At 41.6% G+C, this 72,089-nt stretch overlaps 1 protein-coding gene, 5 long non-coding RNA genes and 1 pseudogene across 6 annotated transcripts in view; 2 read left to right on the top strand and 5 right to left on the bottom strand.

Moving 5' to 3' along the window:
- LOC144371686 (uncharacterized) overlaps positions 1-3,514 on the bottom strand; it is a 15,539-nt gene extending 12,025 nt beyond the window's left edge. Inside the window, exons 1-2 of the long non-coding RNA XR_013431664.1 lie at positions 3,328-3,514; positions 2,897-3,014 (exon numbers count right to left, since the gene is read on the bottom strand). This is a non-coding gene — a long non-coding RNA (uncharacterized LOC144371686). The remainder of the gene's footprint in view (positions 1-2,896; positions 3,015-3,327) is intronic.
- Positions 3,515-9,585: 6,071 nt separating this feature from the next.
- Positions 9,586-21,712, bottom strand: LOC144371608 (uncharacterized). The gene is made up of 3 exons (XR_013431575.1): positions 21,105-21,712; positions 14,825-15,038; positions 9,586-9,924 (listed from the first exon to the last, which is right to left on the bottom strand). It is a non-coding gene; the product is annotated as an uncharacterized LOC144371608 (long non-coding RNA).
- LOC144371607 (uncharacterized) lies at positions 10,233-14,134 on the top strand. The gene is made up of 2 exons (XR_013431574.1): positions 10,233-12,236; positions 13,755-14,134. It is a non-coding gene; the product is annotated as an uncharacterized LOC144371607 (long non-coding RNA).
- Positions 21,713-29,851: 8,139 nt separating the features above from the next.
- On the bottom strand, positions 29,852-32,967 carry LOC144371606 (uncharacterized). Its single transcript, XR_013431573.1, has 2 exons — positions 31,048-32,967; positions 29,852-30,792 (listed from the first exon to the last, which is right to left on the bottom strand). It is a non-coding gene; the product is annotated as an uncharacterized LOC144371606 (long non-coding RNA).
- Positions 32,968-39,559: 6,592 nt separating this feature from the next.
- On the bottom strand, positions 39,560-48,563 carry LOC101976861 (adenylate kinase isoenzyme 6-like; annotated as a pseudogene).
- Positions 48,564-48,665: 102 nt separating this feature from the next.
- LOC101976584 (retrotransposon Gag-like protein 8C) lies at positions 48,666-53,351 on the bottom strand. The gene is made up of 3 exons (XM_005337668.5): positions 52,469-53,351; positions 51,548-51,617; positions 48,666-49,872 (listed from the first exon to the last, which is right to left on the bottom strand). Exon 1 carries the CDS (start codon positions 53,272-53,274, stop codon positions 52,933-52,935), a length of 342 nt encoding a protein of 113 aa, XP_005337725.1. The 5' UTR covers positions 53,275-53,351; the 3' UTR covers positions 48,666-49,872; positions 51,548-51,617; positions 52,469-52,932.
- Positions 53,352-53,441: 90 nt separating this feature from the next.
- Positions 53,442-55,671, top strand: LOC144371685 (uncharacterized). Its single transcript, XR_013431663.1, has 2 exons — positions 53,442-53,573; positions 53,955-55,671. It is a non-coding gene; the product is annotated as an uncharacterized LOC144371685 (long non-coding RNA).
- The last annotated feature ends 16,418 nt before the right edge of the window (positions 55,672-72,089 follow it).

Genomic DNA, 72,089 nt, shown 5'->3' with positions numbered 1-72,089 from the left:
GGAAGTTCTCTGCACACACCTGACTTTGGCCAGGACTCAGGAATACCCACAAGTGGGGAGTAGAGGGAGGGAACTAGTATCTCATGGTAGAATGTTGTATGGGCAAATCCACAGTAAAATACAAAATAAAAGTTTAATTCTCTTGGTAAAAGAGGGAAGAAAACTATCCCTTCTATTTTCTTAGAGTATTTCTTTTAGAAAACTTGCTTTCTTTTTTCTTCTCCACATTGCAAAGTATACAAATCTTTTTAAAAGCTAAATAAACTTCCTGCCAATATTACAATCAGGATTGGACAAAGATGGCCATACCATCCTGAGCACACTTCATATTCTCTGATCTTTTGGGCCCAGTTAGTACCTGTGTAACGGTGGTCTACTTTATGCTTTGAATATAGCCCTTGCTGCTCTGCCATTACAACTTTTTAAAAATACTTACTAATTTTTTAATTTGTTCTACTTAGTTGTACATGACAGCAGAATACATTTCAATTCATCATACACAAATGGAATACAACATCTCAAGTCTCTGGTTGTGCATGGTGTAGAGATATACAATTCATGCAATCATACATGTACCTTGGGTAATGGTGTCCATCTCATTCCACCATCTTTCCTGCCCTCATAACCCCTCTTCTTGTAACTAATTTTTAAAATGGACATTTTTTCTCTTCTTCTCTCCCTGCTCCTCCCTAATCTCTCCCCCTCCCTAATCTCAGGGAAAACAGGATTACCTTTCTTCCCCATCCTAGGCAGAGTTAGCTGTCCCTGAGCACACACCCTCCATAAGAATTAAGTAATCCAGACATTGGGGGTGGTACCAGAAAGTCTCAGAAATGACTATCTGCCAAATTAACAAGTGAATGTCAACTCCAAAAGAGAACATATGGAATTCAGCCTTTGGGTCACTTCTTTAAAAATTCCTGTTCCTGCTGATGGGCAGAATCACAGCTTCTGGGACAGGAGTTCTTTGTGTTTCTCCTTTGCTAGCAAAATAATAAAACTTTTTTTCCTTTTACTCAAAACTGTGTCCTTGTTATTGGATTGGTATCAGAGAAAGAGACCGAGGTTTTGGCAACACTTGGATGGAAGGAATGTACAAGGAGCTAGTAGCAAAAACATGTGGACTGTATGAGAACTAGAGAAAGGGGTAGAGGGGACAACAGTTGAAACCACAACCTGAGCCAGGCCCTCCTGTGACAGACACAGGGAAATGCATGTTACAAGCAGCGCCCAGGTGGCCCAGGAAGCCACAGGAGAAAGAATTGGAATATGAATCAGATGAGGGACACAGCACATCCAGGTTCCAACCACTCAGCAAAAGCAAGAGCAGCTCCTTCTCACAACTCCCTCACCTGACTCACCTGCCCAACATCAAGAGAGGGTGCAGAGCCACCTACCTCCATGGCCATCTTCACAGCCTAAGGCTGATCCAGCACAGCCTTCACCAACACACAAACCCAGCATCCTTGGGGTAAATGGGACATAAGAACCCCCCCCCACACACACACACACCATCCTAAATGTTTCAATTTGCCGAGGACCATGGCCTCTCATATTACTCACACTCAGCAATGTGCACTGAGCCAGGCTGCCCCACAGATGAGGGAACAGGAAGGGTGCATTTCCTTGAACCCCTAAGATCCATTGCACTTTCACACCAAAGTCCCTTAGGCTAGAACTGTCTGTATCTTCCTCATGCTATGGAGCAAACTCACTTTCTTACTTGAACCCTTAGGGGACTTGACACTGGGAGACCATTGTGTCCCCCACCACAAACTGCAGCTGCACCTTATCCTGTCACAGTCCCAGTGGCTGTAGCACTATTCGGGATGCCCACATCTCTCTCCCTGGTGTTGGCCACACCCTTTCCTTGAGAGTGCAGCAAGGTCTCCCAGGCAATGCAGTCAGCCCTTGGGAGGACCCCAGGACCCCTGGGTGGGACCACCAAGCCACCAAGGCTTCCAGGACACACAGAGGAAGTGACACCATCAGTCTGTGGTCTGTGGCCTGTAAAACTGGGAACAGGAGGGGGGTTAGGCCACCAGCCTGGAGACCTGACCCAGAGGTTTCTGCATAACCAGGCTCCAAACTTCACCCATCTTACATTATTGACAGAACCCATGGCTTTTATTTCCTCCCACTGATACACAGAGGGTGGTCAGAAGAAGCAAGCACAAAGCTGAGCACAGGAGCCTAATAGGCCTCAATTTCTGGAACACATAATGTCTGTCACAAGTTTCCCACCAGAATCCAGTGTCCTCAGCCTCCACGAGCAGCTCTGCACAGTGCTGCTGCTCCTAGCCCTCGTCCCATCTCCAGGCTGGGAGCCCCTGAGTGAGGGGCCAGGTTTATGTGCTATTCCATCTTTCCTGATCAGAACCGTCCTCCTTTGCTCTGAGCCTCTAACCTCTGTAGTTCTTCTCATTAAAAATCAGACAGCCAAGTGCACGCCTGTAATCCCAGCAATTTGGGAGGCTGAGGCAGGAGGATTAAAACTTTGAGGTCCACCTTAGCAATTTAGCAAGACTCTGTCCCAAAATAAAAACATTTAAAAAGGCCAAGGATGTATCTCAATGTTACAGCAGCCCTGAGATCAATCTCCAGTTTTGGGGGAAAAAAAGTACTCATTTCAGTGGGTCTTGAGAGGGTTAAGTGAGATAAAACATGAAAAGAACTGAGCACAGTTCTGGATCCCACTTGGTATTGCTACCTGTTACACTACCAGCTGCATAAAAGAGGGAACCAATATAGCAGGGTATTTTATTAACTGACCTGAATTTTGGTTAGTGGTTACCATCTGCCTCTTCTGACTGGTCTTTATGCTCCTGAATAACAACTTAGCCACCAGGAAGACTAGAGATGGCATTCAAGGTGGAAAACACAGGCCTTCACTTACCAAGCTGGCGGTGAATGGAGGGAATGTGCCTTTATGTTCAAAATAAATAAGGCTCTCCTTTTGTGACTCCCACATATCCTCATCTCCCCAAGCATCCTGAGAGGCAAGCATATTGCATCTATGGGGGAAACACAAAACACTTAGAGAAAAAAAGAAATTACCCTCTGAGCAGGAGGCTACACAGGTTTCTTTGTGCAATACTCTTGTCTAAGGCACTTGAGGCTGTCCAAAGCATAAAGTTATTTGCTTTATAAAACAGTACAATAAAAAAAGAAAAGCCTAACTGAGAAGAGACCAAAATGATAACTGTAAGTATAATTCTATGTAGATGGATTTTCCGGGATTCACATTTCACCATATCCTGAAATTTCTAGACCTTGCTCATGAGCACATATTATATCTATAATTCAAAAATGTTAAAAATTGAGTACCTTAACCCAATGTGCTGGTAGCAGGCCTTCCCTGGCCCCTGGGGCTCAGCCCCCAGTTCCTTGTTCTGCATGTCAAAGTGGCCAGCTCACAGGGTCGTGACAGGTTTGCGGTTTCCTGTTTATCTGCCTCAGACATATGTGCCTCTTTGGGAACATCTTGACCTCTTCGGAGCCTTCTGATAGGGGACGGTGGCGTATCCCAAGGACGCAGTTACTACTCTTCCCTCCTCGCTTTTGAGTAATTTCCTGCAGCTGTTAAAAAAGATATATAAGGGGAACAAATTTGGCAATAAACGCGCACACGCTTCCTCCTGGATGAAGAACCTTGGTGTCCTGTGTATTTCTTAACCCCGCCGTCTCTCGCCGGACTCGGCTCCCGTTAGCCGGACGCGGCACCAATGTACGCTATGTTTTGCACAAAATATTAGAAAATCAATTTTCTCTTTCTGCATATATGATCCCTAATAGAGTTTCAGTCAAAGGCTTTGCTATAAATGGTCTATTATTACACTACCAGTCGCATTCTGTTTCCATCACCCATATAAATAAGAAGGAAGAAAAAACACATGAGGCAACTATGAGTTGGCAGGAACTGTTTCACACTAAGAAATCACAGTGTTGCAGGAATCAGGCAAGAAGCAGCAAAAGGCACTCGAAGAGGAGAAACCAAACTTCATTTTATGACAGCAGGCCCAGAGGAGATCAGACTCCAAATTCTGAGTGCCCATCACCAGTTTTTCACATTTATAGGGTACCTAGTGTCACAAATTTTGTAGTCTAAACAATACATGGTTGTGCCCAGGGTTTCAACCAGGAAGCATGTTTACAGAAGCAGAGTGAGATAAGGGGAAGAGCTGGCTCTTCTCATATCCTAGAGAAGTCATTTACCATCCAAAAGGTAGGAGTGGATTGTGCCAATTAGGTTCCATGAAGATGAGCTGACTAGAAAGGGGAAGGGAACTGACCCTTTCCTGGGTACTAATTTGCACAACAGTGTTTAGTTTATTTTGTATCCAGGATTGGGCTAGTTACTCAGAACATCTTCCCCCTTCTCATGGCCCCATAAATCCCTTAAAGGGGTATCTCCTCTGACCATGTCCTCCAAGCTAAGCCACTGGTAACTCTGAAGGACCAGAACAACCCTCTACACCTGGTTCTGGTAGTTTGGGGCTATTATAGTCACACCTACAGCAAACAACAAGACAAGTAATGTCATTAGTCCCAGTGCAGAGGGAGATATCATGACCATTGCACTCCTTCATTCCCCATTGAATTCCTCAAGCTTCTGCTGTGTATTGACCAGTCAGCCCCCAAGTTTGCAACTAGAGCAGGGCTGTAGTTTGCTCAGGGCTTGTTAGTGGGCAGATTAACATTTGGGATGGCTGTGGCAGAGCTGTCACAGGGTGGTCTCTGGAGTGTCAATCTGATTGGGTTTCTGGGGTTGGCTTTAGATGTCCAGGTGGTGGATTTCTCAGTGGTAGGTACCTTTCTAACTCGAGAGTGATGTATCCATAGGCCTATTCCTGCAACTTTAATGGCAGTGGGAGAAGTTAATATGACAATGTGGCCCCCCAGGTGGGTTGAAGTGGGTCCTTCTTCCAGTTTTCAATCCCTACAGAATCTCTGGGCTGGTAGGGATGCACCTGGTTTCTAAGTGAGAGGGGGCCCTCTCCTGGACATTTCTAGATATCTGGTGAAAGGTCTTTCCTAGGGCCTGGACCTGCTGGGACAGGCTAAGCTCACTTGCCTGATGAGAATCCCCCATTAGTTTACTTATTACAAATGGGGGTCACCCAAATGGAACCTCAAATGGAGAATATTGTGTGCTTCCAGGTGTAGAGCAGACCTGGAGGAGAGCTATAGGGAGGAGATCTACCCAAGAAACTCCTGTTTCCTGACAGAGTTTAGCAAGGGTGTTAGTTAGGGTGCAGTTCATATGTTCAACTTTACCTGGACTCTGTGGTAGGTAGGCTGTGTGTAGCTAGCTTCTATTGATTCCCAATATTCTGTGAGACTCTGGATGACTTCCATGACGAAGGCAGGACCATTGTCTGAAGTGATGGAAAAGGGCAGGCCATATCTGGGAATGATTTCTCTTTACAGAGTTTAGTCACTTCTCAGGTCCATTCTGTCCAGGTGGGCAGGGCCTCCACCCATCCTGAGTAAGTGCACAGCAGTACCAACAGCTATTGATACCCCTTTCTTGGTTTAATTTCTGTAAAGTCCATCTCTAACTTCAAAAGGTGAAGTCCCAAAGGCCTGGACCCCTGGAGGCCAGACTGGCTTCAGGTTAGCATTATTTTGGGCACAAGTTACACAACTCTGGCTGACTTGGTTACACAGAGTACGGTTACAGTAGTAGTACCTGTTGCAAGCCAGCCATGGGCTGCAAGTGTGCCACAACACATGGTGGATAGGAACATCTGGTGTCTGGGAATGACCAGTGGATATTTCCTCTGGTTAACTGCCCTGACACATTATGAATTTCTATCCTGCTCTTCCATGTCCCACACAGCACTTGAGATGGGTATAACCTGCCAAGACGCCCATCAACCTGCTGACTGCAAGACATCAGGAAGCAAGACTCTGCCCTTGAAACCTTATCTGTGTCTTAGATATACCCCCTTAAATAAACCACAGGAGCCATCTTTCCTTTGTATAGTTCTAGCTCTTGTGTGTACTGGATCTATCAGGGACTCTGCTTTTGTGAATATACTTCTGACTCTCTGTCTTTTGTTCTTCACTAATTATTTTAGACTTTAAGTTCTCAGGTAGCTTATGCCCTGTTGGCAGGAAGAAGAACCTCCCAGTTAGACGCTGGCTATGGCTCCCTATAAGTACCCGGTATGAAAAGTGTCCAATTTAGTTTTTGCTGGGTGAATCCATTTCATAGTGCTGATATCCTAAACCTTGTGGGATGAAAATTGGGTAATCTGGCAGACTCACCATCTTCTGGTGTTTTTGTCCTCCCTGTATGGCAGCCCATTCGAGTTCTTCTCTGTATAATTAGGGCAATCTGGGAGACTTGGGGCCAGCAGTATTTGAGCTGTCTGCGCCGCTTAGGGACAATGTCCCGACACAGAGCCACTTCTTTGGCCACCTGATCAGCCATCTATTTCCTCTGCTCACAGGGTGCATTCCTTTCTGGTGCCCAAGGCAGCACATCATGCCTACCAGAGCCAGTTTCCAGACTGCTTCCAGGAGTCTGAGTATTTCTTCTGTGTTTTTTTTTTCTTTACTTCCTACTGACAGAAGTCCTTTTTCCTTACAGTTGGCCCCATGCACATGTAGAGTGGTAAAAGCATATTTCAGATCAATGAAATGTTGACTTGCTCATCAGTGGCATACTCTAAGGCCCTGATCAGTGCCCATAACTCTGCCTGTTGGGCTGACCACACCTGAGGCAGCACTCCTGCTTCCACCACATGTCTCTCTGAGGTTACTGGGTATCCGGCCATCCTTTGTCCTGTATGAAGCTATTCCTGCCTGTGAACAGGGTGAAGTCCAGATTTTGCAGGGGCTGGTCAGTCAGATTAGGGCAACTGGAGGAGATTTCATCTATCAGGCCCTCACGGATCCCAGATCAGCTGGCAAGAAGGATGTAGGGTTTAGGGTGTGCATAGTTTATAGCTTTATACACTGTTTTTCACATAATAGTCATTGGTGGTGGGCCATCCGGGAGCTGGTCAGCCATCAATATCCCTTGCAATCCATCAGAGCAGTGACGGCATTTGGGACTTTTACATTGATATTCTGTCCTAGGGACAGCTTGTTGGCTTCCTGAACTAAAATAACAGTGGCTGCCAGAGCTCTTAGGCATGGAGGCCATCTGGTTGCTACCAGGTCCAGTTGTTTCAATAAATAAGCCACTGGCTTCTGCAAGGGGCCAAACTCCTGGGTGAGGACGCCAAGGGCAGTTCCATATTTCTCTGCCACAAATAGGTTGAATGCCATTGTTATGTTGGGCCATCCAAGAGTGGGCACCGAGGTTAATTGCATTTTAATCTCCTGGAAAACATGTTCCTCATGGTTCCCCAACATAGGGGGTTGCTTTCCTGCTTGGAGGAGGATGGTTTGGTACTGCTCCCGGCGGTTGTGTCCCTCTTCAGAGTTGTGGTCCCAGGCCAGGTCCTCCTCTGGGGCTGCCCTTCGTGCCCAGGCCTCAGCATCTACCTCTTGTGCGGGGGCCTGTTCTTGGAGCCCCTTCTGGGCTTTGGTCAGAATGTGTCCTGTCTCCTCAGTATTGAAGAGGGTGAGGAGGAGGGGACAGCAGTCTCCACAGGTCCATCGATGGGTTTGGAAGGTTGACTCCAGGTGATCTCCGGGTGCTTGGGGCTTTTCTGAGTATGGAGGGGTTTGGTGCTTCCAATTCAGGAGGTCAGTGATGTTGAAGGGCTGATAGTAGAAAATGGAGCGCCCTTCTTGAATGGTGCCATCTGCATTGAACTGTGGGGGCCCAAGGGTCTCATGCAGGGACAGCTGCAGGGCTTGTGGCTATTAGGTGAGCACATGGGGACACATCAGAGCTGGGATGCTGGGGAAGATGTGGTCTCTGAGATGACTAATACCGCATGGTCTAGGATCACCTATTCTCCTTGTGCTTCACAGATCATTCTGGCCCATTCACACTTCATACTAGGTCAATGCCCTGGCCTTCAACCTGTGTGGGAAGCAGGAGCACCCTCTCATTAAATACTGTGGGCTCTAGCATGTGGTCATGCGCATGGGCGATAACAACACTCCTTGGCTTCACATCCCATCTCTTGTTCACGCGATGCCTGTGGTGAATCTGAGATGTATGAGTTCTACACAGTCCCCCACGATGTCCCCTTGCCAATAGTCTCCAACCAGCCACAGTGATATCAATGCCCTGAACAGAATGCCGTCCCCATATGTCTCATGCCCCGCCCCCCCCCAGACCCCTTACAGACGCAGACTGGGCTTCCTTCTCAAGTAAGCTACTTGTAGTCACAGTCACAGGTTCACCTCCAGGGCTGCTTCCTGTCAACTCACACTTGGCACCTGGCATGCTGATCCCCCACACTGAAGTAAAATTCCATGCTCTGTGGTACTGGGCACCAACCCTCGACAGAGAGGCTCCCCACCATTCTTTGTCTCCTGCACCTGATGCCTCATGACCCTCCTTTTTCTCTTCCTCCATTGATGAACTGTGTCAGGAATACAGAAATGAACAGGCAACAGCAAAAGGAATGCCTCTCTACCCAATTCCCAGCTGAGGATATGAAACTTCCAACAGAAGGACTCTACTGGTCCCTGAAATCAGTGCTACTCTGAGTCTGGACTTCTTTCTTCCCATATCTGTGTGGCTGGCGCATAGAAAAGCACAGGCTGAAACCAAATAGTTTTGTCCCATGACATCACAGTGCCCCAGTCATGTCCATCTGCTGGGTTCCTTCTTCGCCATGGCTCACTATCAATCAGACGTTTGGCATCACTTTCAAGCTTTACCATGCCTTTGGTGGCCTTGAACCCAGTGAGTGAGTATTCAGTCCTCTCTCTGTCCTGTCCAAGGTGAGGATCACAGCTCTCCTCTCTCAGGGTTGCAGTTTCTCACTTCCTTCCACTGAGGAAGCCTGCAGTGGGAAAGGCAGTGAGCTGTGCTCTGATCCTTCCACCTGGACGTGGTCCCATCTTCCCTCCACCCCTTCTGTAGTCTTGTTATGCAGGGTCCGTTGAACAGGGGATAGACACAGATCAGACTCAGTGATCCTTGTCTGAATGGAGTTCAGAAGCTCTGTTCATCGCATTTCTTCCTCTTCTGGGGACTGACTACCTTCATACCTACTTTGGAGGACACATCATTGAGTGTGCACCTTCCGCTGTCCCAGACACATGGCCTCCATACTGATGTCTTAAGAGAACTCCCTCCCGCCTCCAGTCACTACCGCTTACGTGTGATTTGGACTCCTTCCCACTGATTCCACCAAACTTGCAGGGTGACAAATGAAGCCCCAACTCCACCCCATGGCCACTAGTGGCCTTTTGGAAGCCCTGTCCCTAGTAATTTGGAGGTGGAGGTTATTTCCACAGGCCCGATCAGCCAACCTTAAGGTGCTCTGAACATGACCCACCCTTGGCTTCCAATCCCCACACTTTGCAATGTTAGTATCCACCTTCTTAAAGGTTGGTGGCCAAAGCTCACATGCCTGTGGCCCTGGAGTAGCACCCAGATGTGTCACGAGTACAAAGTCTATGAGAAATGAAAAATGTCAAAGACAAAGAAATGAAAACTCAGTTTCTGTTTTAATGGTTGCGTCAGGGAAGGATTTGTTTAGCCACAGCATTTTCCTGGGCTTCTCATCAACCTCAGGGAACTTGAGTGCGGGAGTCACGTGGTGTTTGGGCGTTGGCCAACTCCACCCTGGTATGGCTTGGGTCAGTTTCCACAGCCACTGTGCCAGGTGCATATGACTTCTGTAACTCCCCAGTTGTCTACCTAGTAAAACGCTCAGCAGGGATTGAGAGGCCAGGTTGAGTTTCAGGTATTCATCTGCCTTTCTCTTGAGTCTTGTGGGGCTAGTGCTGGAACTGACTTCACAGTGCTGTTTATCTGTGATCACTGGCCTCCACAGATGGCTGCAGAAACAAGTCACAAGAAAGAATACCTGTCAGCATGGCTGGAGTCCAGAATTATCTTTAGGAGAAACCCCAAATGGCCCAGAAAACTCTAGACATGTATGCCTACACACACACACACACTCTCTCTCTCTCTCTCTCTCTCTCTCTCTCTCTCTCTCACTGTCACAGGGTGTGTTTTAAGGGCACAAGTGAATCAAAATGTCGGATGTTTGATCTTCACCTGTTCATGAGTCTATTTCTGAAATCTTTGTTTTGGTTCAATGACACACATTTGTCAATTGCTCTTTCTATTTCCAATCCTTACAGTGAATTTGGGTATTCAGTATGAGAAGACCCCTGTCATATATTCCTGCACATTTTCTCTTCAAAATAACTCTAGGGCATGGCCTTCCAGGTTCACACACATTCACATTCTTGTTGTGATTTATGTTGGGATTGCACTAAATTCATAGATTAATTTAGAGTACAGTGGGCACCATTTCTTTTTTCTTTTAATTTCCATGAAAGGCTTTAAAGAAGGCCACAAAGAAAAATAAAAGCATCAAACCTCGATAATATTTCATTCAAATGGAAGAGTAGAGTTGGAAGAGCATGCTCAGATGTCACCTTTACCATTACTATGATCCAGGGATAAAAATGAACCTTTCAACCTTCGTTACATGTCATTACATGTTCATTTCATACTTAGTAACTCCATAATTTCTTGTTTGTGTGATACATTAGTTAATTGACATTTACCCCTTTAAGCAGTTTTTTTTAAAGAGAGAGAGAGAGAGAGAGAGAGAGAGAGAGAGAGAGAGAGAGAGAGAGAGAGAGAGAAGAGAGAGAGAGAGAATTTTTTAGCTTTCAGTGGACACAACATCTTTGTTTGTATATGTGGTGCTGAGGATGGAATCCAGGCCGCACGCATGCCAGGCGAGCGCACTACCGCTTGGGCCACATCCCCAGCCCCCCTTTAAGCAGTTTTTATGCAAAGAGATTTATCTCACATTGAGTCAAATTCCTCCCCAGCTGTCTCCTATTCTCAGACTCCTAACTTTGTAAAGTACAATGATTATTTTAAGCTACTGCAGTAGTGACCTAGTCTGAACGCTATGTCAGTTCTCTGGAAAAGTTCTTTGACTTTGAGGCTACATAATGTGCCCCAGAAAAGATGTACAATATTTTTTGGGGAAATAAAAAGCATCTTGAAGTATGTGATTGCTTTGAGTGGGCACCATTTCAAGAATTAGTCTTCCTTTACAGAACAAAAGGATAATTTAAAATATTATTTTAATATGAGTATACAATCAATGTAACTCCACATCATGTTCATCCACAAGATTGGGATCCTACTTAATAATATTTCAAGATGCACTCTATTGTCATGTATATCTAAACCAATAAAAATGCATTTATATAAATAAATTAATTATTCTTTTAGTGCCCAAACAGGAAGCTCTTAAAAGTCACATGTGTATTTTCCTTATTGTATTCATAGATGCTTCATTACGTTTTTTGACCGAAGGCCCAGAGGATTTTTGTTTCTCTTCTATTGTGTAATTATTAGAAGGTTATGCATTTTCAATGCATTTCAGTGATATCAGACAAGCTCCTCTGGCCCACTTTCTGGGCCATGACCTTGGTTTTCTAGCAAGGTGATTCCTTGAAAAGAGAAAGACAATCTGCCACTTCCTTTGTTAACCAAATACCCCACACCAAATTGTTGTTCTTCTCCAATTAGTTGTAAGCACCCATCTCAGCTATCAGAGGGGGCTTATGGGTTTCTTTGTGCACTACAAGGAAACCTGGACCATGAAGCCTTCCCTGCCAGTCAAGGAAAGAAACGTGTGACCTGGGTCCCTCTTATAAGCATCAGTTCCCTTGGTGATGCATGAAACAGAGGAGGCCACCTGTGTGGGGACAAGCTGCCTATTCCCAGAAGAGTCATTTTAGCTCACAGCCTGGTCCTCACCCTTGGCCCTGTGACAGCCTACAGGAATCCACATCCTACCTCTAGAAGATGTCCACCTGTGTCATTCCTTAATGCTAACAGTACACTTGTTCTACACCAGAGACCTGGAAGGTACCTTGGCTTCAGAAGGGTGACTCTTCATCTCAACACCCAATGTTTCTCCATCTAAACACCCACTGATGTGAATGGAGTCTTATAAAAGCAGTGACTGCACAATCATGACCAAGTCTGTTCCAGAGGTTGACAACTGTGGCATTCCACCAGGAACTAAGCTCCTGATTGAAACAGAAGACTGAACAACTGAGCATTGCCCAGGGGCCCTGTTGAGATGTCATGGATGTGGTGAGGCACACAGGTCTGTTGGGAAGATTTTGGACACAGACCTGTTCTCAGAAGGTCTGTTGGGAAGATTTGGCACAAGCCAGGGAAAAGTTCTGAGGATGAGGAAACACAGGTTCTACCAAGGGAATAGCTAATGCAGATGTTCCCATATCCAGAGAGTGTCTGCCTGCTTTCATGGCCCCTTCCACGCACCTAGTCATCACTGAACCAGGAAGAGCTCAGGGGCAGGGGAGGCCAGTATGTAGATCCCACCAACTTCTGTGGTTCCAAGGTTCCAAGGCCCATTGTGCCTCACGAAGACTTTCATGAGGCTTAACCAATAAGGTTCTGGGACTCAGAGAACCTGAGTGAACCACGGAGACAGAGACAGTGGCCTCTCACTACTTATCCTGGTTGCCTCTCGCTCTGCTCCGCATCACAGCTGCCTCTCACTCCTTATCCTTATCTTATCTCGTCCTCAATAACTCTCTTCCAGAGAAACCACGGTGGTCTGACAGGTAAGACATCCTGACATAACTGGATACAATGGCATCTTTTGGGCCACCACCCACATCATCTATGTGGTGACTCCCAACCCTGCTGGGTACTGGGGAGAGGGCAGGGGACAGCTGTTCCTTCCAACTGATAGACTCTCCAGAGGGAAGTGGGTAGGGGCCCAGGCTGTGGATAGCACATTCTCACCTCCCATCTCAGCTCTGGGTCACCAGGGATGAACCCTTTCATCTCTTCTAAAAACCAAACACTGAGAACACCTTGGGCACCTACTTCTGGCCTTGGTACTTTGTCACATTCAAGCCAAGTACTGCTCTAGGCTTCTGGGGGTGAGTCATGGGCAGCTCTCTGTGGCAGTGGGGCTGGCAGTGGAGTGCAGGCTGGTGGGAGACGTGTTTTGAGCTGTTTTGGACTCTGTCTGCTCTGTTGGTGGCCAGTTCTGAGCTCTCAGGGCAGACCTGGCCTTGCGAGGGCTACCTGCCCTCTCCTGATTCCTCACTGTTGTCCTAGCCCTGGCTTTTTGCCCTTCCAGACCTGAAACAGGTTTGTCAGTACTTAGTTCCTGGCCTCAGATCCCTTCCTTCCTGAGATGTCTGTGGTGGTTTCTTTTTAACTCTGTCCTTGGCAGATTCAGGGAGCAAGTCAGACAAGTTGCTGCCTTCACCAAACTTGGAATGAAGCGGAATTGGCCAAGGGAGCTCACAGTTACCATACAGCATGAAGGGTCCCATCAGTCAGGCAGTCAGAAAGATTCGTGAGAACTCTCACATTTAGCCATTGAAATGGGTCGTGAAAAGGCGTCAATGGAACAGAAAACAGACACTAGGTATAGACCCATTTATATGACAGAAAGAAAGAACTGATAAAGTTGGTACCGCCAATCAGAGGATGCCCCAAACCTATCTCTTACAACCATTGCTGGATGGCGCTCTGTGTGTGTGTGTGTGTGTGTGTGTGTGTGTGTGTGTGTGTGTGTGTGTAAGAGAGTGAGAAGAGAAGACCTTTGGTCCTGTTGATCATGGAGGTTTATCTTTTTCAGGCTTTATCAGTTGTGCTGTCTTCGTGAAGCCATTGGTAGAGTCCACCGGTCATGGACAAAGAAAATGCCATGGATACTTCCACCCCACCTGACCCGAACATGGTGGAGAAGACAGATCCACAGTTCAAACCCCGTGGGGCCTCCAACAACATACTGACCTATTTAATCAATAGACAACTGGGGAGGCCCAGATATGATGTAGACCTGTCCAAGTGGGTGTGGATGCTCACATGAGCTACCCCACAGTGGAGTGGCCTTTGCCAAAGTGTCATTTTGTCATGGGACTCCCCTATTCATCTTTATTTGGAACTGTATATTTGGAAAAAATTACAACAAACCTTACCCATGTTTGATCCAATAATTAATTTGTGCTTAACTCCTTTTGGTTTCGTGTATGTTGTTTGTCATAGTCGCCTTGGGTTACAGTGTACAGGGGATCCCAACCATCTCAACACTCCATGCAGGGGCTTTCAGACTGAGAGGAATGGTGACATCATTCTGCCCATCACATCTTATCTACCATTAATTTGAATACATGTGAAGGCATACCTTTATAGGACTTGGACACTCAATATTGAAGACTCGTCCCAAATCATTTGGAGAGACATTTAAAATAATCCCATGTAAAACCTAATGGCTTGCCCTGATGAGAATGAGCCAGGGATTGGACATGAGACAAACTGGTGGATAAATGCCTGGACTTTCATTTCTAATTCATTGCTAAGTCTTTCCTTCCTCTTCTACTCTCCCAATGCATGGAATCTCCCTTTCCTTACCCATGAGCACTGATTGCTCTGCTCCAGCAACGCTTGGCTGTGGGGAGAGCGAGGAGGAAGCACTAAAGCTAAAGGAAGATCAGGGATGCTAGAGTGACACATCAGAGGAGGAGGAGATAGCCAGCCCCCTATACTCCATGGTCATCCAAGTGCAAAGAAAATTTATCATAGTGAGCATCATGTTGCAACAGGGAGACATTGTAGCATGATTCCATTGAGGGAAAGAAGCAAGCAGGTCAGAGGTGAGTGCTGGATGGTGATAAAGGCAATAAAAAGCATTGGAGCAGGGCTTACACATGTAAAGGGTTCCACGCTACCACAGCAGAAGCTTCTGGTGGAAGTCTGTTCTCAGCTCAGTGGGACCTCAGGGCTTTTTGTGCAACTCCTCCACATCTAGTGGCTAGTTTCACAGTCTCTGTGCATGGAGCCGTAGCCTTCCTCCACACTTCAAGTTTTCCTCATTCACAAACAGTGGTGCTTCCCTTGTGACAACTGCTGGGATTACAGCCTGTAACACAAAAGACAGAATCCCAAGTCCTAATGGAGTTTGGCTACTGTCACTGCTTCTAAGCATTCTGATCCATGGAGCAGCTCCTGGGAGAGAAAGGGGCATTGGGAACTGTTGTAGCTGCAGGTCTCTGGGAAAGTCCTCCTTCCAAAGCAGCCCCATACCCTGTGGGAATCACAGAGAAGTCTGAAGTGGGAGATACATGGACTGTGGATTCTGCCACCTCCTACTGGAGTCTCCATTTTGACCAACATGGAAGCATGTTCCCTGAGAGCAACAGTGGATTTGGTCAGCCCAGTCTGGTTGTGAATCAGTCACAGCCCTGATTTCATATTCTCTCTGGACAGAGGGAATTATTTAGCCTCTGGGGAGCATCAGTTGTGGGGGTGGATATGTTCCCTTCACCTTTGTAAATGGCACAGCCCAGAATGCACTTGCTTTCATAGGCAGGCCCAGCACAGCTGCCCTTTAAACCTTTTGCCTCAGAGATATGTTAATTTTAAGGCTGTTTGCTATAATTTGGGAGGCAAGTCCCCATCATCTCACCCTCATCAGGGAAGCATCCTGGTTTCCCTAGAGGACTCGGGAAGCAGGAAGTTGCAGGTTGGGTTAAATATGTGTTTTCAGCAAATGGAACAAAAATAACATGAAGATATGAACAGATGTCACCACAATTTTTTGAAGTTCCAGAGCTTCCAAATAGCATGCTAGAGATGGGTCTAGATGGGCTGATAGGGATGCAACCATGGAAAAAAGAAAAATAATGATATTGAGCAGAGGTTGGCAAACTATTAAACTATTAACTATGGTCCAAATCTGGCCTGTTCCCTGCTCTCCCCCACACCCACCCAACCCCAGGGAACCTCCATCACTTAGCTATATCCCCAGCCCTTTTTATTTTTTAGAGACAAGATCTCACTAATTTGCTAACACTGGCCTTGAACTTGGGATCTCCTTGCCTCAGCCTCCCTAGTCACCAGGATTATAGGGTTGTGCCATCATGCCTGAATCTGGTTTGTTTTAAAGAGATTATTGTGACCTAATTAATACAACATGTAATTCACCATTTTAGGGTGTACATTGCAATAATATTTAATATAGCTACAGCACTGTGTCTCCATCACCACTGACCATTTTACAGTATTTTTGCTTATTATAAAAAACCCTAGTACACATTGCTTGTTACTACCTATTCCTCCTGCTCATTTTGTAAATCAATTTTGCTATAACATGACCACATCATTCATTTTCTTGATGTCCATTGCTGATTTGGCACCACAATGACAAAGCAGTTACCACAGAAACCATATGGTTCTTCAAAAATTAACTTGTCCCCCCTCATGCCACTAGTTAGCATAGTGTCCCCCATATGTGTTCCTCTTCCCACAGATTATCTGGAATGCTATTATGGGTGTGGGACTAGGTAAACAAATGGCAGCAGTGACATGTAGGTTGTTACTATGAACCTCACTCCATCCTAGCATGCAGCTTCATAGTGGTCACAGGGAATCATTTTTCCACTGAACCTAGTATGAATCAAAACTGTTAAAAAAAAAAAAAAGACTGCAGGAAAGAAAGAGAGGGGGGGGGCAGCTCATCAGTAATATAGGTCCCAATGGAGATTAGAACTATCTTCCACTTACAGCCTAGGGAAGTTATAGGGGAGTGAGGGAGTGGGGGAATTTTTGCAGTTAGGACATTGCTAGTGCGCTGTCTGGGAAGGGTCCTTGTGGTCATTACTTTCATTCTTTGTGGTAGTCACTGTTCCATGTCAGAACAAGGTGTTTCTCAGGGTATCAGTCCCAGATAATAATTCTCTTTCTTTGTGTAATGATGGAGTATTGTTTGGGGTTTGGGTCAGTGTGGGTCAGAGTGACTGTGGGGTGAGAGTTATTCTACAATGAAAAATGTTTCAAAATGGCCTTGCCTAGGTTGAGTTCTCCCTAACAAAAACTTCATCTTAAGTTACAGACAATTCATGCCAAGACACATGCCCTAGGGCCACTTATGGGTCCCAATCCAATATTCCTGTCCCTGAACATGAAGTGAGTGTGGAAACTGCCAACCTATATCCACTAAATCTATCAGAGAGGCTCATTAGGATCACTTGATACAACACAAAACAGCAAAACCTCAGAAGAATAGCTACAGATGACATGATCTTATATTTAGAAGCCCAAAAAACTCCTCCAGAAGACTTCTAGACCCATAAATGTATTTAGCAAAGTAGCAAAATATTAGACCAACACTTATAAATTAATCACATTCCTATACTCCAATGATGAATATCCTGAAAGAGAAATTTGGAAAACTATCCCATTCACAATAGCCTTTAAAAATACTTGGGAATCAATCTAACAAGAGAGGTGAAGGACCTCTACAATGAAAAACATAGAACATTAAAGAAAGAAACTAAATAGGACTTTATTTATTTATTTTTATTTTTATGTTTTAAAGAGAGAGAGAGGAAAGAGAGAGAGAGAGAGAATTTTTTTAATATTATTTTTTAGTTTTCGGCAGACACAACATCTTTGTTTGTGTGTGGTGCTAAGGATCGAACCCGGGCCACACGCATGCCAGGCGAGAGCGCTACCGCTTGAGCCACATCCCCAGCCCCTAAATAGGACTTTAAAAGGTGGAAAGATCTCCCATGTTCTTGGATAGGCAGAATTAATATTGTCAATACGGCCATACTGCCAACGTAATTCCCATTAAAATTCTATTGATGACCAGGCATGGTGGCACATGCCTGTAATCCTAGCAACTTGGGAGTCTGAGGCAAGAGGATCACAACTTCAAAGCCAGCCTCAATAACTTGTGAAGCCGAAGCAACTAAGTGAGACCCTATCTCTAAATAAAATACAATAAGGGCTGGGGATGTGGTTCAGTGGTTAAGTACTCCTGGGTTCAGTCCCAGCCCCCAAACAAAACAAAAAACAATATTCTAATAACATTCTTCATAGAAATAGAAAAAGCAGTCACAAAATTCATCTGAAAAAATAAGAGATCCAGAGTAGCCAAAGCAATCCTTAGCAAAAAAAGTGAAGCAGAAGGCATCACAATATCAGACCTCAAATTATACTATAGAGCTATGGTAAAAACAAAACAAAACAATAACAACAAACAAAAACCTGGCATGGTACTGGCACAAAAATAGGCATGAAGACCAATAGAATAGAAGATACAGAGACAAACCTACATAAATACAGTTGTCTGGTCATAGGCAAAGGTGTCAAAAAACATATGTTGGAAAAAAGATAGCCTTTTTAATAAATGCAGAATGAAATTTAACCCCTATCTCTCACCCTGCACAAAAGTCAACTCAAAGTAGATCAAAGACCTAGGAGTCAGACCTGAAACCCTGCACCTACTAGAAGAAAATGTAGGCCCAACTCCCCAATTTGTTGGCAAAGGTACTGACTTCCTTAACAAGATTGCTAAAGTGCAAGAAATAAAATAAAAATCAATAAGTGGGCTGGCATTAAATTAAAAAGCTTCTTCATGACAAAGGAAACAAAAGCTTGAAGAGAGAGCCCACAGGATGAAGAAGGTCTTTGCCACCTGCTCTTCAGTTACGGTATTAATATCCAGAACATACAAAAATTCAAGAAACTTTATACCGGAAAAACAATCCAATTCATAAATGGGCAAAAGAACTAAATTGACACTTCTCAAAAAAAGAAATATATGGCCAAGAAATATATGAAAAAAATGCTCAACATCTATAACAATTAGGAAAATGGAAATCAAAACTACATTGAGATTTTGTTTCACTCCAGTCAGAATAGCAATTATCAAGAATACAAATAGTAATAAATGTTGGTAAGGATGTGGGGGAAAAGGTATAGTCATATATTGTTGGTGGGACTGCAAATTAGTGCAACCACTCTGGGAAGCAGTATGGAGATTCCTCAGAAAACTAGGAATAGAACCGCCATATGACCCAGGTATCCCACTCCTTGGTAATGCAGTCACATCAATGTTTATTGCAGCACAATTTACAATAGCCAAACTTTGGAACCAACCTAGGTGCCTTTCAACAGATGAATGAAGAAAACGTGGTAGCTGGGAGTGATGGCACATGTTTGTAATCCCAGTGGTTCAAGAGACTGATGCAGGAGGAACTTGTGATCCTCCTGCCTTAGTGGGCTCCTAAGCAACTTAGTGAGACCCTGTCTCAAAATAAAACATAAAAATGGGTGGGGATGTTGTTCAGTGGTTATGCACCCTTGGGTTCCCTGGGTTTAATCACTGGTACCAAAAAAATAAAAGGAAATGTGGCATATACACCCAATGGAGTATTACTCAGTCATAAAGAAGAATGAAATTATGATATTTGCAAGTAAATGGATGGAAATGATGACTATCATGTTAAGTGAAATAAGCCAGACCCCAAAAGCAAAGGTCAAATCTTTTCTCTGATATGTGGAAGCTAATTCAAATAAGGGAGAAAGTACAAAAAGAAAAGAGAGAGCAAAGAAAAAAAAGGAGAGGGAATTTCATCAAAATAGAGGAAAGATAAGTAAAATAGACAAAAAAGATTGAGGAGAATGAAGAAGGGGTGGGAAAAGGGAAGAAGAGTGGAATGAATCTGATCAAATTTTCATATGTGCATGCATGGAAGTGGTATAGTGAGCACTGGCAGCAGGTGTATCCACAATGCTCTAATTAAAAAAAAAAAGTAAACTGCAAATGGAGTGAAGAGGGATCAATGGAGTGGAGGGAGGGGAGGGAATGGAATGAAATGGAGGGTAGTGCTGAGGACTGAATTGGAACCACTTATATTCCACAATTTTGTGATAATGGGAGCAAGTCCTAGCAAGAGACCAGCGCCCCCTGCTGGTGATGGTCAAGATCGATGCATCCTGTCACAGCACCAATTGTTAGGGTGAGCTGTACAGTTTGTTTATAGCTGTTTCTCTAACAAAAAGTACATAACTTCCATTCAAGGGCAGGGAAATATTAATTATCCAGCACCACACTCTAAGTCTACAAATTTTTTGGAATGTCCCTGACCAGGGGTAGTTTATGATTAGTTGAGACTCCTTTGCAAATCATACAAAATCAACCTAAACTGGATGAAGGGGTAATATGAAACTTACTGATGCCCATAAGCAAATAATCCAGCTTATGGCTAGTTTTGGTTTTCAGTGGGTTCCTATGTTCTTTGACATACATCTATCATTGCTTGCATATGTGTGTGTGTGTGTTTGTGTGTATTTGTGCGCGCACGAGCGCGCCTACACATACATGGGCACATGTGTACAAGAGGCTCATTTTGAATAATCCCTGCCTCAACCTTGGAATCAGTCATTTATCCACTCAGTCTCTGGAACTAGAAAAACAGCATGGTTTTGCTTGATGGTTCCACAGGAATCTAAGAATTGATTGCTTGATCTTAGAATCTTTATTCCCATTCCTCTTGAAAGATGGACACAGTCATGTTGCCTAAGTTCTCAAGTTTTCCTTTGCACCCCTCAAATCATTAAAGACAATTTCCCAGGGATGAGGAGAGGAAAAGAAGAGACATTGAGAAATGAAATTGATCAAATTATGTTATGTGCATGTGCAAACACATAACAACAAATGTCACTACTCTGGATTATTATAATGTACTACTACTACTTCTACTATTAGTACTACTACTACTACTAATAATAAACTGTTCTGCAGAGAATTATTGGAGAAAGGAGCCAAAGAAGGGTGCTAAGAACCTGTTGCAGGGGGAGAAGCATAGCAGGCTTATATGAGATGTAAGGAGGAGAAGATGTAAAGGCATGGAAGGTGGAAGGTGAGAGAAAGAACTCTCTGCTAGTGGCAGAAAGACTCCCTGCAATAGGAAAATTCAAGGAGGAGGATAGAAGAGGGAACAATGGGAATTTCCACGTCACCTGGAGACCCTGCCTTCTCCTTTTTCTCTGGGATCCTATAGGGAAGGCAACCTTTCACCTCTACCTTCTTACAGTTTTTCAGCTGAGCTTGACAATTAAATTGATGTAACACAGATAAGCTGGTGAAAAGCATACAAATTTATTTCACATATTTTATATGACAGAAAGTACTCACAAAGAACAAAACTCCACCAGGGGTACATCTGTATTCCCAGCCATTCAGGAGGATGAGGCAGGAGGATCACAAATTCAAGGCCAGCTTCAGAAATTTAGTGCGACCCTGTCTCAAAAATAAAAAATAAAATTGGTTTACAGGACACTCATCTTTCCAGCCATAACAATTCAAAGGAAGTGGTACACATCCAATATAAGGACCAGAGGAATCTGGCTTCAACAGTAATTGTGGGATTTCTGTGGTGATGCCTTGGAAATAACCCAAGCTCAAAGTCCCTAATTCCCAAAAGAGATGCCTCAGACTGAATTCAGGGCAGTGGTTACAGGACCTAAATCTCTCCTCTCTTACACAATAGCAAATATGGGACAGACCACTTCTCTTCTAAAAGACTGCCCATTCAAATGTATCCTCCATCACTTTCACCCTGACAATCTAAAAAAAAAAAAGAACAACCCAGAAAACAAACAAAAAAACTGACTCATTTTCTATTGCAATACTATTTGACTCCAATATTGACTCAAATATGAGCTAAGAGATTCAGAATAGTGGCCTCCAAATGGTAGCCAAAATTATGATATCATTCTGCAGAAAATGGATGGAACCAGAGACCATCATGTTAAGTGAAGTAAGTCAAACTTGGAAGGTCTAGGGTTGTATGTTTTCTCTCATATACAGAAGCTAGAAAGGAAAAAGAAAAAGAAAGTGGCCAGAGGTGGAGGGTGTCCCATGAAAATCAAAGGGATATCAGTAGAGAAAAGGAACCAAGTGGTGGGAGGCAGGGAGGGAGGGAGGAAGTGTTGGGAGTGATATTGGCCAAATTCCAACTAGCATATGCAAATATGTAACAACAAATTCCATCAGAAACTACAATGCACCAATAAAAATATGGAAAAAATAGTATCACTCTGCAATTAGACTTCTCTTGCAGGAGATAAAGCAAATGGTCAGAACTCCTCTACATCAAAGCCTTCGTGGCCCTATACCAAAACCTGCTCCTGTGCAAAAACAAGATCTCACAAGGGGCCTCTAAGGCAACTTCCCTAAATTCAGATACCTTGACCATTGTTAAACCACCTTTTTGTGTCTCCTGGCAAATATCTAAAGCAGCCTCCTCCATATGATCCTTCCAGGAAGGATCCCCACAGGCCACCCCCTTCTCCAAAGCTACTAATCCCTCAGCATATCCAAAGCAGGACCCATGAAGGTCTTTATGACGCTGCTGCCTTCATGTCACCACTCAGGGAGGTGGCTGGGGCAGAGGGGACTGTGAGGGTACAAGTCCCCTTTTCTGTTACAGATATTCATCAGTGTATGGAAAGACTAAGTAAATACTCAGAGGACCCAGAAAAATTTGCTGATCATTTTGAATCTTAACCATGACTCTTGATTTGGCCTGGAAAGACATTCAGTTTATCTTGACAGCACACTTCACCCCATTGGAAAGGGAGAGAATTTCTGAAGCAGCTTGCAGGGAGCCATAGCCTGGGTTGGACCTCCTACTATTTTAGTGGCACCCCCTTCTCCAGAAAATCTCAATTTAACTTCCCACCATAATTGTTCTTAAGACTCTCAGCAAACTTTGTGTAAAAGTATTTTCAGACGGGGGTATACTTAAGCTTGAAGCAGCAGAGCATGTTAAGAAAGCAACCCAAGGCCTTCACAGAGGCATTTGCATTTCAATAGACAATAGTCAGGTCCTGCAAAGCTAGCTGGAGGGAGAGAAGGGGACTATAACTGTTCCTGCCTTGGGCGCTGATTCTTGCAGACAGTGTCCTTGATTTTGTATCTAGGCCTGGGTTCCACTGTTCTGGAAAAAGCTGCTTTTGTGTGGACTTCTGCAGATTGTGAGTTCGTGAGTCCCTCCCCTATACACTGGGTATAAAGTTCTGAAACCTCCTAAACTCAGGTTTCAGAGGGATTGATGGACAGTGGCAAAAGCTCCCCTTCTGAACCTGGCTGCAGCCAAAAACCTGCTTCCTGCTTATCCTCAGTGTCCAGTCTCATCTGTCCAACAACACTATGATTGCTTCCTTGGCTATTTGATCAGCTCTTCTGTTGCCCAGGGACTCCTATGACATGTTCCTTTTGATGTCCCAGCAGTGTAGGACAGCCACTCTTTTGAAGGGAGTCACAGCTTCCAACAGCTATAAGATCTGTTTCTTATGGTTAATGGGGGACTGTCAAACTATCAAGAGGCCTCTTTCTTTCCAAATAGTTGTGTGACAAGTAACACCAAAAACATGTATTTGGAGTCTGTGCCCACATTGAGCTCTTTACTTTGTCCTTTCATTAGGGCTCTAGTTAGAACAATTAGCTCAGTCTTTTGAGCAGAGGTCCCAATGTGCAAGGAGTAAATCTCTATTATTTTTTCTAGGCTAACTACTGCATACCCAGTCTTCCTTTGACTATTGTAGACAAAACTGCTACTGTCTGTGAACCCTTCCTCCTCCAGGTTAGGCAGGTCAGGCAGGTCTGGGTGGCTGGCATAGGTTTGGAGATCATTTCCTCACATGAACACTCCACCAGGAGGTCCATGGGCATTAAGGAGGCTGGATTGAATGTATTACATGATCTGATACTGACTTCAGGGTTATCCAAGAGAACTGCCTGATATTTTGTCAGTTTCTTTCCTGTCATCCATCAACGGCCCTTTATTTCTAAGGTAGTTTTTACCCGTTGTGGGGTGAAGACGTCAGGATGTTGTCCCCCCAAAATGTGTGTGCCTCTGTTACCAGGAGGGCTGTAGCCACCACCACTCACAGACATCCTGGCCACCCAGGGGCCACCCCATCAAGGTTCTTTGAGAAACAAGCCACTGGTCTGTGTTGCCCTGGGAATTAAAGAGTACCTACGTTTTGCTAAGAGATCCTAATCATCAGAGAAGGTAGAAAGAACTAACCAGAACTTAAAGTGGGTCCAAAGTAAATTCTCACAGGATACTTGTGAAATATGGGAGTCCCATTGCACTCATGAGAATTCAAAATTCACCTAGAACCAAGCTAAATTTCAGCCCTTATGAAATGCTATATGGGCAACACTTTCTGTCAGAAGAATTTACATCAAATCCTGAAACTACCTAACTCATTTAGTACCTAACTAATGTGGGCAAATTCCAACTAGCTATTCTAGGAAACTCTAGGAAACCAAATCCTTCCAACTCCTAAGGATGGAGTGGCCCTATAAGTAAAACCAGAGAACAGGCACTAATAAAAACCTGGAAGGAAGGATTCTGAGAATCAATTGAGGCCAAAAGGGAAAGGTTACTATCAAGTAATTCTGGCTACCCCGATAGCTGTAAAAGCAACAAAGATCAACAGCTGGATTCATCTGTTGTGGAAAAAGAGAACACTATCTGGCCATCACACCCTGCTCAAGGAGAACTGGATCAGCAAGTCAGCTGAAGACCTCAAGTTCTTTTTAAAGAAGCAGCCACAAAACAGATAAAAAAGTGCTTTCTGATCCTCTATCCCACCTGCTGTGGGCTCCAGTTTTAGGAATTATCTTTCTCTGTGGATTCACTGTGTTTGGGGTTCTACTATTCTTAAAGACTACACTCTCAAGGATAGGACACTTTATTGTCTTATTAACATGAGGTTACTTTTTCAGATGACTCTTATCTTATTAAAAGTCTCATTCTGCCTTTCCCCATTTCTCATCCTGACTCTAGCAGTGGTCTTTACCTTATGATCATAATTTGGCTCAGGCCAGCCTCTGGGAGAATCTTTGCATCCAACATATCTGTTCAGAACTTCAAACCTTACCCACTGTCTTCTAAACCAATCGAATTCCCGGTTGGCTAAGGACTGTTAGATATGCCCATCTTCCAGCTCTACAGAAAACACCAATATCCCAGTCCATGCCCAGCTATGGACTACCAGCAAAATGACTCTCCACCTGAAATATCACACTGCATTGATTCTGGCTAATGATTTTAGATGATTTGTACAACTTCCAAATTAAAAAGATGACCAAAAACACAATAACTGAAAGAACAGTTAAATTCCAGTCTTATCAATAGAACCTTATTAAGACCTCATCTCACCTGCTAATATGGGGTAATATATTACAACTCAAATGAGATTCAAGTTCCAGGTACCCTTCTGAATCCAGAGGGAACAGAATCCTAGGTATAACTTGGGAAAATTTTTAAAAAACACACCTTTGCCACCACTCCTTAAAAATTACAGAGAGTCTACTTTAATTCCATGGTGACCCAAGCAGCCTCCTTTAGAAAACTAGTATGTTTGTCATGGAAACCATTCTTGAAAAAGGATACCTTATTAAATAAAAACTCAGGCTATTTTCCAAACAGATCCTCTGCTTGCACAGACATCTTTCCTTGGGAAATCTGCTCCACTCAGTTATAAAAGTTCAACTGAAAGGATTCTCATTGATGTAAAAAGATATTTCTTACATTTGGAAAATAAAACCCTAGGGGTAACCCCAGACCAGTTCTATGGCCCCTTCCAACTTCTGACAGAGGCTGTGTTGGCCAGAACTTTATCCACATGGGAATCTGAAAATAAAAAACTAACTCGCATTTTCAATCAAACTTACCTTCTGTATGGAGACACCAGAAATATTCTTCCTATGTGGAACCAATTCTTACTTGTATCTACCAGCCAACTGGATGGAAACGTGTGCACTGCTGTATCTAGTTCCAAATATGAGATATAGCCCCTCACATTCAATCTGTAATCATACCTTTAATAACATGTATTAGAGCAAAATAGGCTATACAACTAATTCTTCTCACAGTAGGACTGGGAATAGCCACTAGAATTGGGAAAAGGGTGAAGGAGATGTGGAAGGGCTTAGGCAGTCAGGGCAAGATGGCGAGTGAGGAAGTTAGAACAGGGCCAGAACAAAGGAGCATGGAGAGGTCTTCTGATGAGGTCAACTTCCTGCTTGATGAAAGTGCTCATGAACACAAGCAGGGGACCCAATCAAACATACACTTCTGTACTTATGCTCCAATAGAAAAATGAAAACACATGCATGGACACAGGGCGCTCCAATTTATGATAGTGAAGCTAGCTAGCATGGACAGGGGAGGAGATAAGGGAAGGAGGAAATTCCAGAGACCATAAAAAGAACAGCCCAAAACTCCTCCACTGAATTCCCAGCAATGGGACCCCTTCTCTTTGGAGAAGTCTGTCTATGTCACTTTTGCAATAAACCTGCTGCTTGCTTACTAGATCTGTGCCTTGTTCTTCAAATCTTTGCTGAACAGAAACAATAAACCCAGCACCCTTAGACAGTAACAAGGGGAGGGTCTAAACACCTCCCTCTCCTATTTTCAGAGTTTATCTAAAAATCTGTTCAATAACTTAGATAAAATAGCAAAAAGTGTAATTACCCTTCAAAACCTGATAGATTAATTGGCAGCAGTCACTCCAAAATAGGAGGGGACTAGATTTGTTAACTGTTGAAAAAGGGGGATTATGTATTTTTCTGGAGGAAGAATTCTGCTTTTAAGCAAACTAATCTGGAATTGTTACAAATACAACAAAGAAATTAACACTGAGTTGCTTAGGGCATCTCAATTCCTCAAATTTGTATTTCTGCTGGAAACATATATGTAGATAAAGCAAAATCCAAATACCAGTAATCAATCCTGCTGATTTCTAAATATAATTTAGTCCAATAGTATTTAGAAAACACCAAATTTACCAATATAGGAAGCATTGAATCATTTTAATACACACACACACACACACACACAGGGTCAATATCAAGAGCTAATCAGCAAAAAGGCTAATAACTCAATCAACAACATTATAAAAGGGAAATATTTGTGTTTTACCTCAAACCAAGTATCAGGTTACTCCCAGCACTTGTAGTCCTCAGGTTTTTGAATAAGACAAGAGTTTTTCTCTAATTCTGCCCATGGGTGTACACAATTGTGGTTCAAAAATAAAACTGTGGGATGGTCAGATGCAGTGGTACATGCCTGCAATCCAAGTGACTTGGGAGGCTGAGGCAGGAAGATTTTAAGTTCAAGACCAGCCTCAGCAACTTAGTGATGCCCTAAAAAACTTAAGCAGACCCTGTCTCAAAATTTAAAAAAAGAGCTGGGGGTGTAGCTAAGTGGCAAAGCATCCCTGGGTTTAATCTCCAGTACTCACCACCCCCCCTCAATAAAAAAATCAAATCCCCAAAACCAAAACCTGTGGGCTGGAGGCATACCTCAATGGAAGAGTATATGTATAGCATGTACAAGTCCTTGGCCTCAATTTTTAGCACCATAGGAAAGTAAAATAAACAAAAAATGAAATTGTGAGACATGATCTACAAGTGTCATTCATACCCAGAGAAGAGAAAGCACTCATTCAATTTAACCTTGAATTTCCTCCTTATTAAATCAAAAATTCCCAATAATTTTCAAAGAAAACTTATGCAAAAGAGTAGGGACAGAACTGGGTTAAATAATGTGAAATTCAACATGCAATTCATTTGGAAAATTCAAAACAATGCTCAGTGGTTACTAGAGACCATTGCTTCTGGGCATTCACTGTCATTAAATAACAAATATTGGACTGGGGATATAGCTCATTTGGTAGAGCGTTTGCCTTGCATGCATAAGTCCCTGAGTTCAATTCCCAACACCAAAAAAAAAAAAAAATACTGAGTCAGTCAATGTATGCAATTTTACATTGAAGATACCAAAAAAAAAAGTTCTTCAATTTTGGTAGATTTACAAAATAAGATACAAAGACTAAAACTTCAATACGTATAATGATATTGAAACAATTTAATGGTAATATAAAAATGAAAGTTTAGGCTAGCTGACAACTTGAGACCAGTAACTGTCATTAAAACAAGAGGCACAAAGCCAATGAAAACAATAGCTTTAAGTTTTTTTATTTTTATGTTGTCAATTTATTTATTTAAATTGTCAGATTAAATTTTACACAATACAATACAATACAATGTTCACAAGTATTTTTCATTATACATTGCTTAAAACTAAACAATTAACATGTGCATTACCACATTATTTATCTATTTTGGGGGAGTACTAAGGATTAAACAAATCAAAATTATCCCAAAACATGTGCTTTCAAAAGGATGTTTATGGAGCAGGGGCAACACCAGAATTTTTTAAAAGAAAACTAATTCACACAAGAAATTATAATGTGGAAAAAAAACACTCAAATGGTGTTAAGGTTTGGATCTGGAATGTCCCCTAAATGCTCATGGATTGAAGGCTTGGTCCCCAAAGCAACAATATTCAGAAGTGAGACTTTTGGGAAATAATTGGATCATGAAGGTTCTTAACTTATCCATGGATTAATCAACTGATGGGTTCATATTTGAATGGAATATTGTGAGGTGATGGAAAGTATAGGAGGTGGGGCCTAGTTGGAGGAAGCAGACCACTGGGGCGTGTACTACAAGGGTATATCTAGTTCTCTGACTCCTTCCTCTGTTTCTCTCCTTCCTGGCAACTATGAGGTGAGCAACTACACCTGTCATGATATTTTACCTCACCACAAACCCAGAAACAAAAGTATCAAGTGAATATAGACTAAAACCTCTGAAATTGTAAGCCAAGATAAATCTTTCCTGCTTTAAATTTTTTTTCCTCAGGTATTTTGTCACAGTGATGGAAAGATGACTAACACTAACAAACATTAATTTTCTCTCTATAAATTGAAATTTACACAAAAATATTCAAAGGCATTATAGGAGACCCAGGACCAGAACATAATCAAATACAATGAGGATGAACATGTAAAATTAAACACCAAATTGGGTTCAATTTTGGGAGTGAAAAAGCAGTAAGGGCATCCACGGTGATTGTAAGACTTTAAGTGCCCATCCAGAATATTCATTTCAGAATATACACACTGAAAACATTTTTGTTTAATGAATATTTAAAGAACAAGGTCAAATCAAAATTAAACAAATTCAAGTGATTGCCATGTCATGAAAAAAATCCCATACCATTCTATTAGAAAATAACATAAGAAACAGGAAATCTGGGAACTCCATTCCCTGTAGGATCTTAAACCTACAAGTTCTTGCCAAGCAACCCACTACGTTTCATATTCATAAAGTGTAAATAACACCAGACTTTTAAATTTTTTTTAGTTGTAGATGGACCCAATACCTTTATTTTATTTATTTATTTTATGTGGTGCTGAGTATTGAACCCAGTGCCTCACATTTGCTAGGCAAGCGCTCTACTACTGAGCTCACTACACAACCCCAGCCCAACACCAGACTTTTAAGGAGCACTTTTGTTGAATACAAATGATACTAAATACACAAGTAAATTATAGGAAAAAATTTTAAAACTAGAGTTCAATGACCACTACCAGATGATTCCTGATGGTTAGTGAACAAGATGAACATTAATTTGCTTATTTTCTTTTTTTTTTTGTTTTTTTTAAAATTTTTTTTTTATTGGTTGTTCACAACATTACAAAGCTCTTGACATATCGTATTTCATACATTAGATTCAAGTGGGTTATGAACTCCCATTTTTACCCCAAATACAGATTGCAGAATCACATCGGTTTCACATCCACATTTTTACATAATGCCCTATTAGTAACTGTTGTATTCTGCTACCTTTCCTATTCTCTACTATCCCCCTCCCCTCCCCTCCCATCTTCTCTCTCTACCCCATCTACTGTAATTCATTTCTCTCCTTGTTTATTTTCCCATTCCCCTCACAACCTCTTATATGTAATTTTGTATAGCAATGAGGGTCTCCCTTCATTTCCATGCAATTTCCCTTTTCTCTCCCTTTCCCTCCAATCTCATGTCTCTGTTTAATGTTAATCTTTTCTTCCTGCTCTTCCTCCTGCTCTGTTCATAGTTGCTCTCATTATATCAAAGAAGACATTTGTAATTTGCATATTTTCATGGTGAAATTATCAGGAAACATTTTTTAAAGATAACAACAACATATGAAAAAGATCAATTCTAAACTTTAACCAAAAAAAATATATTAAGCATATAAACATGGTGCTAAATGAAATGCAAAACTGGCTGCAAGGGCAGCTGCCACAAGCTGTCCTAATCCCACACCAGATTTCTTGGCATGTTACTTTCCTCCTTTACTGGTCACAAATATCTGATATGATATCTCATGGACATGGCCAAGACCAAGATTAAAATAAAAACATCTCAGCAATATCTATTCAACCACTCTGTAAAATAAAAGGAAAATTAGTTCTCTAGCAGCCAAATGCTACTGCCATGTTAGACGGACACCAGCTCAGCCATTCACATCAGCTGTTTCTCATTTTCAAGTTCAAAACCACACAAAACCCAATGATCATGAATGGGGCTGGGGTGGTGTTTTATTTAAACAAATAAAATCATCTGAAAAACTCACCATGTTGGTATATAAAGTATAACACTGAGGCCAGCATAGCTTTCACTGTTATTTATCCAGAAGCTCATAGGACACGTCTGTTACCATCACATCTGGTAAGACATTAGGACAAATCATATACTCAAGTGGATCAGAATCACAACACAAACCACCAATTAAGAAAAAAAATTATTAAACTTACACTTATGTGATCACTGTAGGCAGCCACCCAGTTCCCACATCTGGGTGGGTAACTGCTTATAGAAGCCCAGTTGTACAAACTATCCATTAATGGTCACGTTGTAGGTCTTCTTTGCCAGTTTATGGCCCCGCCTTTAAACAACATCATTGGAGTATCTGAGATGATAGACAGGGAAACTGTCCACTCTCTCCACGTTTACAGGAGGAAACTGCCCATACCTCAAGGTCCAGTTCATACTGTAATTGCTTGTTATTCCCTATGCCATACCTCAATGCCCATATCTGCCTTTGCCTTACCTTAATTTCTGCTTCCTAACATTTCTGATTTTTTAAATCTGGCTCACCCAATTTATCCAGACCTAGTTCAGTCATACCCTCCTCCAGGAAGCCTTCTATATTTATTCCTCTCACCTTTACTGGTAGATGGGAGTTTTTCTTTGCTATTAGGTGGGCACATGGATAGACATCAGAGCTGGGATGCCTGAAAATGATATGATCTCTGGAATCAGATAACCCTGGGTGAGGCACGGTGTGGTGGACCCAAGACTTGCTCTTGGAATGTTGGGAAACCAATTGAGGTTGCCATAACTGTGGGAAAGACAGGGGGATCCAACAAGTTAACTCATAGCAGCCTCCCAGGATTGGTCCCAGCAAATAATTCAAACAACTCTCTACTACTCTGCCGCAGTCTGGCTAGGCACAATTCAGGAGCCACTTGTCAAAAGAAACGAACTTTATTTTTAGAACACACACACCATACCACACAGCTCCTCAGGAAAAACCCTCAGAGCCCAACTGCCACCACCAGCTTGCCAGGAGCCTCTCAACCTCCCCCACTCCTCCTGCTCTTGAGGCCGATTGGCTGGGTTGTGTGGGCGGAGCCAAAAAAGTCCCCCAATGAGCAGCTCCATGGTCTGAAAGGGCAGGGAAACAGCCCAATGAGCATCACCGCAGAGGAGCCAATCACTTGGCAGCTAGAAGTTTGCTAGGGCAGCTATGAGCCAATCATCAGCTGGCAGCTGGAAGTTTGCTGGGGCCCCTTTGGCTGTGGCTCTCAACACTACTCTGTTCTGGATTTCCATGTCCTTTCCTCCCTTTCTGTCTGTGAAGATCTTGCACCAGCACCAACAACAACCCCCCACCCTGACCCCATGGCTCAAACTTAGGACTTGTCCCTATCACCTCAGTGGCTTAGTCACAAGCCACCTGCTCTCTGAGGCCATCCCTGATTTCATGTTCCCTTCCCCAACCCCAACAGGAGCAATTTATTCTGTTTTAGGATGAATGATAGCAGAGCTTCGGATGAGCAGCAAAGATCATCAAGCATCACGAGTATTCAAGAACACAAGGGAACACAGATATTTTTTTCAGAAGGCCATCTGTGGAGTGATTTTTGCAGCTGCACTCAATTTCTGAATCCAACTGTCTACATCTAATGTCTTAGCTTCCTAAATCTTAGTTTGGAACAGATGAGAAGCAGAGGGGATGGAATGGGGAGATGATAATCAATTGTACAAAATTTCACTTAGGAGGAATTCAGCATTTTTTGTTTTGTTTTGTTTTGTTTGGGGAGAGTTCTGGGGATTGAACTCGGGGGCACTCAACCACTGAGCCACATCCCCAGCCCTACTTTGTATTTTATTTAGAAACAGGATCTCACTGAGTTGCTTAGTGCCTCACCATTACTGAGGCTGGCTTTGAACTTTCGATCCCCCTGCCTCAGCCTCCCAACCTCCTGGGATTACAGGCATGCGACACCGTACCTGGCTAGGAATTCATTTTTGAGATCTATTGCATAAAAAAGGATAAGATATGAGGCAATGGATATTTTTAATAAGCTTGATTTAACCATCCCACAATGCATAAGTAAGTATATCAAAACATAATGGTATGTGTATGTATGAGTGTGTGTGTATGTATGTATATGTATATATGTATGTATATATGTGTATGTGTATGTATGTACGTGTATGTATTTGTATGTATGTATGTATGTGTGTGTATGTGTGTGTATATATATGTATATATATCTCACAGGTATTGTCCATGGAGGAGGGTTTATCCACTAGAATCTGGCTGCTCCTTTATAAACTGATTAAAAGTGGGTTTTTCCAGAGTTAGGTTTTTGTGATAATACCTTGATAAAGATCCAAAAGGGCAGGGGAGTTGTTATAGGCTTTGTCCAGCAATCATTGAAGTAATGAATCTAAGAACTTAAGTAGAGCTGGGTATGTGGCTCAAGCGGTAGCGCACTCGCCTGGCATGCGTGCGGCCCGGGTTCGATCCTCAGCACCACATACAAACAAAGACGTTGTGTCTGCCGAAAAACTAAAAAATAAATATTATCTCTCTCCCTCCCTCCCTCTCCCTCTCCCCCCCCCTCTCTCTCTCTCAAAAAAAAAAAAAGAACTTAAGTAGCATGGGGAGGGAAGAAGAAGAAGAAGATGACTAGGATGGTTGCAATGAATCCCATTTCCAGGAACTCCCAATTCAATCCATACTTGTTGCTGATGCTCATCCCTCTGACTGACCTTTGCAGATGGACAAATGGCTGGATCCTCTCAATGCCTGACCATTGCCCATATCCTACATCATAGTTCACCTATGTTTCTATTATCTATCGTCACAAGTCACTCTTGTTATATCCATAGTTTATCTCACATCCATGGCCTGTCTAGAAAAATGATCGATTTGTGTTCTCTATTAAGCATTCTAGATAGAAGTTTAAGAATCTGGGCTTGAGGCATGTTGCTTGAATTAAAGTTGCAGCTCTTCTTCTTACCAGCTGTTTATCTTTCAGAGCTTTTTTGTTTTTCAGTTGAAGGTATTCAGTCCATTCAGGTTGCTAATAAAAAAATAATGCCCCAGACTGCACAATTTATAAACAACAGAAATTCATTGCTTGGGCTGGGGCTATAGCTCAGTTGATAGAGTGCTTGTCTTGTATGCACAAGGCCCTGGGTTCGATCCCCAGCACCACACACACACACACACACACACACAAAAACAAACAAACAACGACAAAAAAACTCTCTAAAAAAGAAATTCATTGCTCAAAGTCTGGAGACTGAGAAGTCCAAGATGAAGGTCCCATCAGATTTAGTGTCTAGTGTCTAGTGAGGGCCTATTCCTTATTGATGCCACTGCCTGTGTATCCTCACATGGTAGAAAGGGAAAAAGAGGTTCCTTCACACCTATCTTCTATGATTTAGATCTTAAATGTTCCCTAAAGGTCATGCGGTGGCACCTTTGGGAAGTAGAGCCTAATAGAAGAAAGTTAGATCTTTGGGGTTATGTCCTTGAAGGTGATATTGCGACCCTGACTCCTTACTTTCTGACTGCCATGAGGTGAGCAGATTTGCTTCACCACAAGCTCCCTGCCATGATGCTCTGCTTTGCCATAGAGCCAAAAGCAATGCAGTCATCCAAACATGGACTGAAACCTCTGAAAATATGAGCCAAAAGAAATCTCTCCTCCTTGTAAGTTGATTTATCTTAGGTATTTTGTCTTAGCAATTAAAGCTAACACATTGTCCTATAAGGGCACTAATCCCACTCATGAAGAAAGACCTAATCATCTCCCAAATGCCCCACTCCTTCATATTATTACATTGAGGATTCTGACAGGAATTTTGGAGCAATACCAGTATTCAAATCATAGCATGTGTCCCTGAACCCCCCCCCAATTTATGTCCTTCTCACATGAAAAATGAACTCATTCAATATCAATAGCACCCCATTCTGGCAAATCTTAACTTGTCCCAGCACCAACTCAAAAGTATAAAGTCCAGAGTCTTATCTAAATCAAATGTGAAGCCAGATGAGCATACCTGTAATGTGAGCTGAGGCGGGAGGATCACAAGTTCAAAGCCAGCTTCAGCAGCTTAGAGAGATCCTGTCTCAAAAATAAAAGAGGTTGGGGATGTATTTCAGAGGCAGAGTCCCTGGGTTTAATTCCTAGTACAAAAAATTAAATTAAATTAAAAATGTGTATAAAAAGGGCTAGGGATGTGGCTCAGTAATAGAACACCCCTTGGCCCCTTGGTTTATTTGCAGTATTGGGAAGTACTGGGGAGTACTGCAAATCAATCAATCAATCAGTCAGATATGAGTAAGACTCACATGTATGATTCATCTGGAGGGAAATTTGTCTCTACTTGTGAGCATATGAAATCAAACAAAAATCTTAGCACTCTAGAACAATTTTCTCTGACTTAATTTTCCATCTTCCAGACACACTGGGCCAGGAATTAGGACTTCAAGGCTTCTGGTAGCCCCACTTTCAAGGCTTTGCACGACCCAAGCTATAGCTCTCAAGGTTTGGAGTCATTGGAGTAGCTGAGATCTCCTGAGGACAGAGAATGGGCTGAGGAGGGAACCAGTCCATATCTCCAAGAAAGACTGATATGTGAAGGTGTGCTTGCTGGTTGGCAGCGATAAGGGAGATACAAAGGAGTCAGGGCTGCAGAAGCTAGGCCCCAGCAGGGTGTGTGTGTGTGTGTGTGTGTGTGTGTGTGTGTGTGTGTGTGTGTGTGTGTGTGTTTGTAGGCAAAACCAGAATTACAGCATCCTGGTGCTTGTGCTATCAGCTTGCTGGTCCCCACACCTGTTCCTCCTAAATGTAAAGGCATTCTGTGGCTCATTTATATGTTTGCTCAGAGATGCACATCCTACCATTTGATTAAAAAAAAAAGAAAATTCCCTACATGTTCTGAGAGGATCTCCCCAAAAAAACCTTTGGTGCTGAGGATTAAACCCAAGGGCCTTTACCATTGAGCTATGTCCCCAGTCCTTTTTATTTCATTTATTTGGAGGCAGGTTCTTGCTAAGTTTTTGAGGGCCTTGTGAAGTTTCTGAGACTGACCTTAAACTTGTAATCCTCCTGCCTCAGCCTCCCAAGTCTCTGGGATTACAGGTGTGTGCCACCACACCAGGCACAGCCCCCTTTTTTGTCTTCTGTACATGTCTGCTTGTCTTACTGCTTTCCCCCCATGCTAGAGTGCAGAATGAGGCCCTCACCAGATACTACCACCTAGTCTTGGACTTTTTAACTTCCAGAAACATGAACGAAAATAAATCTCTATTCTTTTTTAATATTTATTTTTTAGTTGTAGTTGCACACAATACCTTTATTTCACTTATTTATTTTTATGTGGTGCTGAGGATCAAACCCAGGGTCCTGCACATGCCAGGCAAGCACTTTACCACTGAGCCACAACCCCAGCCCCTAAACCTCTATTCTTTATAAATCACCTAGTTTAAGGTATTTCATTATAACAACAGAAAATGAACTAAGACAATCCCCAATATATCAATAGATAAAGGACCTGACTAGATGATTCATTAATTACTATGATGTTGGTCCCCAGTAAGAGAGCTGATTCCCATAAGTCATCCCAAGGCTTCCTTCCCCTTCTCCCTACATCTTTGATCTCCTTAGCACTTTCTCCATCCACACCTTCCAGTGACCCCAAAACCCACCTTTGCTTCCTTTGCTTCCATTCTTTCCCAGTATGTCACGCCAAATGCTTTGAGTGATGAGGACCATGATAAGACTCATCCACTACAGGAAATGGGCACACTGCTACACTTCTGTCCTGTGACATGAGCCATAAGCTCCAATATGTTAATTTTGGGGGACCCACTCAGACCATAGTAGGGAATTTTCTTTTTTTATCAATATGGTAGGATGTGTATCTCTGAGCAAACAGATAAATGAGCCACAGAATTCCTTTACATTTAGGAGGAACGGGTGTGGGAACCAGCAAGGTGATAGCACTGACACCAGGATGTTGTAATGAAATATGTACACTGAACCTGGGATGCTTAGCATGTGGGGCCATGCGGTTTTTCATCTAGAGTACAATCTGCTAGAAACAGATTTTCTGAGACAAAAAATATTAGATATTTATATGGTTTTGAAATTCATAACCAAAATGTACTCCACAAACCCGTGACCATTTTAAACTCTCTTTACAAATCGAAGAGAATGCTCATTTCCCCAAAATCTTATTAAAACTGGATACCAAATAATTTCTTTAAATTTTAAAACCTACCAGAGAATAAGTAAGATCTTGTGATTATTGTAATGGTTAATTTTATGTTTCAAATTCACTGGATCAGAGGGTGCCCGGACATTTGATCAAACATTATTCTGGGTTTGTCTGTGGGGGTGTTTTGGATGAAATTATAATTTAAATTGGTATACTGAGAACAATGGATTGTGCTCCCTAATGTGGACAGACAGAATCCGATGTATTGAAGGTTTGAATAGAACAAAAGCCTGATCCTCAAGTGTGTAAGAGGGAATTTTCAAATGCCTGAAAGCCTTGAGCTGAAACATCAGATTTTTCTTTCAAATGGACTTGAACTGAAACTTGAGCCTGTAGGCCTTTAGACTAGAATCAGCTTTTCAAGTCCTTTGTGGGGTTCAGAATGAAAAATTTTTTTTCTGGAAATTTACTATAACCATCCTCTTGGGGAAATTGTTTTTAAATCTGTGGTGTGTGTACATGTGTGTGTTGTGGTGGTAGGGTATGCATACCAGGGCATCCGGCATAGTAGGCAAGCACTTCATCACTGAGCTATATCACTATTAACCTTTTTTTATTTTATTTTGAGACAGGTTCTCTCTAAATTGCCCAGGTCAGCCTTGAACTTGTGATCCTCCTGTATCAGATTCAGATTAGGTGGATTACAGGCTTTCACCCTTGCATCTGGGACTGTTGAATTTTTAGAGGAGTTTTGCTCACTTTTTTTAATATTAAAAAACCACTGACTACTGGCCAGACATGGTGGTGCACGCCTGTGATCCCAGCAGCTCAGGAGGCTGAGGCAGGAGGACTGCAAGTTCAAAGCCAGCCTCAGTAAAAGTGAGGCACTAAGCAACTCAGTAGGTCCCTGTCTCTAAGTAAAATACAAAATATCACTGGGGATGTGGCTTGGTGGTTGAGTGTCCCTGAGTTCAATCCCTGGTACCAAAACAACAACAACAACAACAACAAAAAAAAACCCAAACAAACAACTACTGACTACTATAGAATATAATAGAGTATAAAACTTGAAGTAAAAAAAAAAAAAAGCAGATGTCGAAGTAATAACATGTACCCTGTTCCGTCATACTTTGTTGCAGGATTATACCCTAAGCAAATTAATAATAATAAGCCACGTGAATCACTAAGAAAACGTTAATATTGTAATTAAAATATTTCTTAACACTAACATTCCTTACATAAACTGTTCACTACCTGTTCTTTGAATAAGCTGATGCTTATTATATTAACTAATATTTGGGTCATTCCTAATTAATGCTGCAAAGAAACCACATCTGCAGCCAGGGAGATAATGCTTCTCACGCTGAAAGATGAACAAAGAAGCAGGAAAAAAAGTGCACTGAGCATCACTCAATGGGGATCTAGAGCCAAAAATAACAAAAGAATACCCCAAAGCTGATGAATGAGGGATAGGGAGCTGTACGGGCGGGAAGCCTCCTCAGGTTGCAGGACATGGACCCTTCAGATCACCAAAGGCAGGGGGCTCCTCCCTCACCAAACAGTGCCAGGTGTCCTAGGCTCCCACCCTGCTCCCGGTTGCTCACCCAGGTCCCACAATAAGAAACCCCATCCTCGCCCCTCTGATTCCAACCCCTCCTTCTTGAGGACCTCATACCCGCCCCCGCCCCATCCCGCCCCAGAGCACCCAGAGACACGCCTGCGCACTAGCGACCACCGAGGCTTCTGAGTGAAGCCCGCGCAGGCGCAGGGACCCTGGCCATGGCTCCGCCCACGGTCGCCCCCACCCCGGCCCGGGCCCGCCTCCGCAGACACACACTTCCGGCGACGCCTCGGCGCTGACAGCCCCGCAGCCCTGCAAACGCAGCGGAGCCCAGCCGACTGACAGCGGCGCGATGGACGGTCGGGTGCAGCTGATGAAGGCCTTCCTGGCCTGGCCCATCCGGCCCGCGGCGCGTCGGTGGAGGAACCCGATTCCCTTTCCCGAGACGTTTGACGGCGATACCGACCGGCTCCCCGAGTTCATCGTGCAGACCGGCTCCTACATGTTCGTGGACGACAAGACCTTCTCCAGCGACGCCCTGAAGGTGACGTTCCTCATCACCCGCCTCACGGGCCCGGCCCTGGAGTGGGTGATCCCCTACATCAAGAAGGACAGCCCCCTGCTCCATGATTACCGGGGCTTCCTGGCCGAGATGAAGCGGGTCTTTGGATGGGAGGAGGACGAGGACTTCTAGGCCTGCAGACCCTCGGGCCTATGGCCGGTGCTCTGGGGAGGGTCAGCTGAGCCAGGCGCCCTCCCGCCGCGCCTCCCTCCCCACTCGCTAGCTAGCTCGCTCGCTCGCGTCACCGCGGTCTCCCTGCGCTGCTGTCCCCTCCCGCGTAGTGCTTGCCTTTGTTCCAGGAATAGCGCTCCAGGCTCCCGCAGCTGCCGCCACAGGGCCTCGCTCTGGAGCGGGCCCCCGCCCTGCGCTGCCAGCCCAGCCCCTCCCGTGCCCATTCGGACGCTGTCCTGTGCTCCAGCCGCACGCAGGCTGGGCCCCGTTACACACTGGACACACCACCCACAGCCGGCCGCTGCCCACCACCCCTGCCAGACCACCGGACTGCATCGCGCTCTGCCCACACGCCTGTGCTGCGCTGCGCTGCCATGGCCTTCCACCACACCCACCGACAGACTGCCGCTCCTAGTGATCTGGACTCTCCTTGGAGGTACCTGAGCTGGCCACAGCCCGTGGACATTGATTCACACAGCTGGCTGCCACCGCCCCCTCCCCAGAAGGGGCCAGCCAGCCTTTCATCTTCAGCACATCCCATTCCCTCCCTCCTCCCAGAGACCTCTTGTGTTCCTGGCAGCCAAATGGAGTCTCTCATTTTCTCCTGTGGACCACTTAGTTTCCCCCAGAATCCAGTTTTCTTCTGAATGTGCAACTGTCTCTCTGATGTGTGTGCCTTTTGTTCAACACAGTAACCCGTGTACTCTTTCCAGCTCTTCTACACTACCTGTACAAAAGTCTCTTTTCCTTACTTTCAATAAATGTCAGACACTATTTAAAAAGAAATTGAGTCGTAATGAGAATGTCCCCTTTCCCTGTCTGGTCCTGTTAATGGAGCCTATTTCTTCTTGATTCTTGCCATTATAAAACAGAAGATAGTCTTGTGGTGGTCCTGGGAATGAACACCTTACTTGCAGCCTCCAATCCCAGATGATAAGTCTTTTTTTTAATATTTATTTTTTAGTTTTAGGTGAATACAATATCTTTATTTTGTTTCTCTGTGGTGCTGAGAATCGAACCCAGTGCCACACGCATGCTAGGAGAGCATGTCACCACTTGAGCCATATCTCCAGCCCAATCCCAGATGATAAATCTTTAAAACCAGCATTTACATGCCCCTTAAGAAATGATTATTTTGGTAAAACAAAAGGTATAGGTAAATCATATAGATGCTTTGTAAGAATGTTTTTCTTGTTTCCCAAAAGCAACCTGACAGCACAGCATCTAGTTATTAAAATCACAAATCCCACACATTTGTTGGTGGACACTTGTCAGACTTTTATTTAACCCATTTTTCAGGGAACCAGAAGAATGACATAAAAGTCTTCAATAAAAGCATTTAAATTTGTATTTCTTTGCTTGTGTATGTAGTGGAATAAGGAATCAGAACTGTGTTTATTAATTCAGATACAAACATGTTTGATTGATGACCGGTAGGGCTATACAATTACAATTTTCCCTAATAGTTAGAAAAAGAAAGAAACATAGTACTTTACATCTCTCTGTAAAGTATGCTTATCTCTTAAATCTATTATATTAAAGAGGCTTTGCTACCTCAAATATCACTGGGAAAAGTTAAATGTCCAAATAGTGTCAGATAATCCTAAGGTGGGCTTGCAGTATAACAATCAATTCTCTTCCTTATTTCTAATGTTTGATTTTTCCAGAACATACAAATGAGGAATAAATCACAAGAGTGTTTTTTAAAGTTATTCATACTGTTCATTTGAACAGGTAAAATTTTGCCATTCATTTTTAAAAACTATTTATTTATTTTTTAGTTATAGATGGACACAATGTCTTTATTTTACTTATGTGGTGCTGAGGATCAAACCCAGTGCTTCACACATGCTAGGCGAGCATTCTGCCTCTGAGCCACAACCCCAGCCCTTGCCATTCATTTTTGATTCATAGGATGTACATGGAACTAGAGGTACATTATCTACATTATGTCTGTCATATTTTTTATTCCCAGGAATAGTAACATCATTAATTTGTAATTTGGAATGTCAGATCAAAGTTTTCTTGACATCAGAGAGAAAATTCAAATTGCTTAGTACAATGAAGCTTTGTGATTTAACACGCTTCTTAAAATTATTGAAACCAGGCTAATTATGAGGGCCAATTCAAGGTGCTGACAGCCTTTCTGGATGGGTGTAAGATAATCATGTTTGATATTCACTCTGGTTTTCAATAGATTCTGCTGAAGCAGTTTGAAAAATGTTTTGAAGCATTTTATTGAGTAAGTCTAGCATATTCCCCATGATCTGTGTCTACCATTTGACGTAGGTCAAATGGCCAGGGACCTGCTAGGTATCCTTTGAGCAGTGTTGGCAGGCCCTTACCCTTCTCAACAACAATTCCCCTGCAGTTTTTTTCTTTCTGCTAAGATAGCTCTGTCTGGGAAATTTTCCCTTGGTCTATTCAATCATCCCATGCTACAGATGTCTCCTTTAGGCTACAGATGTCTCGAGGGGGGGGGGGGAGGTGTCATAGTTCACAAGAAGCAGTAGTGTACACCTTAGTAAGATTCCATTAAGGGACAAAGGAATGACATTTTTAAGCGTAGAAGGGAGATTCTTTTTCATTACTTTGCAGTCTCACCCTTGCATTTGCTTTTCTTGGTTTGTTTCTTTCATTTCATTTTCAGAAATCTACTGAATCCCCAAACAGCTTTACCTCATAAGAATGAGGAAACAAAGACTAATAATAAAGAAGATAAATATAAGAAAAAGGAGACAGAAATGCAATTAACTGGTTTTGGTTTGGATTGGTTTGGTTTGGTGGTTGGGACCATGATGAATTGGTATCTATATTTATGGTAACATTACACAAATTTTGTGACACATTGAGAAAAATTTAATATGGGAATGATTGAATATGGATAGTTCAATGTTCCAGAATCTTGAGTCTCAGAGGACTCCTGGTAGAATATATTGATTAAAGGCTTTACTCCACACTTAACCCTAGGGCCCTAAGTGTACCCCTGCACAAAGAGTCGGCCCCAAGGCAGAGATGGAGTAAGGAAGGGGATTCCAAATGGACCCTGTGGGAAGCCACTCTGAATGATTTGCATCTTCCATCCTGGAGCGGGGAGGCTTTGACCATCACTACATCTCTTAGTGACCTGGACATTGCCCAGTCCTGGAAGTTTGAAGACGTGTCTTCAGATGTAGGTGTGTTGCTCCATGGGTTAAACTACACTCACCTGTTCCTTTGTGATATTACCCCTTTTCCCTGTTTGGGATAGAATGTTCCATGGAAACACTTTGTGTCCCCTTCTCTTGCTCTGCCTTTGGGTGTGGCCTTCCCAGATGTCAGTCAACATGCTGATAGTAGACATCAATCATGAAGCTAGACTCAGCCTTCTGAAACCTGACCCCTTGCCTCATTTGAATGGCGTCTCCCCAATAAAAGGGTTCAGCATGTGCTCGCTGGCTGTCTTTCTGCAGACCCCTTAAGGTCAGAGGAGCCATCACAGGATCCCAAGAAAAAGGTATCTCTGTCTTTTGTGTGGTTATTTCATGCAGCCCAGTTCACCTGGAGTGACCCTGAGCGTTTTAGTTGTGAGGAATGCAATAGGACCCCTTGCAAGTGAGCCTCATCTGTTTGTCCCCTAGGAACCTGGAGGGACCTGAAGTAGTTAGCTGAGAGATTAAGTTATTAGAAGTTCTGCATGCAAGGATCCTTCCTCCAAGGATTTCTGCTGTGGTCTAATCACCTGCCTGCCTCTCTACAGGTATGAACATACTTCTTGACATACTTGCTTTCCATCATGGGAGTATGGAGACTACCTAGGTACTGTAACAATCAGTTCTAAGCAATTATGAACCTAAAATGAAAAGTAACAAATCTTTGGGAACCAGCTATGGAAAGGACAAAAATCAGCCAGCACATATACACTATGAAACAAGTGAAAAAAAATTGAAAGCCTTTTGTGATCCCAGACTATTTCATGGCATGGAGAAATGGCCACACCCAAATAATAAAGAATAAAACAAATCCCCAGTCAGGACATGGTTAAGGTTATCAGGTCCCTCTATCTTAGCACCACAGCTGTCAATCATAGACCCCATATTAAAAGTACCTGGACTTTGTGTTTGTGCAGGGTTAGGGTCAGGGACAGTCCCCTTGTTTTTGATGATGGAAAATGTGGTTCCCAGAAGGCTACCTGGCCCAAGTCTACAGCTGCTGGGCTATAACTGAGCTTCCACTCTGCCCCTTCTGATGGTTGCACACCTTCTCCCACTCATACCCAGTCCTCTTCAACCCTATCCTCTTAATGGTCTCCATCAACAGTCACCAAATCCATTCTGCCTCCTGACTCACTCACTTCAATGGGTCTCCTATTTTCCTTGTCTGAGCCCCTGTCCTTATCACTTGCCTTCTTCAGTTCCTGGACTTCTGAAGCCTTGCCACAGTGTCAAGCAGAGCCTGATATTTTTTTCTTCTGCCCTCTTTGGCTGTTTCCCTGGCTTAAGGCAGTTGAGAGAATATTGTCAGTGATCAAAAGGAGAGCGTGTAGAATTCATGTTGTTCCTAAGGATACAGTAAGCCTATTAATTTGGGCCTTGGATTAAAAACTACAGTATCATTTGTTCTGCAACCTTGAATGGAGGACTACTACATATTTACTCACATTAGAAGCAAACACATTTGTTGTAAGTTCTTTAAGATAGATTTCCAAAACTAGTGTAGAGATCAAAGTACATACTTTAAATATTTTGACCTGTTATTCCAAACCAAGCACAGCTGTGCACATCTGTAATCCCAAAGACTTAGGAGGTTGAAGCAGGAGGATTGTAAATTTGAGCATCATAAATTTAAGTTTTTTCAGCAACTTAGGGATACTCTGTCTCACAATCAAATAAAAATGTCTGGAGTATAGCTTAGTGGTACAGTGTAGGCCTAGCATATACAAGGGCCTGGGTTCCTTCAGTACTACAATTGAAAAAAGAAAATGGGGCTGTGATTGTGGCTGAGTGGTAGAGCACTTGCCTGGCATGTTTGAGGCATGGGGTTCCATCCTTAGCACCACATATAAATAAATAAATAAAGGTATAAAAAATTCTTGAAAAAGAAAAAATCTTGCTCCAGAGAGATTGTTTTCAAACTACATTCTCATGAATGACATGAGGGAATGTCTCCTCACCTTTTTATTATTAAATTTTTACTTTTCAATAAAGAGAAGATATCCTGGTCTGGGGCTGTGGCTCAGTGGTAGAGCACTTGCCTACCATGTGTGAGGCACTGGGTTCAATCTTCAGCACCACATATAAATAAAATAAAGGTACATTAACAACTAAAAATATTTTTTTAAAAAAGATAAGATATCCCTAACAATAAATAATTTTTCCCACAATAAAATGTCCTTTGTTTTGGTTCTACCTCCTCTTGTCTCCAAAAAGTTGAAGTCTTTATTTTACTTTCTCCCTCTTTTCCTTTCTACTATCTTACCACATGAGGACAATTTTTATTTCCACTTTCCTACCCTATTCTTAGTTCCCAAATCATGGAGTTGGAGGAGGTATGAAAATAACACAGGTAGAGGTTTTTAGAAAAGCCTTTTAATAAACCCTCTAGAGGGAGCAATATTTAACTTATCACATAAAATCCTAGTAATCAATTTTCAGATTCTGAGCATTAAAAGATATTTTTAGGAATGAAGACAATAGCAAACTTGAATTTAGATCTTTTCAAAATTCAGGGAGATCTCCAACACTGATGTATTCCCTTTTTCCCCAAGAGGAAATATGTCTGTCCAAATATGAGTTCACAAAATTGCCAAATAGAATGATGAAAGAAAAAGAAAGAATGCCTGTCTATAAGAGGAAAGAAAACAAAAGGATCAGACATTAAACAAAATTGCAGGTGCAATCATATACAAATTTGGTATCCACATTCACCAAGAATTCTTTATTTTATTTTATTTTATTTGGTACTAGGAATTGAACTCAGAGTTTCTTAACCTCTGAGCCACATCCCCAGCCCTCTTTTACATTTTATATAAAGGCAAGATCTCACTGAGTTGCTTAGGGCCTCTCTAAGTTGCTGAGGTTGGCCTTGAACTCTCATGCTCCTACCTTAGCCTCCTGAGCTGTTGGAGTTACAGGCGTGCACCACCACATCCAGCCACCAAAAATTCTTAAGAAGGAGGAATTAGTCTAAAGGAGTTCTGGACTGGTTGTGTAGAAAATTTAAGGTTAAAGGACATACACATTGAAATTTATTTTCAACTTGAAGGACTGTCTATAATCTTCCCAAAGCTTCCACTACTCAGTTTTATCTAGCTTCATGGAATCACACAGAGACAGCCTGTCTTGGAAGCCAAAACTGGTTAACACCCTGAGTATAACCATCATTCTCAGCACTTTCCTGGAATGTCATTACTTGGGTCGGTATATCACCCTGGCATGGAGTCTCTTTCTTTTTTTTTTTTTTAAAATATTTATTTTTTAGTTCTTGGCGGACACAACATCTTTGTTGGTATGTGGTGCTGAGGATCGAACCCGGGCCACACGCATGCCAGGCGAGCGCGCTACCGCTTGAGCCACATCCCCAGCCCCATGGAGTCTCTTTCTGATCAACCATCCCATCATACCCCAAGTGAATTTAATGAATGTTCTGCTTGTATTTCTAGTTGTAGCTAGTCAATAGACAACAGAATGCATTGAACAGGACACTCCTGAGCAACCCTGAGACTTCAGGCTACCTGGGTCATTTGAGCCCATTATTTATGAATTGGCATCTATACAATTTGTTACTAAGGCTATAAAGATGAAGAGCAAAGAATTTTCTAGGTATATAATCATAATATCAGAGTCAGCCCTATTCATTCTGCCAGTAATAAAACATGTCAGTATCTCTTAATTTTGTTTTGTTTTGTTTTGAGAGAGGTCTCAGTTTGTTGCCTCTTGAATTCTTGTGCTTAAGTGATCCTCTGGCCTTAGCCTCCTGAGTAACTGGGGATACAGGTGTGCACCACCACACCTAACAAAACATATTAATATCTAATACATAAAATTATGTATACCAATGTGTATTGAGGTCCTTAAATGTACAAATATATGTTAGATGCACCTCTTGCAAATGATCATTTCATCATCATTTAAAAGTGGTGCCTATATTTCTGCCTATTCCTTCAGACCAGGCCTGATAGAGAAACAGACATTTGAAAACAAGAGAATGTACTCCAAGCATTGTACAACAAAGATTATAAACAAGTACATTCAAGCTCTTAGGGCAGATCATTATAAGCAGAGATAGAGGAGCAGGCCCTAGCTATCAGGTTATTTTTCATGGTATTAAAAATATTAAACTGGGCTGGGGATGTGGCTCCAGGGCTATGCTTACCTATCATGTATGAGGCCCTAGGTTCAATCCCCAGCACCAAATATATATACATACACACACACACACACACACACACACACACACACACACACACACATATATATATATATTACAACTAATACCTACTGAAGCAGATGTGATTAGTGTTCTATCCTCTTGGAATTTTTGTCTGTTTTTATGTATATCATCTCCCTTTGTGGGTTTTTTTTTCTCCCAATGGCCAGAATCTGTGGCTCTTTGTCACAGATTATAAATCCTTGTCTGCAAACATGAAGAGCCAAATCTGGGCATTAAAGTCCTCTAGATAGCCTCTGTGGATGTATAGGTATAAACACTCCAGTTCTTTTGCCCATGATTAGGATAACTTTGAAGTGTGGCTTCTGTTGTATCTAGAGTCGCCCTATTGGATTATGGCAAAGTCATCCTCAATGGCACTTTGCTTTGGCCCTTTTACCATCCCAGCTTTACTTTTCCATTCCTCTGTCACTATATTTTTACATGTATTACATATCACTTACACATGAATCCTTGGTCAGAATCAGCTTATGAGAAATCCAGTCTAAAGGAACTGCCCAATTATTTTGCAAAATATTTTCTTGTAATTTACACTCTTGCTTTTAATTTATGTAGTCTCATTTCCTTATTCATACTTGGTATTATCACACTCTTTATTAATTATATTCTTCTAATTTCCTTGTGTTGATAACTTTATATATTAGGTATGCATGCGAACTTTTCAGAGCAATTACAAAAAGAATATAGAGTATATAACTTCTTACCTAGTCAAAAAAAGCACTGAAATAGTAGAAGAAACTTATTTTAACTATAAATAATTGCCTCCAAGTGTAAATGTTCTTTCTTCTCATTATCTTAAGTCTGTTCTTTAAAAACTTCAAATTACACATTTATATTAACACTCTTCTAACCTGTATCACCAAAGATAAATAAATTTGTGTAAAAATTTTTCTACCTCTATCACCAAAGATAAATTTTTTACCTGTTTTGTAACTTCTTACAAATGAAAACGTGCAACAATATAGAATTTATTCTGTATCTGTGAGATTCATCTATGTTGTATGTTTCAAGTGTTCATTTTTATTTACTGAAGTGTAGGTTGATGGTCTGTGGTGATATCACATTATGTTTTAAATTTGCATTTCTTTTTTGATGCTTTGTTTTTTATTTTAATAAATCATTTGCATTTTCTTCTATAATAAGCATAAAGAATGTCAACCCCTTTGGTCATATTTATTATTTAGTAACTGAAGCATTAAATGACAATTTATACTTTTAATATTATATTCATTATATTTGACATTGTTTAGCTTTCATGTGGAGAAAAAGAGACCCAGGCACAAACCTTTACATTATGCACCTGCTAGGCCTGCAATGTGATTTTAATAATATTATTTAATAATAATTTTAATAATATGTTGTCAATTCCTATGAAGTGGGCAGAAAGGTATCAATAAGAGTGATTGTAAAGTGGCCAGTCAAGTGTTATGATCTTTGACCCACTGCTCAATCCATTTCAGGATCGGATATATTATCTTCTAGATCTTCTGGTTTATTGCTGGACAGTTGGTGCACAATTTCTTCTTTTAGAATGCTATGGCTTCTTCATAAAGAACTTGAAAAAACTCACACTGAATGTTATCTTTTAATTTCTTCTCACCATAACCCCTTGTTTCAAGTCTTTTGTACAATACACTGTTATCTGTTCTCAACACAAAAACTATGTGAAACCAACATTCAGGGAAGAAATCACAACCATGGTAATCAACAATAGTTTCACCTTCTCTCTTTTGGTTTTCTAACTCATCAACTACTCTATCTTCATCTAAAATGGGGCAATCATACTCTTCATCATAGCCATTATGTAACTGCCCTTCTTGAGCTAAATCACCCATATTAAAGTATTTCAGTCCTGATCTTTTTTTTATATTTATTTATTTTTTTAGGTGTAGATGGACACAATACAATGCCTTTATTTTTATGTGGTGCTGAGAATTGAACCTGGGTCCCGCCCGTGCTCGCTCTACCACTGAGCCACAATCCCAGCTCTTCAGTCCTGATCTTGATGCAAGTTCTTTGCCTAGTGTAGTTTTTCCAACCCCTGGAGTACCTGGTCTGGAACACTTGCAGTCCAAAGCACAGGCCAACCTTGCCTGCCCCGCCATGCCACCCAGCCCATTCCCAGCTGTGCGCGCTAACTGGTGAGCAGAATGTTCTGTAACAACATAGTCCTCCACAGCGACCTTGCAAGAGCAGAGACTCATGCGCTCAACACACTAGAGAGGGCTGCATTTCTATTATTACTAATAATATTAAGTACCTCTCTATTGCTTTTTGGCCATTTTGCTATGCTTTTTAATGAAATGCTCGTTCACAAATTTCAAATATTTTTATTGATTTATTTACCTTCTTTTTGATTGGCAGCAACTCTTTTTATACATACTTGATGTTAATGCCCTCCAGGCAAAGACCCACCAGGAACACCCTACTATAATTGAACAAATTTGATTTATTATTCAGTGTAGGGAATGAAAACACACTAAGGAAAATTATGGGACATCTCAGTAAAAGGGTGTTAGAGAGCTGGGGATATAGCTCAGTTGTAGAGTGCTTGCCTAGCATGTTTGAGGCCCTGGATTCAATTTCCAGGGCTGGAAATAAAAGAGATGTTTGCCTAACCCAATATCATAAGGATATTCACCTGTGCTTTCTTCTAAAATCTGCCTGATTTTGTTTGGGATCAAATAGTATCCAAAAATGAAATTTGAAGAGAAATATATCTTGTAACTAATTTGAGCTTTCCAATTCATTAATATCCTATATCCTTCGATTTATTGTGTTTTAAATTTATCTCAGTAATATTTTGTAGATTCAAGTGTTGAGGTATGATGAATATTTTATAGATTTATTTCTAGTATTTGATAATTTATGATTGTAAATGGTATTAATTTCTAAAATTTTACTTCTAGTATTTTGTTATTAGTAAATAGGAATACAATTGCTTTTTTATAATAGCTTTATTGAGAAGACTCACATGTGGTATTATGGTTTGAATATGGAGTGTCCTCCAAAAGTTAATCAGGCAGTGTTCAGAGGTGAAATGATTGGGTTATGAGAGCTGTGATCATTGAATTAACCCAGTTGATGGATTAACAATTTAAATGATTAACTAGGTGGTAACTATAGGCCAGTGGGATGAGGCAGAAGAGGTGTGTCACTGGGGGCGTGCCCCTTGGGATAATATATCTTGTCCCTCTGAATTCTCCTTCTCTCTTTGCTTTGCAGACACCACGTAATAAGCAGCTTTCCTTCACTGCACTGCTCTTTAGCCATGATGTTCCACTTCACCTCAGACCCAGATCCCAGACTGAACAGGCCAACTATGGATTGAACCTCTGAAACCATGATCCAAAATAAATTTTACTCCTCTAAGTTGTTCTTGTTGAGTATTTTGGTCACAGTGATAAAAGCTAACACATGGTAATATTCAGCTTTTAAAGTATAAAGTTAGGGTTGGAGTTGTAGCTCAGTGGTAGAATACTTGCCCAGCATGTGTAAGGACCTGTGATCAATTCCCAGTACTGAAAAAATAAAATGAATTATACAAGTTAGTGCTTTTTAATATATTCTCAGCTTATGCAACCACTACTATTATTTAATTTTAGAACATTTCCATTACCTCAGGAAGAAACCTTGACCTCCCCATTTTCCCTTCCCTCTAGCTCCAGGTAATCACTAATTTACTTTCTACATGTACACATTTGCTTATTCTGAATATCTCATATAAGCAGAATCATATAATATGTGGTGTTTTGTGATTAACTTCTTTCACTTTGCATAATGTTTTCAAAGCTCATTCTTTTGTAGTACCTATCAGTACTTCATTCCTTTTATTGACTAATATTCCATTGTATGGAGATACCACATTTTGTGTATTCATCCTTTTTGGGGGGGTTATTCTATTTTGGTGCTATTATGAATAATGCTTCTATGCACATTCATGCACAAGTTTTTGTGTATTTCCAATTCTCTTCATACCTAGCAGTAGAATTGCTATGTGAGTTGAATGGTAAATAGTAACTCTCTACATTTTGAAGAACTGCCAAGCTCTTTTTCCAAAGTGGCTGTATCATTTTCCTAGCAATATATAAGGGCTCAATTTCTCAACATCTTTACTAATACTTGTGATTGTCTTTTTTTAAAAATTTTTGTATATTGATGTTATATACAGAGGAATTGCTAACTTCATGTATAATTTCTAATTACTCATAGATTTGCTTGTATTTCCTATGTTTGCAATAATATCTTCAAACAATGACTTTTATTTTTCTTTTTCAATCTTAAGACACTTTATTTCTTTTTTTGTTGTTGTTGTTTGTTTGTTTTGTGGTACTATGGATCAAACCCAGGATCTCCTACTTGTAAGGCAAGTGCTCTACCACAGAGCTACATTACCAGCCCCCATTATTTGATTTTATTGACTGGTCGAATTATGATCTGCAAGACATTGGGAATAAAAAAGCTGACAGTGGAAAATCTTGTCCAGTTTGTTACCTCTGTGGAAAACATTTGACATATAACCATTAAATATTATCTTAGGTGTAGCTTATTTGTAGGTACACATTATCATTTTAATGAACTAGCAAATGCTTCAGAAAAGCATTATATACATATATGTGTTGATATGTAACATATATTCATTTATATTTACATATATGTACATAATGATTCATGATTCAGAAAAAACATATTACATGTATTTTATAGGTATATAGATAGGAAAAGGAAAAAGCAAATGAGACAAAGGAATATGGGGATTGCTTGAACTATTTTTGTAATTTTATATTACATGTATTTTATAGGTATATAGATAGGAAAAGGAAAAAGCAAATGAGACAAAGGAATATGGGGATTGCTTGAACTATTTTTGTAATTTTTGTCTGTGGTAATAGGGATTGAACCCAGGACCTCATGCATGCTAGGCAAGTGCTTAACACTGACCTCTCCAGCCCTTTCTAAATTTTATTTTGAGATGAAATCTTACTAAATTGACCGGGATAGTTTTGAATTTGCAATCCTGCCTGAAACTAGATTTGCAATTTGCAGTCCTTCCTCAGAGGTAGCTGGGATTACAGGTATGCACCACTGTGCCAAGCATTTTTGTAAACTTTCTGTAAATTAAAAATTATTATCCGTAGTTTAAAAAGAGGGCAAAAGTAGGGGCTGGGGATGTGGCTCAAGCAGTAGCGTGCTCACCTGGCATGCGTGCGGTCCGGGTTCAATCCTCAGCACCACATACAAACAAAGATGTTGTGTCCGCTGAAAACTAAAAAATAAATATTAAAATTCTCTCTCTCTCTCTCTCTCTTAAAAAAAATTATTAGGGGCCGGGGTTGTGGCTCAGTGGTAATGCACTTGCCTAGCATGCATGAGGCACTGGGTTCGGTCCACAGCACCATAAAAAAAAGAAAACTATCTATCTTTATCTATATATATAATTATATGAAAAAAAAGAGGGCAAAAGTAAATATACATACATATCATTGCATTTTCTTTCTGATCACACTTATGTCGCTTCAAATTTTTGGCTACAAATAGCACTGTTGCTTATGATCCTATAGGTTATTCACTTCTGAAATGTCCCTTACAAAGTGACAGGTGACAATCTACCCCTACTCAGTCTACCAAATTAACCAGTGGATGGCTGCCAGTTTTCTATCCCCAGGACCACCACAGGATTTGATCTTCTGTTTTATAACGCAAGAGTCAATATCAGCCACTGAATGGCAGGACAGATAGCTTTTAAACAGGAAATGGACCCCATTTACAGGAGGGATAGGTGCCAAATTCACTGAGACTCAATTTCTTTTTAACTAGTGTCTGTCATTTATTCAAAGTAAGGAAAAGACATTTGTACAGGTAGTGTAGAAGAGCTGGAAAAGAGTGCAGGAATTATAGTATTGAACAAAAAGCGCGCACATCAGAGAGATAGCTGCACAGTCAGAAGAAAACTGCAATCTGGGGGAAGCTAACTGGTCCACAGGAGAAAATGAATGACCGGATTTGACTACCAAGGTCTCTGAAAGTAGGGAGGGAATAGGTCTGTCTGGCTGGCCCTTTCATGGGGACAGCCAGCTGTGTGAATCAATGTCCACGGGCTGTGGCCAGCTCAGGTACCTCCAAGGAGAGTCCAGATCACCAAGACCAGCAGTCTGTTGGTTGGTGTGGTGGAAGGTGATGGCAGCGCAGCACAGGTGTGTGGGCAGAGCGCGATGCAGTCTGGTCTGGCAGTAGTCGGTAGTGGCCGGCTGTGGGTGGTGTGTCCAGTGTGTAACGGGGCCCAGCCTGCGTGCGGCTGGAGCACAGGACAGCGTCCGAATGGGCACGGGAGGGGCTGGGCTGGCAGCGCAGGGCGGGGGCCCGCTCCAGAGCGAGGCCCTGTGGCGGCAGCTGCGGGAGCCTGGAGCGCTATTCCTGGAACAAAGGCAAGCACTACGCGGGAGGGGACAGCAGCGCAGGGAGACCGCGGTGACGCGAGCGAGCGAGCTAGCTAGCGAGTGGGGAGGGAGGCGCGACGGGAGGGCGCCTGGCTCAGCTGACCCTCCCCAGAGCACCGGCCATAGGCCCGAGGGTCTGCAGGCCTAAAAGTCCTCGTCCTCCTCCCATCCAAAGACCCGCTTCATCTCGGCCAGGAAGCCCCGGTAATCATGGAGCAGGGGGCTGTCCTTCTTGATGTAGGGGATCACCCACTGCAGGGCCGGGCCCGTGAGGCGGGTGATGAGGAACGTCACCTTCAGGGCGTCGCTGGAGAAGGTCTTGTCGTCCACGAACATGTAGGAGCCGGTCTGCACGATGAACTCGGGGAGCCGGTCGGTATCGCCGTCAAATGTCTCGGGAAAGGGAATCGGGTTCCTCCACCGACGCGCCGCGGGCCGGATGGGAAGGGCCAGAAGGGCCTTTATCAGCTGCACCCGACCGTCCATTGCTCCGCTGGGCTTCTGTGAGCTCCGCTGGGCTCCGTAGAGGTCAGCACAGAAGTGTCACCGGAAGCGCGTGTCCTCGGAGGCGGGTTCTAGATCCTGGATGGGTGGAGCCAGGGCGGGACTTCAGTGCCTTCACGTGCTTCGCTTAGAGGTCATAATCTCCAGTGCGCAGACTCGTAGTAGCACAAGCCAGGAAGGCGGGGATTTGAGGTGTCACTCGGACTGGGCGGAGGTTTTCCAATGCTAACGTTGGGGAACGTCTGAAAATAGGAGGAACCCGGGACACCTGGAGGTGTATGGTGAGTGCTTGTTTCCAGGTTTGGAGCCCGCTGCTAGCGAAGCATAGGAAGGTCCACTTCTGTAAATTGATAAGACCTCCCTTCACACCCCTCCCAGCCCCTCACTCACCTTCCCACAGACGTCAGTTGAACAAAATTCTGTGAACAAATTTTCTTCATGAATCGCACAACCTGGGATGTATTGGCACGCCCTGGCCGCAGTTGTGGTTGCTTTTGCAGTATTAATAGGGAAGTCTCAAATATTAGCAAATGTAATACTGAGCAGCATACTCAGAAAATAATGTGTCATGAGTGTTAATATAAGGCTGGTTGAATGTTAAGAAATCTCCTAATTTGTTATAAAAGCTGCTGCAGTTCTCTGCCTTGTTGCACTGTGCATAGGAAGTTCACAACACTTCTTCATGGCCAGTAGGAACCAGAAATGAATTCTGCTTGCAAGATGGAGTCATGTATAATGTAACCTAATCAGAAGAGTGACATCTCACAACTTTTGCCATATTCTGTGAAGCAAGTCACAGTCCCCACCAACACTCAAAGGCATGACCAGATGCTAAGGATGTTGAAGGCTGCCTTATAATCTGTCTGCCATGGAATTAATATTTTGGTGATCTGTTCACCTGTTAAGGATATTTGGCATGTTTCCAGGTATGGACAATTACAAATGAATTGGCTATAAACATTCATGTACAGATGTTTGTGTAAGTATGTTTTAATTTCTCTATCATGAAGAATTTCTGTGTCATTTGGTTCCTAATAAAAACTCACATCAAAGGAGGAATAGAAGGGACCTCCTAAATTTGATGAAGAGTACATACAAAAAACAAAAAACCCAACACCCTACAGCTAACATACTTAAAGATGAAAGCAAGTATGTTTTCCACCTTTATAAGAACAAGACAAGTATACTTACTCTCATCACTTCAGTACAATACTTCACTACCAGTTCTAGATAGTGCAATAAGGAAAAAGAACAGGAAAAGGAAAAGGAAATAAAAGGCATTCAGATTGACCAGAAAGAAAGCAAATTCTTATTTGTAGACAACATGATCATGTATACAGAAAATGGATTCTCTAGGATCTATTAAAAATACTAGAATAAGAAGTAAGTTTAGCAAGGTGTTAGGTCACAGGTGAATGAATATAAAAATGAAGGAAATTTGTAACTAAATAAACCTAAACACTATAAAAACATAAAAGTTAGTTAAATATGATGAAAAAATGTGAGAGAGTAGTGGAACGATATGTTCATAGGTTGAAAGATTGAATATTGAATAAGACAGCAGTTTCCCCAAAATTGACCTAAAGAGTCAATTAAACTCCTGGAAAATGTGTTTTGTTTTGTTTTTCAGTAACAAGCATTGAAGGTCTTCACGCATACTAGGCAAGAACCCTACCACTGAGCTACACCTCCAGTCCTTTTGTAAGGAGATTTTTTTGAGACAAGGTCTTGCTAAGTTGCCCTGGCTAGCCTCAAATTTATGACACTCCTGCCTCGGCATGCAAAGTATCTGGGATTACAGTTGTATGCCACCATGCCTAGCCTGGCAAATTATTTTTAATGTATTAAAAAATATTGATTCCACTGGGCGCCGTGGCACACGCCTAGAATCCCAGCAGCTTGAGAGGCTGAGACGGGAGAATAGCGAGTTCAAAGCCAGCCTCAGCAAAAGTGAGGCACTAAGCAACTCAGTGAGACCTTGTCTCTAAATAAAATACAAAATAGAGCTGAGGATGTGGCTCAGTGGTCGATCCTTCCTCCCAAAAAATAATGATTCCAAAATTTATATGGAAATGCAAAGGACATACAATGGTGAAAACAACTGTGAAATTGAAGAAGTAAGTTGGAGAACTAATACTATTTGATTTCAAGATTTATGATAAGTCTATAGTAATAAAACAATGTGATGTTTTTATCAAGATAAAAAAGTAGATGAATAGAACTGAATATGGAATCCAGACATTCATACATATATAGATATCTCATTTTTTACAATGTTATAATCATATTTCAGTGGAAATGGAGAGTCCTTTCAATAATGATACAGGAACAACTGAATATCCATTTTTTAAAAAAAATTAAATTTTGATCTGTATCTCATACCATATAAACTAATAACTCATTTTTTGGGGGGGGATATTGGGTTTCCCTACATTGGAAAGGCTGATGTCAAACTCAAGGTTCACCTTTCTCAGCCTCCTGAGCAACTGGGATTATATGTGTGCACCACTGTAGATGGCTCTCACACCATATACAAAAAGTAACTCAGAATAGTTAATAGATTTAAAGGTAAAATCAAAATTATAAAACTCTTAAAAGAAAACAGGGGAAAAAAAACCCTCTGCAATCTTAGATTAGCCAAAGATTTCTTAGTTAATGACAATGAAAGCACAATAAATGAAAGTAAAATTAGATAAATTAGATTTCATCAAATTAAAAAAGCATATGTATTTCAAAATATGCTGTTAATACAATGAAAAGACAAAGAATAGGCTGGGAGAAAATATTGGTAAATAACATATCTAATGAAGACTTTAATACAGGATTCATATAGAATTTTCAACTCTACAAGATAAAAAGTAAACTATATTATTCAGAATGGAAAAACATTTGAACAGACACTTCACCAGAAAAGATAAATATATGATAAATTAGCACACAAAAGGTGTTCATCATCATTAATAATTAGAGAATTGCAAATTAAATCGTCAGGGAATTACCATGTCACACATATTATGGCTAAAGTAAAAACAAAAATAGCAAACCCAAAAAAATCCTAAACAAAACAAAACCTGATAATACTAAAGTGCTATTGAGCTTGTGATGAGACTTGATTTCTCATACATCACTGCTGGGAATACAAAATGTATTATAGTTTGGATGTCCCTCAAGAGCTCCTGTTAATGAAGGAATATTCAGAGGTGAAATGATTAGATTCTGAGAGCTGAAATCTAATCAGTCCATCCTAGTTTGAATGAACTGACTGGGTGGTAACTGTAGGCAGACAGAGCATGGCTGGAGGAGGTGGGTCACTGGGGGCATGCCCTCAAAGGGTGCATGTTCTCTTTCCTGTGGTCTCTTCCCCCCTCTCTGACTTCCTGGTTGCCATGTCCTGAGCTGCTTTCCTACCCCACACCTTCTGCCATGATGTTGGGCTTTACCTCAGACTCAGAGCAATGGAATTGGCTATCTATGGACTGAGACTTCTGAAACCTTGAGCCCCAAATAATTCTTCCCTGTAAGTTATTCTTTTCAGGTATTTTGGTCACAGTGTATTAAAATCTGACTAAAACAGAAAATGGTACCAAGAAGTGGGGTCATTGCTATTACTAACCTGACCATATGGTTCAGAAGTATTTGAAATTAGCTTGCAAGAAGAATTTTGAAAAGTTTAGAGATGTAAACTAGAAAACCTTTGGAATTTTGTCAGCAGAGTTTACTGGGTGATTCTGGTGGGAGTTCAAAAGACCAGAATCCCAATGGGAATGCAGACTGTGCTCATGAGGGAAATGAAAATTCTATTGGAAATTGGACTAGAGGCCACTTCTGTTATATTCTGATGAAGAACTTATCTACATTTTGCTCATGTTCTGACCCTTTGGGGCTGAGTTTTAAAATGATGGAATAATTAATCCAGTGGATGAAATTTCAAGGCAGCCCAGCATCGGGTCAATGGCATGGATATTGCTGGCAAATGGTAGCCAGGTTTCCTGTGAGAAATAGGAGTAGAAAACAGCTAAGGGATTTTTAAAATTTGCAGTTTGGCCAGAAAAGTGCATGTAAATCTGGGGCCAAAGGTATGCTTGTTGAAAAAATTATAGCCCCTAAAACTATGCTAAATGTACTAAGAAAGATGCCTTGAGGTCATCTCAGGAATTTGTGACACCACACCCACTGAAGGCCCAAGGATGTAAAAGGGAAAATTCTGTTGAGAAGATATTTTGAGGGTACCCTACTCACACAGGGGGTTATGAAGTTGTTTCACCATACTGAGCAGTACAGGCACTCAGGTGCCACTACAGCAATGATTCCAGATACTGAGCAAGCTGCCAACAAACCGTGGGCCTCAGCCACATAGTGACAGTTCTGGAGGAATGCAGGATTCTTGAGTTAAGGACTCACAGAGGCTTCTACCCAGATTTCAAAGGAAAGCCTGGAAGGCCATGAAAAGTGGAGGAGGGACAGAATCCCTGTAGGCTTCCACTGAAAGGGCAATACATGAAGCTGTAAATGTGAAGTCAAAGCTGGAGTGGAGACCCCAGGAATTAAGAGCTGCCAGTAACATGGACTCTGCTGAGAAACACTGTTAGCTGTGGATAGAATCAAGCTAAAAGAGAGTTCATGTGCACTGCAACCACAAGGCTAAAGGAGCAAGGCGGCTCAAGTCTTTTGTTAAGCACATGTTGTGTAGCCATGTGTCCCAGATTATGTACACATAGTTGGGGACCTATTTATGCAGCTGGATTTCAGTATTGTTTTGGGCCCATCACATCTTTCTGTGCCCTTCTTCCTCTCTTTCAGAATAGGAATGTTTACTCTTTGCCACTGTGTATTGGAGATATATATGTGTGTATATATATATATATATATATATATATATATTTTTTTTTTTTTTTTGATTTTGCAGGGCCTCACAGTCAAGGGTTTGCCTCGAGTCTCAGAGTTGACTTTGAACTTGGACTTCTGGGCAATATAAAACTGTTAAGACTTTAGGACTCTTGCAGATGAACTAAATGCATTTTGCATTGTTAGATGGACATGAGCTTTTGGGGACCAGAAGTGGAAAGAATATTCAGAGATAAAATTATTATATTATGAGAGCTGTAACCTAATCAGCTCATCCTAATTTGCATTGACTCTCTGGATTGAAATAGTAGGCAGGTGGGGTATGGCTGGAGGATGTGGGTCACTTGAGGCATGCCCTGGAAAAGTACATCTTCCCTGTTCCAGCTTTGTGATTGTCATGTCCTGAGTTGCTTTCCACCCCCATATCTTCTGCTATGATATTCTACCTCACCTTGGCCCCAGGACTCTGGACTCAAGTCATCTATGGTCTGAACCCTCAGAAATCATAAGCTCAAAATAAACGTTCCCTCCTCTAAATAGTCCTTTTTAGGTATTTTGGTCTCAGTGATGCCAAAGTAGACTAAAGCAGAATGTTATAGTCATTTTGGGAAACATTTTTAGCATCTAGAGTTCCTTCATGCAAGTTTACAGACTATAATACTTCTTCTCCTGAGATAATGACTATTCTGAATTTTAAGCATTTAGTTTTGCCTATTTTGAATATTGATATAAAGTGGAATCATAAACTATAGGCTATTTTGTGACTAATGTCTTATACTTAATGTATTATCTGTAGAATTCATTCATACTGCTGAATGTCCCAGTATAGAGTTCCATTCTATGAATATGCTATAATGTATCCATTTGCCTAATCTAGTAATATAATAACAAAAAAGAATGTAGTAAACATAATAATTATCTTCCAAAGATGTTTGAGTCCTAATGCTGGGAATCTGAAAACATAAAGCAAGACGGAATTATGACTGTGATAAAATTAAATTTGCTAATCAGATAGGCGTAAATTAAGGACATTAACCTGATTATCTAATCACATGAACTAATAAAAGTGGAAGAAGGACACTGAATGGGTTAGAGAGATACCACATGAGAGTCAACCCACTATTGCTGAATTTTATGATGAAGGAAAGGTGCCATGAGTCAATAAATGTGATGGCCTCTAGAAGCTGGGAATGTCCCTTGTTTACCTTGCTGAAAATGGTACCTTGGTCCTATAACCATAATGAACTTAATTCTGGCAATGGCTAGAATGAACAGGAAAGATATTGTTCCTCAGAGTCTCCAGAAAGGATCACAGTTTCCCAATACTGTACTGTGATATTGCTTTGCTAAGACCTCTACGAAACTTCTAACCTACATTAATAGAAAGATGATAAATTTGCATTGCTTTAAACCACTAAATATATAATAATTTGTTAAGACAAATAGAGGGGCTGGGAATGTGGCTCAAGCGGTAGCACGCTCGCCTGGCATGCGTGCGGCCCGGGTTCGATTCTCAGCACCACATACAAACGAAGATGTTGTGTACACCGATAACTAAAAAAATATAAATATTAAAAAAAGACAAATAGAAAGGTAATGCAAAGAGACAAGCTATAAGATCACTTCAATAAAAAATGCATCCAACTTTCTACTATTTCACTTACTGCTATTAAAAATAAATGAAAAGATTCATAGAAAGCATCTTGGGGTTATTGGAAGCAAGACATATAACATTAATTTGCCTCATAGAAAGCTTTTACTTAATGGTCAGTATGGATATAGGCAAAAGGTATGCTACCCAACTCCTCAGGACTTTTAACCTAAACAACACAACAGTGTTTAAAGTATATATGGCAACACAGTATCAGTAATAAAATATATTGACATCATGAGCACCTTGAGACATAACATACTTTCTGTAGTGTTTCTAGCAAAGATAACTCATTTTAACACAGCACCAGATAAATGCATACCGAGGGATACATTACAAAATGATTGATCAATTTTTCCAAGTTTCAAGGCTGAGCTTCTTCAAAAGAACACCAAAGGGCAGAGAACACAAGACCAGGAATAAATACAATAGGATAACTTTTCAGCTCCAGAACACTTGTACACTGTGCTATAAAAACAGACAGCTGTGACTTCACCACGAAGCCCTTTGACCGTAGACCCACTTAAGAAATTTCAGCTCTTCCATTCTGAACTCCCTTCTTGAGGGCCTTATACCCTCCCCCATCCTTTAGCCCTGAGCCCCCAGAGACACGCCTGCGCACTAGCGACCACTAAACTTATAGGTGGAGCCCGCGCAGGCGCAGGGACCCTGGCCATGGCTCCGCCCACGGTCGCCCCCACCCCGGCCTGGGCCCGCCTACGCAGACACACACTTCCGGCGACGCCTCGGCGCTGACAGCCCCGCAGCCCTGCAAACGCAGCGGAGCCCAGCCGACTGACAGCGGCGCGATGGACGGTCGGGTGCAGCTGATGAAGGCCTTCCTGGCCTGGCCCATCCGGCCCGCGGCGCGTCGGTGGAGGAACCCGATTCCCTTTCCCGAGACGTTTGACGGCGATACCGACCGGCTCCCCGAGTTCATCGTGCAGACCGGCTCCTACATGTTCGTGGACGACAAGACCTTCTCCAGCGACGCCCTGAAGGTGACGTTCCTCATCACCCGCCTCACGGGCCCGGCCCTGGAGTGGGTGATCCCCTACATCAAGAAGGACAGCCCCCTGCTCCATGATTACCGGGGCTTCCTGGCCGAGATGAAGCGGGTCTTTGGATGGGAGGAGGACGAGGACTTCTAGGCCTGCAGACCCTCGGGCCTATGGCCGGTGCTCTGGGGAGGGTCAGCTGAGCCAGGCGCCCTCCCGCCGCGCCTCCCTCCCCACTCGCTAGCTAGCTCGCTCGCTCGCGTCACCGCGGTCTCCCTGCGCTGCTGTCCCCTCCCGCGTAGTGCTTGCCTTTGTTCCAGGAATAGCGCTCCAGGCTCCCGCAGCTGCCGCCACAGGGCCTCGCTCTGGAGCGGGCCCCCGCCCTGCGCTGCCAGCCCAGCCCCTCCCGTGCCCATTCGGACGCTGTCCTGTGCTCCAGCCGCACGCAGGCTGGGCCCCGTTACACACTGGACACACCACCCACAGCCGGCCGCTGCCCACCACCCCTGCCAGACCACCGGACTGCATCGCGCTCTGCCCACACGCCTGTGCTGCGCTGCGCTGCCATGGCCTTCCACCACACCCACCGACAGACTGCCGCTCCTAGTGATCTGGACTCTCCTTGGAGGTACCTGAGCTGGCCACAGCCCGTGGACATTGATTCACACAGCTGGCTGCCACCGCCCCCTCCCCAGAAGGGGCCAGCCAGCCTTTCATCTTCAGCACATCCCATTCCCTCCCTCCTCCCAGAGACCTCTTGTGTTCCTGGCAGCCAAATGGAGTCTCTCATTTTCTCCTGTGGACCACTTAGTTTCCCCCAGAATCCAGTTTTCTTCTGAATGTGCAACTGTCTCTCTGATGTGTGTGCCTTTTGTTCAACACAGTAACCCGTGTACTCTTTCCAGCTCTTCTACACTACCTGTACAAAAGTCTCTTTTCCTTACTTTCAATAAATGTCAGACACTATTTAAAAAGAAATTGAGTCGTAATGAGAATGTCCCCTTTCCCTGTCTGGTCCTGTAAATAGAGCCTATTTCTTGTTCGAAACCTTTGTGTTCTGCCCTACAGGTAGTGATGTTGACTCTTGCTTGGCATTATATAAAACAGAAGATTGAGTCATGTGATTGTTCTGGGGATGGACACCTTATTGACAGCTATCCAATTGCAGATGCTGAATCTTGTAAACCAGTCTTTTTCATTCCCCTTAGCTTATTTGCCAAGGCAGGGTAAGAAGAAGAGAGGTACTTTGGGGGAAAGATTCCCTCAATTCCAAAAAGCAACCTGAACTTACAGTACCTAATTATTCCAAACTTCAAATCTCACACATTTGTCATTTGTTGATGAACACTTATCAAAATTTTGTTTAACCCATTTTTCATGAAACCAATGGAATGGCATAGGTGTTCAGTAATAGCATTAGATTTATATTGCCTTGACTGAGTAGGTAGTGGGATATGAAATTACTCTGATTGTAATTTAGGTATACACTTGGTTGATATTCTGCAAAACATAAAATTATACTTTCTTTAATGGGCATAAAATAAAGTATCATACCATATTATTTAGGTTAATCTCTAAATGTATATTGCTGTAAAAAGCCTTTGCTCTCTCATTGATTTTTGGTCAAAGTTACATATCCCAATACATTCAGATGATCTGTCATATGTCTTATAGGATAATGCCTTTTATGATGTTAAAAGGTTGTTTAAGGGGGCTGGGAATGTAGCTCAGTGGTAGATTGCTTGCCTAGCCTGTGTGAGACCCTGAGTTCAATCCCTAGCATTGAATAAAAGAGGTGTTATTAGGGTTCTCCAGAAATACAACCAATGTGTGTATTTGTGTGCCTATCAATTTATCTGTGTGTCTATTTAAGTCTGTTATATGATTGTCTCATGATTATGGAGTCTGAGAAGTACTAAGATCTGCAGACAGCAAGCTAGAGAACCAGGTGAGCCAATGTGTTGTTCCAATCTTTGTCTAAAGGTGTGTGAACCAGGTATCAATAGTGTAAGTTTTAGTATGATGGCCCACAGGTTTAAGACTCAAGAAGAGCTGATGTTTCAATTCAAGTCTAAAAGCAGGAAAAGGCCAATGTCACAGCTCGCAGAAGTCATACAGCAGGACTTACCTGTTACTCGTGGGGGGGTAGGGATCAGCTTTCATGTTCTTTTAGGCCTTCAAGTAATTGGATGAGGTCCCCCAGGATTAGGGAGGGTCATCTGTTTTGGTCGGTCTTACTGAGTCATATGTTGATCTTATTCAAAAGCACTTTCACAGATACATCTGGAATAATATTTGAAATATCTAAACACTTAATGGCCCAGTCAATTTGGCATGTAAAATTAACCTTGACAGTTGTGTAATCAACTATGTTTTGGTGATTTTTCTGGATTGTGTGATTAAGAAATGAATCACACTTATGTTTTTTCCTCATAATTGTCCCCCCTCCCCTTCCCTCCCTGCCCCTTCCCTCATTCTCTTTCTCCTCCTCCTCTTCCTCTTCTTTCTTCCTCCTCCTCCTCCTCCTCCTCTTCTTCTTTTCTTTCTCCTCTCTCTCTCTCTCTCTCTCTCTCTCTCTCTCTCTCTCTCTCTCTCCCCCCCTTCCCTCCCTCCCTCCCTCTATCCATTTGGGCAATTTTTGCCATTTATGTGCTGTGGTTTCCAGGGCCATATATGGGGCTGAAGGTACATTGTATACCTTATATATCTGATTACACTTTTGTTCTTCCAAATAATGAAAACATCATTAGCTTGCAATTTGAATTCTAATAGGTCAAAGTCTTCCTGAAATCAGAGGGAATATTTTAATAACTTAAATGAAGTTTGAAGTTTTTGTTTGTTTTTGTTACTGGGGATTGAACCCAGGGGCACTTTACCACTGAGCTATATCCCCAGCCCTTTTTATTTTTTTAATTTTGAGACAAGGTTTTGCTAAGTCATTGAGGGTCTCCTAAGCTGCTGAGACTGGCCTCAGACTTGTGATCCTTTTGTCTCAGTCTCCTGGAGTCACTGGGATTACAGGTATGTGCCACGGCACGCAGCTGAAGTTTGAAGTTTTTACAACTTACAGGGATCTTAAAACAACTGGAACCTCTCTAATTATGAGGGCCAACTCAAAATGCTGGCAGTCAGCCTTTCTGGGTGGATATGAAGGATGATTGTGTTAAGATATTTGCTATTTGGTTTTAAAGAGATTCTGCTGAAGCAGTTTGAAAAGTGTTTGGAGACCTTTTGCTGAATAAGTCCAGCATACTCCTGTGACCTATGTCCACCTGACTCTGGAGGTAGGTCAAATGGCCAGGGACCTACTAGGTATCCTTTGAGTAGTGTTGGTAGCCCCCTACCCCTCTCAACAACAATCCCCCTGTAGTTTTCTTCTTCCTGCCAAGATGGCTCTGTCTGGGAAATTTTCCATTGGTCTTCACTAGTTCTATCATCCCGAGTCATCTTTTGTGCTGCAAATAGCTGGGTGATATTTAGAGGAGAAGGGAGGTGTTTTTGATTCCTTTGCAGTCTCACCTCTTAAAATTGTCATTTATATTCCTCTTCCTTATTTCTGTTTTGTAGGATTCCCCTGGTCGCTGTGGAAGGATGTGATTGGCTTGTCTGAATAATTCTGTAGGTTTGCTGGAAATTGAAACCTGCTACTCGGGCATCGGCAGGACCTGTACCTGGTCCTTTTGGTGAGCATGGTTGTTTAGCTGGGGGACCTTTTCCAAGAACTTGCTTTATAGTCATTTGATACTTTCTTAGTTTCATCAGATGTTGAAGGAACATAAAAGTCCTTAATTTTAGGCCTTACACCACAATATATGTATACATATATCCATAAACATATATATGTATGTAAACACCACCACAATCATGATATAGAATATTTCTCTCACTCCGAAATAGTTGTTCCTCTTTGCAGTGACTCAAATCATACCCTTAGCCCAAGTAATCTAGCACTGTAGACCAGTGGTGCCTATTCTAGAACTTCATATAAATGGAATTGTACAGTCAGTACTACTTTATGAACTATTTTATTTTACTCAGCATAGTGCTTTTTAAAATGAAATGTTTTTAAATAGCACTTATATGTAGTAGTTGGGTTTCCCAACAAACTCATATATGCATGGAAATCAATTTCATTTCATGATGTCCCCCGCTTTCCCTCTTCTTTTTCCTTCCTGTCCTACCTCCCCTCTCCCATTCTCCTTCCTCCACTCTTGTTGACTTCCTTTCACTCATCTATTTATATTCAATTGGTTCTTTATATCATCCTATCCTTCCCTCCCCCTTTCCTTTATTTTATTCTAGCTTTTACATATCAGAGAAATATTCAACCTTTGAGTTTCTGGCTCTGGCTTATTTTACTTAGCATGATATTTTCCTTTTTCATTCATTTGCCAGCAAATGCAATAATCTAATCATTTTTATGGTTGAGTAGAACTCCATTGTGTGTGTGTATATATATATATATATATATATATATATATATATATATATATATATATACATACCACATTTTCTTAATTCATTAATCTATTGACGGGCATCTGGGTTGATTCCATAATTTAGCTATTGTGAATTGTGCTGCAATAAACATTGAGGTGGGTGTATCACTGTAGTATGTCAATTTTAGATATTTTGGGAAAATACCAACGAATAGGAAATCTGGGTCATATGGTGGTTCTATCCCTAAATTTTTGAGGAAGCTCTATACTCCTTTCCAGAGTGGTTGTACTAGATTTCAGTCCCACCAGCATTGTACAACTGCACCTTTTTCTCCACAACCACTTTCTTGATAATTGCCATTCTGACTGCAAAGAGATGAAATCTTAGGTAGTTTTGATTTTCAATTTCCTGATTGGTAGAGATGGTGAATATTTTTTCATATATTTCTTGGCCATTTGTGTTTCTTCTTTAGAGAAGTTTCTATTTAGTTCTTTAGCCCATTAATTGATTGCTGTGTGTGTGTGTGTGTGTGTGTGTGAGTGTATGTATGTGAGATAAGTTTGTTTAGTTCTTTGTATGTTCTGCATATTAATCCCCTATCAGTGGAGTAGCTGGCCAAGATCTTCTCCCATTCCATAGGCTTTCTCTTCACACTCTCAATCATTTCCTTTGCCATGAAGAAGCTTTTTAGTTTGATAGCATCCCCACTTATTGACTTTTTGTTTTGTTTTTTTAACTTCTTTTGCTTTAGGGGTCTTTTTAAAGAAGTCTGTTGATGAGCTAACGTGTTGAAGTATTTGGCATATATTTTCTTCTAACAGTTGCAGGGTTTCTGGCCTAATTCTTAGGTCTTTTATCCATTTTGAGTTGACTTGTGCAAGGTGAGAGATAGGGGTTAAATTTCAGTCTTCTATGTATGGATTTCCAGTTTCCCCAGTACTATTTGTTAAAAAGGCTGTCTTTTCTCCAAGATATATTTTTGACACCTTTGCCAAACATCAGACAGCTATAGGTATGTGGGTATGTCTCTGTGTATTTTATTCTGTTCTATTGGTCTTCATGTCTATTTTGATGCCAATATCATGCTGGTTTTGTTACTACAGCTCTGTAGTATAATTGCAGATCAGGTATTGTAATGCCTTCTGCTTTGGTTTTCTTGCTTAGCATTGCTTTGGTTATTCTGAATTTCTTACTCTTCCAAATTAATTTAAGAATTGTTTTTCCTAGTTCTGTGAAGAATGTCACTGGTACTTTTTTTTTCCTTAAAAACTACATACTTTGGGCTGGGGATGTGGCTCAAGCGGTAGCGCACTCGCCAGGCATGTGTGCGGCCCAGGTTCGATCCTCAGCACCACATACCAACAAAGATGTTGTGTCCGCCGAGAACTAAAAAATAAATATTAAAAATTCTCTCTCTCTCTCCTCTCTCACTCTCTCTTTAAAAAAAACTACATACTTTAATTTAAAGAAATAAATTCAATAAAGAATGATAATACTGAGAACCAAGGTATTCAGATTTCAAAAGTCATGCTTCTTTTCAGTTGATCCAAAATTTTGTCAACTAAGTTTTCAAAGGTTTCTTTGGTGTTATGATGGAGATTGCATTGAATCTATGTATTGCTTTTGGTAGTATGGCAATTTTGACAATATTGATTCTGCCTATCCAAGAATATAGGATGTCTTTCCATCTTCAAAGGCCTTCTTTAATTTCTTTCTTCAGTGTTCTATAATTTTCATTGTAGAACTCTTTTACTTCCTTAGTTAGATTAATACCCAAGTATTTATTTTTTTGAGGTTATTTTGAATGGGTTAGTTTTCCTGATTTCTTCCTGAGCCAAATCACTGTTAGAGTATAGGAAAGCTATTGATTTATGGGTGTTGATCTTGTATCCTGCTACTTTGCTAAACTCATTTATAAGCTCTGCAAGTCTTCTGGTGGAGTTTTTTGGGTCTTCTATATATAGCATCATATCGTTGGCAAAAAGAGATTATTTGATATATTTTCCTACTTGTATTTTTGATTTACTTTTCTTGCCTGATTGCCTGGCTGTTTCGAGGACTATATTGCATAGGAATGGTGAGAGTGGACTGCCTTGTGAGATTTTAAAGGGAATGCTTTTAGTTTTTCTTCACTATGATGTTGGCTTAAGTTTCATCATAAATAGCTTTTATGATGTGGAGATAAGTTCCTTCGATCCCTAGTTTTTCTAACATTTTTAACATGAATAGGTGTTGGATTTTATCACAGGTATTTTCTGCATCTATTGAGATGATCATGTACTTTTTGTCCTTAATTTTGTTTAGTGATGAATTATGTTTATTTATTTGCATATGTTAAACTAACCCTGCATCCCTGGAAGGAAACCCACTTGATCATGGTGTATTATCTTTTTGATGTGTTTTTGAATGTGATTTCCTATATTATTAAGGATTTTTGCATCCATATTCATCAGGGATATTGGTCTGTATTTTTCTTGATGTCTATCTGATTTTGTTATCATGGTTGTACTGGCTTCATAAAATGTATTTGGAACTGTTCCCTGTCTTTCATTTTCATGGAATAATTTGAGAAAGACTGGTGTTATTTCTTCTGTAAAGGTCTGGTAGAACTCAGCTGAGAATCCATCATGTCCTGGGCTTTTCTATTTTGGAAGACTTTTAATTTGTTTTTTCAATTTCATTATTTAATAGTTATATCTTCTTCTTGGATTGTTCCTTTTACTAGAATGTAATAGCCTTATTTTGACTCTCTTCTGAGTAATTTTTATTTGAAATCTGCTCTCTTAGATATAATAATAAGTATCTCTGCTTTTTTTCTTGTACCATATTCTTGGAATAGTTTTTGCCATCCTTTTACCTTTAGCCTGTGGATGTCTTCGCCTATGAGTCTCTTGCAAACAGCATATTGTTGGGTCTTATTTCTTAATCAAGTCTACTAATCTGTGTATTTTATTTGGGGATTTGAGACTGTTAACATTCAGCTTTAGCATGGATGTATGTTTGTGGTTTCCTGCCATTTTGTTTTTTTTGCTATATTTTATCCTGTATTGAATCTTATTTAGTGGATTATTCTTTTATTAAACTTCGTCTGTTTTGGAGCTTTGGGAATAAGTTTTTTTAGCTCTCTTTGTTCAGTTTATCTTTGAGTATTCTTTGTAGTACTGACTTGGTACTCATGAATTCTTTTACCTTATTCTTACTGTGGAAAGGTTTTATTTTCCCCTCAAATTTGAAACCAAGCTTTGCTGGGTATAGTAAACTTGGCTGGAAGTGGTTTTCTTTTAAGGTTTGAAATATCTCATTCCAGGCCCTCCTTAATTTTAGTGTCTGTGCTTGAAATCGGAAGTGAGCCTTATTGGTTTGCCTCTAAATGTTACCTGGTTTTTCTCCTTAGATTTTCTTTGATATCACTGAGCATTTTAATAATCATTTTTTTATAATCTTTCTGTGGGATTTTGTCTATCTTTCTATCAGTGGATTCCTTGGTTAGGGGATGGTGGATTTTAGGGGGAGATTTGTATGCCTCTTCTGCCATGTTTTAGAGGCCTTGAAATTACATATCATTTGAAGTGGATTGCCCTACCTCTTTTTTTTTTGCTTGTGTCCTTTTATGTGTAATTATCTTATTTGTTCTGTGACTTTTCTCTGTTGTTGATGTATGCATATATACCAAGGGGGGGGGACCTGGGTTCCCTATCCAGTTATTCCCACTTGAGTCCTTGTTGGTTTGGAGCTTTTGTCTCTTCACTTCTTTAAGTTGGAGTAATGTCAGGGAATGTAGGTCAGCAGCAGAATCTCTAACTTGTGAACTTTTAGTGTTCTTGTAAATTCCCAGCACTTCACAGATTGGGGCGGAATATATATTAGTTACAATCATTGCAAACAATAAACAATACACAGTGCTAAAGTAAAGTGCTACCACTAAAGAGAAATGGTAGATTCAGCAGTTATCAATGGTGAAAATAGTAACCATGAACTAGAACTGGCTTTAAAGCAAATAGCAAGTGTCAACTATATCATCCACAGTAGTAATGATTGTATTGGCATTAATGGTGGGGGCAGGAGTTATATAGACCAATTAGTTCAGAAAGATGTTAAAAATACAGTTACTTAGGCTGGGGTGGTGGCAGGGTGGCAGAGCACTTGCCTAGTGTGTGAGAGGCACTGGGTTCGATTCTAAGCACCACATATAAATAAATTAATTAAATAAAGGTCCATTGACAACTAAAAAATATTTGAAAAACTACAGTTACTTAGGGGCAAAGAAAATGTTTTAGGAAGTTAGAAAATACTTTACAATTTCAAAAAGTAAATAGAGAAAATGCAGAAAAGGTATAGCAAGTGATGTTTATACGGAATGAGGGGAAAATAGAAGAAGCAAGGTATTAGAGAGAGGGAGAGAGAACAATAGAAATTGGCTATTAGCAAGAGAAGATGAAAAAGAGAAACCAGAGAAATAAACAAATGAAAATAATACAAAACTCAACCAAAATATACAATCCCCCCAAAAATCCAAACCCTCAAAAGACAATACTAGGGAAAAAAATTACATTTTTAAATGCTGAAATTGGGAAAAAAAGAAATGTGTGTGTATATATGTTCCTGAACCAATCAGCACAGCCAGAATTCACATGCACACACACACACACACACACACACACACACACACACACACAAAGAAAGAATACCAAAAAAATTAATTTAAATTTTATTAAAAATCTGAAATCTTAGTGAAAAATGAAGAAACTTCTCCACTGAGGTGGTCAAAATGGTTGACTAGATTGAGCGGTCATTGTCTATGTCCAATAGTCTTTCTTTCCAATTCTTCTTGAGTTAGGTACTGATAGAGCAAGGGGTGGATGTTGTTAACCTCTTCCTGTTTTTGTGTTGCTCTCTGAGCTGCCTGTTGGAGTGGCCTAAGATTGAAGCTGTTTGATGTAAGACTCAGCTTGCCTCTTTATCAATATGAGGTGGGATGGGTTCGGATGTATTGTGAGTTGGCATTTTGTCCATTTAAACCAGTTTCTTACTCACCCAGGGTACCACTTCTGCAGTGTTGTGTGAGGAAAATTCCAGCAGGTGGCAGTGAAGTCTAATCAGGCTTCAGGGGCTTGTTGGGTGGTGCCTACTTTTGAGACATTAGATTGACCTGCTCCTAGACTTGGACAGTAGCCAATCTTTTCTTCAGGTCTGGTTCTGAGGAGCCTCCCAGGAAATTCAATCATGGGGTGTGGGTGGGGCAATCTTCCACCCACTGCTCCCCAGGACCAGAGCCTTCCCAGGTTTAGTCCTTGAATGTGTACATCCCCACCTGCTCAGACTCCCAGCCCCCTTCAGCTGGTCACATGATCTGTCCAACAGAAAGGAGAAGCAAGTTGGGCTCCCTTTCACCCTTCCAACTTGAATCTCCCTGGGTACAGTCTACTCCATGCCTATTTTATGTTTGGTCAGACCCAGCCTGGGCTCCTTGATAGGCACCTGCTGGCATATTGTAGGTGTGTGTGTGTGTGTGTGTGTGTGTGTGTGTGTGTGTGTGTGAGATCTCCCAGGTCCTACAGTTGTTTTAATGGAGTGCTAGCCCAAGATGACTCCACTTCAGCTCTCCATGGCCATTTGAGGTACACAGCATGCTTTTCAAGCACCAGTGTGCAATGTAGCCTCTGGATCAGTTAAGATTAGGCAGCATTTTTTTTTATCTCAGATTTCTCTGTACCAAGACTCTGATCCCCTTCCCTTTGTGTGTGGTGAATCAGCACCAGTGGTCATTGGTCAGCTCTGATGTATTTTTTCTTCTTTGTTTATTGTACCAAAATTTTTGAGTCCCTAAGCTGCTTTGAATGTCCAATATTAAAATTTAGTGCAATCCCTCTCTCACCCAACTCGCTGAAACGCTGTATACCCATTGCTTTGCTTCCATGCCATGGTACAGCTTGGGATGCAGCTTTCCTTTACTCTACCATCTTCTGGACCATTTCCTGGCTTTTATAGTGCATAGCATTCTCCCTGTGGTGCTTTCAGCACCTGTGTAGCAAAGAAACCTGGGGCTCCTAAGGCAGTCTAGAAATAGGTCCAAAGAATAGTGGGCTCCAGAGAGAGACAAAGGCCCAGCATAGTGTTTTTTAATGTTTATTCATTTTGTAGCATGTGTCAGTAGTTCATTCCTTATTATTGCTAGGTAATATTCCAATGTATAGATAAATCATATTTGTTTATTAATTAACCTATTTATTTTAAAATGTGGGTATCTTCTACTTTTGAACAATTACAAATAAAACTCCTATAAAAATAACAATAACATGTCCAGGAGTGGAATTTCTGGATTATGTGGTTACTATGCAGTATACTTTATGAGAACCTGCCAATCATTTTTTTCCAAAGTTGTTTTATAATTATACATTTTCACCAGAAATAGATTAATATTCCTGTTTCTCCACATCCTTACCAAAAAATTGTATTGGCATTATTTTAATATACTTTTAATTTATTATCTTTATTTTTAGGCATTGTAGCATGTGTGTAATCTCATTAAAGTTTTAAAATTTTATTTTTGTGATGAAAAGAAATATTAAGCATATTTTCATGTCCTTAATATCGATTCATATATCTTTCTTTATAAAGAAGCTGTTCATGTGACCTCTTTTTGTCATTTTTTTCTTTTTCTAACTGAGTTATGGTGATTCTTTATATGTGCTAGACATCAATCCTTTGTCATATACCTATATATCAGGTATTTTCTCTAGGTGGGCAATTTGCTTTTAAATTTTCTGAAAGTTGTCTTTTGAAGAGTAATAGATTTTCACTTATATGAAATTCAATTAATAAATTTTGTCTTTTGATTGGAGGTCCTCTCTTATGGTTTGGAT

Source organism: Ictidomys tridecemlineatus, chromosome X, assembly GCF_052094955.1.
Source record: "Ictidomys tridecemlineatus isolate mIctTri1 chromosome X, mIctTri1.hap1, whole genome shotgun sequence".
NCBI lineage: Eukaryota > Metazoa > Chordata > Mammalia > Rodentia > Sciuridae > Ictidomys > Ictidomys tridecemlineatus.
This window is presented reverse-complemented; position numbering and strand designations above follow the sequence as displayed.

Bases quoted from the DNA above. Each gene is read 5' to 3' on its own strand.
- LOC101976584 (XM_005337668.5), bottom strand. From the start codon at position 53,274: ATGGACGGTCGGGTGCAGCTGATAAAGGCCCTTCTGGCCCTTCCCATC.